Source organism: Nanorana parkeri, unplaced genomic scaffold (genome assembly GCF_000935625.1).
Source record: "Nanorana parkeri isolate BGI_ZX_2015 unplaced genomic scaffold, ASM93562v1 scaffold90, whole genome shotgun sequence".
NCBI lineage: Eukaryota > Metazoa > Chordata > Amphibia > Anura > Dicroglossidae > Nanorana > Nanorana parkeri.
Genome location: NW_017306358.1, coordinates 805,103 through 877,191, shown reverse-complemented (window position 1 = coordinate 877,191; position 72,089 = coordinate 805,103). Strand labels below are relative to the sequence as shown.

Sequence of the window (72,089 nt, the reverse complement as noted above, 5' to 3'; positions counted from 1 at the left end):
GTCTCGCATGCTGTTTTTGTATTAATAATAAATAAAATAAATAGGAAATCGAATATGTAGCCTCTTATACCCATTAAGCTATTCCTCTAGCTATTAGCTGTCTTCATAGTTATTGTTATTACATGTTTGATTCACATACTACATACTACATACTACATAGTGTTAATTTTCTTTATATAAGCCAAATGATGCATGTTGTATTTTTTAGTACTAGTATTCATATCACATCTGTAACCCCGCTTAATATATGATGTTGGCTTTCTTTCGTTTAATGTGTGTGTGTGTGTGTGTATACATATATATATATACAGACATGGCCAAAAATATTGACACCACTGCATTTCTGTCAGATATTGCACCACTTCACGTAGAAAATTGTTGCAATTACAAATGTTTAGGAATTCTCATGTTTATTTCTTTTGTTTGTATTGGTATGACACAAAAAAGTGGAGAAAAGAAAAGACAAATCTGACACATTCCACGCAAAACTCCAAAAATGGACTGGACAAAATTATTGGCACCCTCAATTGATATTTGGTAGCACAGCCCTTGGAAAAAATAACTGGAATCAATGGCTTCCTGTAACCATCAATTAGTTTCTTACACCTCTCTACAGGAATTTTGGACCACTCATTCTTTCGTCAACTGCTCCAGGCCCCCCAGATTGGAAGGGTTCCTTTTCCCAACTGCTGTTTTGAGATCTCTCCACAGGTGCTCTATGAGATTCAGAGCTGGACTCATTGCTGGCCAGTCCAGTACTCTCCAGCGCTTTTATCACGTACCTGGTAGAGAACGGAGTAGTGAGGAGGCCTCCTTTGCAACTCGTGTCCTGCACCCCTGAGAATAGAGACAGGGAGTGAGAGGACAGAGAGCAGCACCGGTGCCAGAGGGTGCAGGGCACTGAACCTGGGTAGGTTTCGAAGTTGGTCTTCAGTGAAGCAGGAGCAGATGTTTTTGATGTGTGCTTTGGGTCAATGTCCTGCTGTAAGACCCATGAGCTCTGATGGAGACCCAACTTTCTGACATTGGGCCCCACATTGCACCCCAAAATTCTTTGGTAGTCTTCATATTTTATAATGCCATGCACACAGTCTGGACATCCAGTGGCTGAAGCAGCATAGCAACCCCAAAACATCAGTGAACCTCCACCATGTTTGACTGTAGGGACTGTATTTTTTTCTTTGAAGGCCTCATTTCTTTTTCCGAAAACAGTAGAATGATGGGCTTTACTAAAAAGCTGTAATTTTGTTTTGTCTGTCTACAGCACATTCTCCCAAAAGTATTTTGGCTTCCTCAGGTAAGTTTTGGCAAACTCCAATCTGGCTTTTTTAATGTTTCTGTGTCAGCAGTGGGGTCCTCCTGGGTCACCTACCATAGCGTCCCTTTTCATTCAGATGGTGATGTATAGTGCAAGCTGACACAGTTGTACCCTGTGCCTGTAGGTCAGCTTGAATTTGTCTGGAAGTTGATCAAGGGTCTTTATCCACCATGCAAAGAATCTTTAATTGCAATCTTTGATCAATTGTTCTCTTACGTCCATGTCCAGGGAGATTAGCTACAGTGCCATGGGCTATAAACTTCTTGACAATGTTGCGCACAGTTGGCGCAGGAACATTAAGATCTCTGGAGATGGACTTGTAACCTTGAGATTGTCCATGCTTACCTACAAAAACTTGGAATGCAATTATTTCTTGCAATTTGAGGAAGGTGCCAATAATTTTGTCCAGTCCACTTTTGGAGTTTTGCGTGGAATGTGTCATATTTGGCTTTTTTCTTCTCCACTTTTTTGTGTCATACCAATACAAACAAAAGAAATAAACATGAGAATGCCTAAACATTTGTAATGCTGATAAATCAATCACTGTCATTTAAAATACATGCACAGAAAGTTTCACCTGCAGTGAATATTTAGTGAATGCCAGTGTAACTACTTGTTTGTGTCTACACGGATTCGACTATTCAACCCAGATATGTTGAACTAGTGCCTTGTTGCCGGTCACATTTTCTGAAGTGTCTCTGAGACAGTGCGCTTTTATTTTTAGTGTAACAAAATAGCTAACTTGTGTCTAAGACCTTTGCAAATTGCAATCACAACTCTTTACCCAGCAGCGCCCTCAGACGGCCGCTTGCCTTGCGGTAGCGCCGGGCCTGACTCCTACATACTGTTAACCCTTTCTTTTCCAGATGCACTTGTAAAATAAAACTTACTTGTGAAGCAGTAGCCCTTAGCATCCATAGTTAATATTCCTCAGAGTTGTCAGAACAATTACAGATGACTGCTGATAGGTGGGTTGGATATTGAGTATCAAACTGCATATGCTCTTTGCATTGCTCACATTTTGGATTGTGTGTGCATGCGTAATATTATGTGTGTGCATGGTTATATACTTTACACTCTGTTTCAAACCCATAGCTGAACTATTTGCTAATTCTGAGCCAGAACCTGAGCCAATGAAGATTGGAGCCATTTAGGGATCTTTCATAAACAAAGACATGAACTCAAACTTTGTTGATACTGTGATCACTTTGTCCTGATGTGTCCAAACAAACCACAAAGAACAATTGCAGCTGCCATTCAGAGAGAACTGTCTAGTGAACAAGTGGGATCCATTCCACAACCTTAGTTTTCCTTAATACAAGGAAAGAACAAGATGGTCATTCATCACCCACATTTCATTATAGACATTATACTCAAGGAAAATGACCATATACAGCAGGGGTGTCTATTATGTAGATCGTGATCTACCAGTAGCTCTCAAAGCTGATGCTGGTAGATCACGAATGGTGTGAATGGTGGCCCCTTTATTCCATTTTGGTATATTTATTTAGCTGTGCACACATGATTACCTATTAGCCTGAGTCAGCTGAGCCAAGCTCCCTGACACCTTTCTGGTGGATACTGGTGGTTGAAGTGCTATGTATTACATCAAAGAATATTAGTTTACACAGCCTGTTGCACTACACTGTTTGCAAAATACAGCAAGGTGAGCCAGGAGAAAGAGCGGGGAGAGACAGACAGGAGAGAGAGCCAGGAAAGAGAGAGAGGAGAGACTGCCAGGAGAGCGAGAAAGCCAGGAGAGACAGTCAGGAGAGAGAGCGTGAGGAGAGACAGCCAGTAGAGAGAGAGCGAGGAGAGACAGCCAGGAGAGAGAGAGCGAGGAGAGACAGCCAGGAGAGAGAGAGCGGGGAGAGACAGCCAGGAGAGAGAGAGCGGGGAGAGAAAGCCAGGAGAGAGAGAGCGAAGAGAGACACCCAGGGGAGAGAGGGTGAGGAGAGACAGCCAGGGGAGAGAGGGCGAGGAGAGACAGCCGGTAGAAAGAGAGCGAGGAGAGACAGCCAGGAGAGAGAAAGCGAGGGAGGTTTTTTTTCGTTGGTAGCTCATGATTTGAAAAGTAGATCTTAACACAAACATTTGTGGGCACCCCTGACATACAGTATTTTCCACCTCAGTAATGCTGCACTCCGAGACTGGCAGTAGTTTCCTAGACCTCAAGTATGCTGAAGAAAATTGCATCAGCCATATACCTAAGCAACCTCCAGCACACATGGAGACAATTGCTGGATCACTACTCTCCTCTGGCTTAATCACTTATGAGACTGTTTCTTTGCAATTGAGTATTGAACCTGGACATCAAAGAGGTAATATCTTTCAACCTAATCTCCTCTCCTCAATTTCCTGTTATTTTAGGAATTCCATAGCTGTCAGTTCATAACCCCTCTATTGAATGGCAGGCCAGAAATCTTACATTGTCCACTAAGCATTGCCAGTTATATTGCCTACAGAAGAATGCCTTGCCTGCTTTTATTGGAGTAACATCCACTAACTTTGGCTTCTCACTATTAAGATTTTAAGGATGTATGTGATATGAAAAACCCAGACCAGTTACCACTACATCAAGTTTATGATTGCCCGATAGAACTTTAACCATTTACTCCCTTTCAGAACCAGAACCGAAATTTTTAAAGGGACGTTCTACAAGAAAACCTGAAAACAAAATGTTCTGTCCTTCAACTTCCCTTACTGGTGCCCGTTTATTCTTAGTTAAAAAAAGATGGGACCATTTGTCCATTCATTGACTAGAGGGAGTTTAATAAAATTACAGCAAAAACGTCTTACCCACTTCCATTAATTCTTGAGTTATTTGAGGGACTATGATGAGCTAAAGTTTTTACTAAACTTGATCTTGTGGGTGCATATAATCTTGTTTGTATTTGACCTGAAAAATGAGTGAATAACTGCATTTAGATGATATGGGCACTATGAATCCTTAGTCATGTCTTTTGGACTTTGTAATGGATCTGCTATAGTTCCACATTTCATAAATTACACTGGCCAACACACATTTTGGTGCCTCGAATGTTAGACCTGTTCCTGGGTATATTTGACCCGCTGATTCCAAAAATGGCACCAATTCTTTCTAGCAGCTGAGGTTCTTGATATACAGAATAGATGCCATATACCACTCTTCACTCTGGTCGCCTGTCAAAAATCAGGATTGAAACTAGCCGAAGGATCGGCCGAAGCTACGGCCAGATCCTTCGGTAGCTTTGTGAATAGACCCCTTAATCTCCTTGTAGCATGAAAGGAACACACAGAAAAAAATTAAAAGAAAAGTGTAATACACTAAATCTACTTATTTCAAACTAAAAGCACACGTCTATGATACAAACATTTCAATCATTTGACACAGAAAAAGACTTCTCAGAGATGGATCTGCCAGGACAATCCTGCATAAGATTCTAACAGTAGTCTGCCATCATGTGTGCATCCCATCTTCCTTGGAATCTGCCTTCCATTGTCATTATGTCTTGGTAAAATCTTTCACCTTGCTCTTTACTTAAGTCACCAAGGTACTCTGGAAAGCGATCTAAGTGACTGTGCAGATAATGGATTTTAACACTCATTTTACAGCCAAGCCTTTTGAAATGAAAGAGCATCTTCTCTACTAATTGAGTGTACTTGTCTGCCTTCTTGTTGCCAAGGAAGTTTTTCACAAGAGCAAATGAAGAAATGGCACAAGATTCGATGTAATTCATTAATTCTATGAAATGTGGCTAATTTATGAGCTGTCTGATTTGAGGACCATCAAAAAATTCCTATCTTCAGTTTTTCCATGGTAAGTCCAGGTAATTTATGCACTAACCAACTAATGTATTCATTGCACAAACCATCTATATTCAAAGCCTTTACAAATTGTTTCATCAAGCCTAGCTTTATATGTAAAGGTGGCAGGATGATTCTATCTAGTGCTACCAAATTTATTAAAAAAATTTCTCCAACCACCATATCATCCCTCGGAGGCCAATCTTTTTTTACCCAATGCTCATGTTTGGCTCTACTGTCCCAAAGGCTTAGAAAGCAAGTATAATTTGTGTAGCCACTTTGTTGACCAAGAAGAAAATTAATAATCTTCGGGTCTACACAAATCATCCATTGATTTTCATGGTAATTTATCTTTTCCAACACTTAAGAGATGGCCTTGTACTCTTCTTTCATCCTGGTGGAGTGACCATTTGGAATGGAGCCATATTTGTTGCCGTTGTTTAAAATAACACATTTAAAACTATGTTTTGAACTGTGGATGAAAAGGCGCCATTCACTTGGGTTATACTTACACTTTTGAATCCAATGTTTCCAATGTAAAATTACAGTTAGAAGTAAGTACTCTTAGTATATCTGCTCAATTGTAAGCAAAAAAAACACAAACTAGGTAACAGAAGAACAACTTGATCAACAAGATCTTTTTAAAAAATGACAAAACATTATACAAATTCAACCATATCTAAGAAACTAGAGATGATGCAGTCTAGCTAAAGCAATTTTCTGAATCAGCACCCCAAATAACCACAAGAACAGGTCTAAAAAGCAAGGCACCAAAAAAGAAAAAAAATGTTTTGTTGGGCTGTTATGTTTTCAGTGACTTGTTGGACAAGTTTGAAGTGGCCTACCTTCAGGGCCGTCTTTAATATTGATTGGACCCAGGGCAAACATTTTTTCAGGCTTTCCCCCGCCACTACAGACCCACGCTACGCCCCATACCATGCGATAGGAGCAGATAGGAGAAGACGTCTCAAAGGGAGACGTGACCACACGTAAGAAGTGACCCAGCATGAGACGTCACAAGGTCACGCTACACAGCGTACGCCAGCGACAGAACAACAGTATGCGATGCTGATTGCATATTAAACAGAACGGTACCCACTTGAATCTTTTGCTGGCTCAAGGGGCAGCTGCTTTGGGCCCCACAACAATGACTGGGCATGGGGCAACTGCCCCTTTTGCCCTGCGTTAAAGACGACCCTGCCTACCCTGACGACATACTCATCTTTGAGTTATTTTATCGCAACCTAAGAGCCGGACATTGATCCCAATAAGATTCAAGCCTACCCGCAAAAATACGAAAGATGGGCAAAGATTTCTGGGATTTGTACATTTTTTTATCAGAGATTCATTAAAAAAGTTTGTGGCCTCCATAACCCTCCAGGAATTCCCTGATAGGGAAGAGAGTTACTCTTTTTACATGTGTGACTTTGTGCACATGAATACGTGCACCATCAATTATAAGTGTTTTTTTATCTTATTTGAATAAAGTCATTTTTATACAGGATACACAATGATTTGCATACTTTCTTTGAAGCCATCACATTATTGTGACAGAGGAACGAAAGGAGTCTATCTGTTGATGTCCCATTTGATGAAGCAGCATAAGTGTGTTTGAACTTAACTATTTGGATAAGGTCCATCTAAACAGTTGAGCAACATTTCAGTTTGAGGTGGATCATCACAGAGGTGGCTGTAGAAGCAGTTTTAGAAGAAGCAAGCACTATACATATTTAAAAAGGACTATTTCCTATTATTTACACTGAACACTTTTGGGATATGTAGGGGGGAGGGGTTGAATGTATGTATTTATAATGCATCATCATTTTGATAGAATTAAATTACATTTATGGAAGTGGTGTTTGTGACCAAAATTTTTATATTTTTTTTTATACACTGATTTTCATATTTATAGAAGTATTCGTGAGGAAAATACTCTAACTAATTATTTTTAAAGTGCTACAAATTATATGCACAAAGGGCTAATGCACAAAAATGTAATCTTATGACCTGTACTTATACTGCAGAGTTCAAACAGACACACCTACCCTAAAAAGTCATTTTAGATTACATCATTCTCCCTGTTGTGCTTCACGTCATCAGCTAAATGCAATATTATTGAAGTTATCATGCCTAGTGCACGTAAAAATGTGGCTGGTATCTCACCAAATATCGCACTGCCATGACATACATATGGGTGAGCAGTAGGACCTATCAATTCTATTTTCTGATGCCAGTTCAAACATCTGCTCAATAGTTTTGTTTTCCTTTTTGCAACTTATAAATACTACAAGTGTAGGGATGTATAAAATACTGTAGACCTACTGCTGTTGATTATGAATATGCTGTTTATACAGCAAAATGAATTTGCAACTTGCAGGGAAGCTTTCACTTAGCTTAGTGAATGAGGCGATGCTCTGATGACTTCAACGATTCAATGCGCAAAGAAAAATCAGGTTTGTTTGTTTTTTTCCTTGCACATGAATGGCTACTCTTTGCAAAGTAATTTTCACCACATTCACTAGGTGAAAATTCACATTGCCAAGTGAACATGCTCTACTTTAATAAATCAACACTACTATAATAAACTCAATAAGTTTCCTAAGGTAATAGTGCTCCTATTTTCATTGCGATGATTAATATGAGTTCCTTACGGTGGTTTTAAAATACTCAGTAAACATTATAATCCCTGACAATGCACTCTCCAGTCACTGTATAATTATTCCCCTGAAAGCAATTAGTTTAATTGGTTTTTAGTTCTCAGCAAGTTGAGCTTTGTCGGGTTGATCCACAATGACCATAGCTATATAATTGGTGCGATTAACTGGGGACAAGCTCTGGTATGTTGAAGGAGCAGAACAGAGTTCCACTGTAGTAATTTTCTTCTTGCACATGTAATATCTACACTGCTTTAATATCTAACAACAACTGAGAACAATATAAATGGACACAATGGACGAATAGACTTAATTCCTTGAGGAGATGTTTCACATTTTACTTTAGGATAAGACGAATTATGAAACGCATGACTTCTTCCATTCCTTGTATTACTAGCTCTTCCATCTGCTACTGAATGACAGCTGAGGGGGTTACATATGAATTTCTAAGTTACATTTCTACAATCAAAATGTTTGTTTATTCTTTTCTGCAGCACACTTAAGTAATTCCAAAGAACCCATAGTCAAAATGTCTCAAGGAACAAATGTTTCAACTAGGGATGCACCGATGCCGGTTTTTGTAATGACTCGCTGTTCAGCTTTCTAATTAGCCGGGAAAGTGTGTTATGACTCGCTGCCCAGCTTCCCAATTAGCCGGGAAGCCATCCCCATGCTCCCTTGCTCAGGAAGCCGAACAGCGTGTAATGACTCGCTGCCTGGCTTTCAGAAGTTTCAGTATCGGGAGCATTTGTACGAGTACTAGTATCGGTGCATTCCTAGTTTCAACAAATCTTGGGAAATGAGAATGAAAATGTCTCTACCTATAGAGATTACAGATACTTTCGACCATTTATTTAAAAAAAAAAATACTGACCTAAAGGAAAAATTATTTTTGCACTTGTTAACCATTCACCTTTAAACCGTCATTTTTATCTTGTAAGTTTATTGGTAACTATGAGCATAAGAACAAATTTCCTTAAAGGACAACCTTACCTTTTAAGGTAGAGTTTTAAAAAGCAATATTGTAATGAGTCTTGCACATCTATTAAATCAGTAAAATGAATACTATGTCTTTTTCCGTATTGACTAAGATTTTGCCATGGTCTGTCTAACTTAAAGGTGAATTATGAGTTGAGTGCTTTTCACTCAGCCTCATAATCTGAGCCGACCTGTGACAATGAGACTCTCACAGATCGGCTCAGTAGATCGGGAAGTGAGCGAACACATACCCGCGTTCGCTCAATTCTCGATCCTGTCACTGCAGAGAGCCGTGCAGGGGATTGACTGGATTCCCCCCTCTCCTGTCCGATCCTCCAGTGCTGACTGGGGGAACGGATGGGGGAGGGTATGGGTACAGCTGGCTCTGCCTCTAGATAGGCAGAGCCAGCTGTCACTCACGCAGGTGGGCGGATCCAGACATAATTGTCGGGATCCGTTTCAGCTGCGGCGTCTTAGTATACCGCGAGCTGCAGCTTTGGGTAACGGGAGGATGCTACCCTTCGGAGAACTATGGGGAAAAGCCATAACCCCATAGTTCTCCTTTAACTCTCTTCCTAAAATCAACCAAAATGGTGGCTGTTTACATCATCACTAAGTGATCATAAAGGCTCATGTGGAGGAATAATTACTCAGGAGGTACTATTCTGTGCTCCACAAGTTTCATCATTTAAGGCATTGTGCTGAGGAACGTTAAAGTAGGGATTGAGGGCAAGGGGATTAGGGAAAACAATTATGGTTATATATATACACAGTATATTGTGAGATTTAGCTTCAATGATTGAATGATTGAAGTGCATTGCGGACGTAGTCAACTCCCAAACATCTTCTTCTTAGGGCTTCCTGCCCACTTTTATTTAAAAGTTCACAGACGTTTTACCTCTCAGGGGTTTCTCCAACATAGTAACACAAAGTTCAGCTTTGTCTTTCAGCAAAATAACATTTGCAAAGTCTCACCAACTTCAGGTTGTCACTTTAAACCTCTCCCACACAGGTTGTATCCAAAAGACTGGTTCCAGGATGGAGTCCTGCTGACTCCTAGATAGACACCTCCTCTGTCTCCCAGGTGAAACCCTGAACATCAGCCAGCAGCCTTTTCATAAAGGTTATGCACAGGTACACAATCATTGGGTGCTGGTCACTGCTAAAATATGGACCCAGGAATGGAGATTTCATCCCTCCCAATTCTCTTAAAAATCTCCCAGTTCCAGGATCCCAAGTCAAATCCAGGATAAATAGAAGTAGTCACTCGCACTCCAAAAGTAATAAAGTCAATAATGTTTATTGACTGTGACTCAGGCAAACAGAGGAAGGGGCCACATGGTCCCGAAACGTTGCTTAGGAGATATGTATCATCACAGTCAATAAACATTATTGACTTTATTACTTTTGGAGTGCGAGTGACTACTTTTATTTATCCATACTTTGCAGAGGCATCCGTTGTTGCTGCGGCACCCACCCTGTTGCATTGGGCATTTTCCGGTCATGAGTGCGATGGGACATGAGGATTAATCATCAAGTCAAATCCAGAACACCTGGAAAGAATTGCAAAGCCAGCTCTCTCCTGGTCAGGGTCGACTCTAGGAACAATATATAGGGGGGCTACATAATATACCAGAGTCAGATCTGGGGGGGCACTAATAATTTTCATTGCATGTTGCAACCGCTGGGTGCAGAGAGCTGATTTAATTGCGGATGGCATCTGCGCCCTGCAGTTGCGACAGAAGCTGCATATAGCGCGTGCTGGTTACTAGACATGTACACCAGCAAAAAATTTGTTTCGTTTTGAAACGAAACAAAAAAATTTGTTTAGTTTTGTTTTGAAACAAACCCAAAAAAATTTGTTTAGTTTCGTTTCGTTTTTCGGGTCCGAAAATAAATTAGTTTCGGACAAAATTTGTTTTGTCCGAAACTTGTTTGTCATTTGACAGCTGAGAATGTCAAATGGGCAGAGCAAGCCATGACGCCACTTCATCTTCTGCAGACTGTAAAAAAAAAAATCATTTTGCTGCAACAGAATTCATCCAATAACGAATTTCGTTGCATCAAAATGACATTAGAGGGAACAAAAATGACTTTTTTTTTATTTTTTATAGTCTGCAGAAGATTCAAGGTGGGTTCAAGGTGCCAGTCAAAATATGTACTGTATGTTGCGGTCTCTAGAGCCAGCAAAATATCTCACTTATTCTATGTCATCAAAAATCCTTACAATACAAACTGAACATATCAAATGTTGATTTTTCTCTCCATTCTTCTGATCTTCAGTAGTCTACTGGCAGTTGTTCCTTTTTAGCAATGGCTTTCTCAGTGACACTCTGCCTCTAAAACCTGCAGCTCTTCTCTTCACGGTTATAAGTAATTATTACTTTGACCACTGTTAAACTGTGCTTGAAGCTGTTGTTGTCCTTTTAGGCGCCTATCATGCAAGCTGTTGATTTTCAGAAACATTTCTTCTGATTCTATTGTGGATTTGTGCCTGCCATACCTGTTCCTGTCAAAGTTGCCTTCAGTTTTCAAGTGACTTTTGATGGGCTTCTTTGCAATTTCTCTACAGTAAAGAGCAACACTCTTAAAGGCCATGTCACACTAGTAATTTTGTTCTCACCATGTGTAGCAGCTTTGGATTTCTCTGCCAATTTTCCCAGGTGATCTGTAGCTAGTGTGCCATGAAAATCAGCATCTGCATTGGATAACATGAGTAGCTACTGAAGCTGGTGATTCTGTTGCTAATGCAAACACAGCAGAAATTCAGTTACTTGCCAAATGAACCACAAATCACTTGAAATTTCAGTGACACAGACCTTTCATTGACTGCAATTCAGATTTTTCCTAGCAATAAAGACAATAGGGAGATTGATTTTCTAGTTTTTACAATTTGCTGCTATATAACCACCAATGTGAGATGGGCCTAAGGGTTATAATGGTCTATCTTCTTTAATGAATTGCCTTGTGCGCACCAATTTAAGAGCAATATGCTACTTCCTTAAAGTGTTTTTCAACTTTCGCACCTTGCAATAACACCTATTTTATATTTGTTGCATGTTCTCATTCACATGGCATAAGCTAAAAAAATATTTAAAATAAGAGTCTTGTCGTTTAAATTGGTTTTACTTGGGTTAGGATTTCTTGGCTTTTTAAGGGTTAAAATGTATACGTACGTCTCCTTCTTTGTAATGTTAGGAGGGGCTGTGAGGGGTTTGTAAACCCTGACTGTATTGTGCTGGCTCATTTCATTATCATTTACATACCTGAATATAATACCTGGATTCAGCCATTGTGTCTGCTGCAAAAAAAAAAGAACATCTTAAGGGCCCATTTACACCAATTGCGGTGCGTTCCAGAGCAGTAGCTGTTGGAACACACAGCAATCGTTCACAAAACTTCCCCCTTTGTTCTGCGGCGGGAGGGGGTGGTACATTGAAATCAATTGACCCGCAGCCAAGCCCTCTGCCCGCAGTGCATTTGGGCACATGGCAAAACATTGCCTGCTTTCCCCTCCACTGCAAACACAAACAAATAGAGCATGCAGCATTTTTTGCGTTTGCCGTGGACTGGAGCGCAAGCAATGTTTTGCCACGCATCCAATCTGACTGCAGGCGGGGGGGCGTGACTGCGGTGCCATTGACTTCAATGCACTGCCAATCGCCCTCTCGCCCCAGAATGAATGGGGAAGTTTTGTGAGCGATTGCTGTGCGCTCCAGCAGCTGCTGCTCTGGAACGCACTGCAATTTGTGTGGATGGACCCTAAAGGTAAGAAATATTTTGACAAATTAGTTTTTGTTTATGCTATGTGAACTCAAACATATAGTGAGGTTTTCTCAACTTTGACTGCAAATTGGAACAACTGGGTGCTCTGAAACTTTTAACCAGTAGTGCATTCATAAAGAAACACACATAAAATCTTTGTTTTATAGATAACATTTAGCACAAAAAAATTCTATTTATGTATGGCTGGCTTAACTGCTGATCTGTCTTATTAGAAAGCATTGTATAAAATGGTTATTTGAATAGTAAATGGAAGAATTACATAAAAAAATCAGTTAATAATCTAGTAACGTAAATATTAATCAAACTGATCAGATCAATTACAGTTCCTTTAAAAAAAATATTAAACTATTGCTATTTTATAATAAGCTTTAGTAAAAGTTACCTTTCCATTTCGATTTACAGCCAGCTATGTTTTTCTAAAACTGCCTAAATGGTTGGTTTTCTATTTGCAGCCATGGCAACAGTCCCCGGTTTGAAGAGAGATTTTCCAGAATTCTCATCTGTCTTCTCTTGTAAATGGATCTCTGCTCTTGCTGGGAGATCAAACCAAAGCCATCTCCACCATGTTTTAAAGAATACCAGGAAAATGCAGGATTTCTTAATACAACATTAGGATGGGTAATTGGTAAATGGAGCCCTTCCCTTTCAGTAAGTACCCTGGCACTGCTTATCTATGTATTTACATAGAAAAAGCAGGCAGTAGTCTGCAATAAAGTTTGCTAAACTTCTTGCAAAATACATAGCTAATCTATACGGAATTTTTTATTCATTTATCTTTGCAAGAAAATTGCAGGAGACATGTTCACTGTTCTTGAAAAACATGTTGAGAAATAGGTAAGTATTCAATCTCTATGCACACTTACATCTTCTGAGATGAGATTTATCTGTATTCAGATGGAACATACTGTTTTGTCAGCAATATTTTGTAGTAAAATCAATAGTAAAATCACGTAGGACCTGTGTTGACAGGTCCACGGTACATGTTGATGGGCAAATGCAGCTTGCTTTCATGTGCATTCTGCTTGTATTTGAGATCAGTTTAAGAAACTCTGAGATCATTCAGAGCTCATTGACAGTTACATCTCACCTCCATCTGACCTGCACTGACCTTCTAAGCTGCATCAACCTGTTATGAGTTGCATTTGCATTTTCATAGAATTGTATAGTCAGAGGAGCAGTTCTGATGCAAACAAAAGTCCATCGCCATAAGCCCTAAGAGACACAGGTTGTCAGAATACATGACCCAGGCACAGGTTTTCTCTCGTTCAGCCTGCGGGTATAGCCATCTTTACTCTCATTTCTTTCTATCTCCTCTATATTATTTATTTCCATGTTCTTTTCTAACTGCCTTTACCTCTGTCTTGTTCATCCTTTCCAAAATTTACACTGCTCAAGCCCCCTACTATTAAATTGTCAAAAGTGTACAGAGGGCATCAAAATAGCTGTGGAAAATGCTGCCCTGTGCTGCAACACTGGTAGCACAGGGCAGCACTAATGTTTTGATGCACTCTGTGCACTTCTGAAGTTTTAATTATCAAGGAATAACAATAGTTATAACATAGTGGCTAAGATCATATTATTATTTCTATTATTATTATTATCATTATTATTATTATTATTATAATACAGGACTTATATAGCACCAATCGTGCAGCGCTTTTGAAAATAAAAGGAGACAGTACCGTTACAATACAATTTTAATACACAATGATTAAGAGGCCCTGCTCGTGAAAGCTTACAATCTGGTAGCAATCATATTCTAGTCTTTTAGTGGTATTCATCTTCAATGAGATTCATATTTGGGTTGAATCAAATTCAACTCAAATTTTTTACATTTAAAATTTGATTGAATTTTTTTTCATTCTAACTGTAATGAAGTCAATAATGAACCACTTTTGGCCCTTTGGGGGATTGCTAGACAAGTTATTGTCATGCAAATGGCATAGGAAGCCCTCCCAGTGGAATCCCACCCTGGGTGTTTTTGTTTTGTTTTTTACTGTAGTTTGTTGTTACTTGAGATGTCTTAGACAGCAGATGAGAAATAAAAAGTGAAAACAGCACCTTGAAAATGGAAAGGGACAGTTTTATTTTGTGTGTATTTTGCTGTTGTTTGATATTTCTTACTATGTGATAGTAAAGCAAGCCAAACAAATGAGGAAAGAAGGTATTGTGTACTATCTCTCTACATTGCCATTTTGAGTCCATTCTTTCTACTTTATAAAAGAAAAACAAAGAGAGAAAACAAAGGGAAGGGCAATATGTGATAATGCAATCCAGTTTAAAACTTAAAACATGTACGCTATTTGTTTTTGCTTCTTTGTCCCTTTTTTGGTGTATTTTACTGTTAAATGATAAGAAAAATTAAAGATTGTCTAGTAGTCTCCCAAAGGTGAACATAAAATGATCTTCTATTGACTTCTAATGCAATTTGAGATCTAAATTTGAGTTAAGCGAATATTTTTTAGAAATTACCAAATTTTGGCAGATTTGTTTATCAATATTCTTCACCCAGAGTTACTATAAATTCATTCCATCTGAAACTGGTGATCAGAACAATTAGAGAGGGGCAATCTCCCCAATGGGGACACAGACCGCAATATAAACCTTACAGTGGTTCTAACCCCCCCCCTGTGTGTCCCCGGCATGGCAGCTCTCTGTACTGAGATCGGAGGGAGATCAGCACACGTCCACCTGCTGACCTCCCCTCCGCTCTCTGAATGTGGAAGTGGTGTGTATTACGAAATGAGTATTGCGAAAACAATGATTACTCCACTTGTTACATATCACCACGAACATTGGAGTGTGAGTAATAATTTTAGGGCAACCATTCACTAGTAACAGTAAACTGATGACAGTAAAAGCTATTAAAGAGTCGCCTATCACCAATTTTGGGTATGGTCTTTTGTTTCTGATTTTGCGGACACGTGCGGTTTTAAGGCATGCCATGTTTGGTGTCTATTTACATGATGTGACCCCCATATTTTATAAAAAAAATTGGGTAATGATAAAATGTTTCATAATATAACGTAGAGAAAAGTTGTTGTTTTTTACAAACTTGTCAGTACTTTTTTCTTTATACAGTAAAAAACCCAGAGGTGATTTAATACCACCAAAACTAAAGTTCTATGTGTCCCCAAAAAAGGATATACAATTTATTTCAGTACAGCATTGCATGATTTAATAAATGTCAAACTACCGCAGCACTGAATACTGAATAATGGCCTGGACAGCAAGGTGTTTAACAACCTGGACTTTAAAATTAACTTTGTATTTTTATCAAAAATGTGGGTTTTAATTTTGGTGCATTTTAACAAGTGCAAAAAAAAAAAAGCAAAACCAGCTTTGGCAGTGAAAGGGTTAAAGTGACACTAAACTCAGGAGTTAAATCTTAAAAATGCATTTAGTACCTTTTACTATAAACAAAAAAGTATCTTATTTCTGTATCACTCAATTGTAGATCCTCAAATCATCTCTGAATTCATACTGACACTGTTCTTCCTTCTGGAGGGTGGCTATTTTGTTCTCCATGGTTCCTGTGTGTGTTGTAAAGTAGTCACCGCTTCAAGTTCACTCCCGTGATGTATAATAATCTCAATACAAATTAGTAAACTAGACGTGAGATTGTAGTCCATCATTTGAGTGAGCTTGGAGTGGTGACTAGTTTACAACAACCACAGGGACCATGGGGAACAAAAGAAGCCACCCTCCAGAAGGAAGGACAGTGTCAGCACCACTTCGGAGATGATTTGAGGATCTAGAGCTGAATGATGCACAAATAAGATTCATTTTTGTTAATAGTTAAGGTACTTGAATGCATTTTTGAGATTTAACCCCTGAGTTTAGTGTCACTTTAAATGTTCATAGCCTGGATACATAGCCTAGAATCAAAGGGAGTTCAGATATGTGGGCACAATCTTATGTTCAATAATGTACACTCTTATATCCCCTAACATGCATGTCACTGATTGCAGAAGGAAAGGGGAAATGCAGCCAGACGATCAGCCAATTATGCCCTTATCAATGTTTTTCTCCCAAGTTCTGTTTGGAAAAGGCTGATACCCATTGACATGAGGATCTCTGTCTGACCTGGATAACATAATCAATGTGGGTATCTTTAATCTCTATTGGCTTATGGACTCATGATTCCTGTTTTCACATGAAATACAATACTTCGGGGAAAAATAGTGTGATGTATTTCTGTACTGCACAAAGCTTTTGATGCAAAAATGTTCTTTGACACCACACAATAAGGACAGCCAGGTATAATTAGTTCTCTTCTACACAGCCTATTTAGTATGTTAGACAAGTTGATCCACGAAGAGATTTCAGTACTGGACAATTAGACTAATGCATCAGATGTAGTTAGTATCATGATCTGCAGTATGTTTACATTAAATGACTAAGTTGAGGTATTTTACATGAAATGTTAAATTGAATGATCCCTTTTTCCCATTGGTGATAGGTTAGCCTACGAAGCATAGTTCAAAATTAAAACATTACATAAATATTCTGCTGTTTTCAAACATTCCCTCCTGCTGTTACTTAATAACTTCTGTTGCGAGCAGGGAAAATGGATAGCTGGACAGCAGAAATTTGCAAGCTTTGAGCAAAGGCATTGATTGCTTACTGTTATTCTGCTTGCTTGATATCTTTTACTGTCACCTGTAGTTCATCAATCTAAGGATACAGCAGTCTAAGGCACGAGCATGGCTTAAGGCTTATTAGCTCTTATTGCAGTAATTGTAAATTGCAAGAAATATTTTGTAGATGCTGTGTCAACTAATTATAATGAATTTGATCTGCATCCTCCCACCCAACATGGCTTCCTATCAAAGAAGATATGCAGTCTCACTGGCTCAAAGGAAGTCATGGGGGCAGGGGGAGGAAGGCCAAATATTGACAATGAAAGTTGGGGTTGATATTTGCATAACAAAACATCCACGTTTAGGAGATATCCAGGCATACTGAAGATAAAGCAGGCATATACTTGGGAGGGTCCTAGTCTATGAAGCCGCGAGTTAAATTACAAATGATTGAGTTTAGTAACAGAGGTAGATCTTAACCTCAGCTTGGAGAGTCCTGCGTATCAGACTGGGCCTAGGATGCTAGATATTAATTTTTGTTTCACCCCATCACAGTGCTCGCTTAGAGAAATGACGAGCTGACCTAAAGTGAATTACGGCTCGAGAAGGGGAAACGATTGCGAGAGCCTTCTTTTGACCTATGTACAGTATATATTTACAAGCTTGCATCATCTCCGGTGAGTTTTCTGTGAGGGTGGGAGCACAGTGAAGGTGGATGGTGTAGATCCTACGTCGGTGTCTACAGGGATTTTACAATTTATGTGGTGTGGATAAGCACTAATACTCACACTGTTGGACTGTTATGTACTTTTGATCGATATATTCAAGGACACTTATGTTACACACTGTATATTTATTATTAGTTCATTTGTTCTCGTTTTTTATTTTCATTCACTTATAAGTGAGTGCTGTGATTGGGGTGACAACACTGTTGATAAGGCCTTCTGTTGCTGGGAGGCTTACTCAGCTGCTGCTACTGTGTTTGAGGGTTTTTTTTACACATTATTACACAATTAGTTTTTCCCGTTAGTGCTGGTTATATATAAATAAGATATTAATTTGAAGACTGGCAGGGGAACCTGGAAGCACCATAGGGTCTTGCACTTGTTGCACTGTTGGTTAGGTAAACTCCAGCTCACTGCATACATACACCAAGAAAATAAATTAATGGTGGGGTCCCATATATTTGCATATGTGATACAAGGTATTTTTTAGTTGGACCATTCTGCCTACATGGTGGTGGCTCACCTATACGTTCTATGTAAATTAAATCTTGTAACTGTATTTTGTTATGATTATATTTACAAGGGTGCCATTCCTCCTATTTAGATCACATTAAAAGAGAAACATGGGAAGAGAAAGAAGGGAGATAAAGAGAGGAATAGTTTCTATGCAAGGATGGATGAGAATAGGAGGTAGGGTTAAACTGATGAATAAAAAAAAACCTTTGTTAGCTTCATTAGACTTATGACCTCTTTGCCATTTTTTAGCTTTATGGAATGTTTTTATTCTTTGTTTTTAGAATGTGTTGAAGCAATATGGACAGGCACACTAGGGGAGTTATTCAATAAGCTGCCGAAGGCAGCCGAGTGAATAACCGAGCTGAAGTGAAGTGAACCGAATGCCGTTTGGCTATTCACTCCAGCCCTGTACTGCTGATTTCAGACGTACATCAGCTGGCTTTGGGCTCCCTTAGGTTCAGCCAAACATGCATAGCATGTTCAGCTGAACCGAACTGCAGAATGCGTTCGCCTCAGCTGATCCAACATCTGGATCAACTGAACCGAACGCCCGGCCTCTGTCCTCAGGTCATTTCAGGACACTATCCTGTTATTGTATGACAACAAATAGGCGTAGCCGGCCGGGAACTCAGAAGACCCATATGACAGGTGACGGCCAAATCAAAAAAGTGTTGTCACCATTTGCGCCGCCTATTTGGCGTGTGTTCGGCGGGTGCATATGGATCGGCTGGCTTTTTTTATTTCGGCTTGTCATCGTTGACATCGCTGGACGCTGTGATTGACGTGGATTACTTCACTGGCATTATTTTTTCATTTATTTATTTTTTAAAGGACTTTTTCAAAAGTGTGGTCTGTTTTTTTTACACTTACCTTTAACCCTTTAGTGAATGAGTACTCATTCACAAGCGGGGCAGCATCTGGGTGTCCCCTAAAGGGGTACCCCAATGCAAAGAAGCCCCACTGCCTGCAGACACCCACAACCAACAGGTCAGGGCTTGTGGGGAAGAGGCCCTTGTCTCCATCGGCACGGGGACAAGGTGCTTTTCCAGGGAAGACCAAGCAGAAGCATATGCGTATTGTTCAGTTCGACTGAACCAAAGGGCACCAGCGGCCGAAGTGAGCCAAAGCTTCAGCTTAATCCTTCGGCTCTTTAGTGAATAATCCACAAGGAATACATTCAAAGTGGCTGAGATCAGGGTTTGTTGTATATAGGAGCCCAATTCTTTTTTAATTTTTTGAGCCATGCCCTTTTCCTAGATTACACTGACAATTTTTAGTAGCTCAGTTGTGCTACTAAAATTACCTGTGATGAATCACAGAAAAAAGTAAATGCATGCAAACATACAGAAGAAACGGCTACCTATAGTGTAGAGTACACTGTAGTAGTGTTTATTTGTACATGGCTTGCACAACTGATCAGTCCTGAGTCCCTAATTTCAGCTATCTGCTACTGAGTAGTCTAGACTATAAGGAATCATTTGTTCTATTAGTGAGTGGTCACAATTGCTACTGAATTAGTCACAGACAATTTCAGTAGCACACTTGAACAAAGAATTAGGAATAAAGGACAACAGTCATAAAAACCTGATCCACAAGTCAGTACTAAGGAAATCAAATGTCAGATTCTTCCTCTGGCCAGTGTTGCCAATGGACTGATACCTCATAATAGATGGTTACAAGATCTCTTTTTTTCCCCCTTCCTATCTCTTTGCTGTTACATACACCGTGTTGTCAGCCTGTCATCCAGTCAGTCGCTTGTAATAACCAGCAGTGCAGACTATTTGTGTCTTTCCTCTCCAGAGTTGCGTGCATTTCTACACTTTATTGAATGTTGCCTGCATGTGGTGCAGACATTTATAAGAATCACTCTGAGAGCTTAAAGAGGATATACGTATAACATCCACTCTGTACATATGTGAAATACCTCCATACTGCAGCGGTATTACACAGGAATGCAGAGCAAATCTTATCAGTATGTCTTTCCCTATGTGACCTTGGCTAATCAAAGGCAGCCGAAGAGCTTCTTCTCCTCTTCGGCTGCTGCAGGAGCAGAGCAGCCTATAGAGGAAAAAGAGTGATTGCAGCTGCGCCAGCGGGGGGCCGTTTTTACAGGCACCAGAGAGGCCCGGGGGGCAATTGCCACCCTGCCCCCCGGCCCAGTCCGCCCCTGCCTTATTGGCACCTCCTGGGCCAGCCAAAACAATAATCATTAACCTCGGCTCCCAACATTTCCACTGCCATGGATATTGAACAACTGCACGCGGCCAATTCTCTTTTGGCTGCAAAGGTATTATTGTATTTTAGAAAGGCGATGATTAATCCTACTTCCTGAACTGACTGACAGATAGCTGCTGTAAAAAGGTTTGCAGATGAGCTCTGTGTCACTAAGATTTATGATGCCGACTAGCAGAAGGGTCTGTCACAACTAAGGTTCCCACAGCCAATCATTGCATTGTTCTTCATGTTATAATGAACAAAAAAAACCCCTAAAACCTTGATTATTGAAAGGGCCAGTGCTAGCATCTGTTTGAATTAAAGCAGAGGTGTACTTCAATTATGTGCATAGGCATTCTTGCACATTAATGACAAATTCATTTTCAAATAATAATCTGTTATGACAAAATCGAAACTGTTACAGCTCACTGGTTAACCTCATAAGCAATTTCTATAGCAACAGGTTAAGCTGCAAGTGTGTACCAATGCTGTACAATTTATTTATGTGTGTACATCAATAAAATTACCACTCGTTGAAGATTTTACTTTGGTGAGCTGGTGATATACTTTACTATTTGAATGCTGTACAATTGGTCTCATAGTTCAACAGCAGATTATGAGCAATAATTTACCTACACCGTCTGTGATGTCCCATCCTACACAAAACAGATCAAATTCAAAATTAAACGCAGTAAATATAAAGTTTTAATGTAGTCATCTGAAACCAAGTGGTCAGTCGCATCCTAAATTAAGTGTTATATCTGACATTTTGTTTTCTTTGTATTTGTCAGCTCATCTCCAAAACCTAGACAACATTTCACTCAATCTCGACTGCTTTGCATTTCGGTGCCCTTTAGAGTTAGAAGATTCAATCTCTGAGCTTGACGAGCACTCTTCCAAGCACAGCATTAAGGATGTCTGTGAAGGTTGCATTCAGCCACATCCAGACTATTACAAATGCAATTACGTCCTCTCCCTGTCCAAACTGTCTGATTTCTGTCACCAACATGGCAACCTGACATCTAGGATTCCTCGCTTATGTGTTTTGGAAAATTAAACATTTCCTTCAAACGTTATTTATGCATTGTTGGAGAACTGAAACAAACAGGCAGGCAGATGTAACTGCACAGACTAAAGCATTTGCAAGGTATTTACCCAATCCAGACAGCATATCAGCCTGTTGGGGAAACCAATTTAAACAAAGGAATTATACAGGGCTTTGTTTCCAAATGATTGCAATTATAATAGACAATTGACACACTACATCACTGTCTCAGAAAAAAATCAAATGCATTTGTGTTATGCAAAATATATACTGTGCATATTAAATATACATTTGAGGAAACCCTTAATATCAGGTCAGTGACTGATAATGATATTCAGAAAGCATAGCATCAGGGTGCACATCAAGAAGTCCACCCAATTAACCAGCGTTAACAGAGTTTTAAATACTCCAGTGCTAACAGGTCCATTGAGATTTTTACAAGGCATTTAAGTGGGCACAAGCTGTTGTAGGCTCAAAGTCAGGGCCATTCAAAAGAAAAAGTAACCAGCGAAGCAGCTGACTGCACAAGATGAATGTAAGGATAAATATTAGAGTTAAGGTGCCCATACACTGCACGATTCTCGTACGAGAATCGCGGGAAATCCCGCGATCGTACGAGAATCGTGCAGTGTATGGAAGGCGTGCGACCGTTTCTACTGTACGGTCGCACCTCTTCCGTCGAACCAGCATGCTAGAAAACCCGCCGAGAATCGTACGATTCTCGGCGAGTTAGTGGCCTGCTGGTTTGACAACTGCCGAACGGGCCTGTGTGCACACGCGCACACTGCCCGTTTGCAGTCAACGTAAGCCCGCCCCTCATTACAGTCATTGTAAGCTCTGCCTGTCCAAGATGGGCAGATCGTATGTTTTTTTAAGTACTTTACAACCCTCGCAAGACAAAAGTCTTGTGATGGTTGTACAGTGTATGGCCACCTTTAGTAACCCGATATATCATGAGGGGGATCTATCAAGTTCCAACAGAATTAGGCCCTTCCCCAAAGCAAATCAGGCTGTAGCCGAGTATTAAAGTGACACTAAACTCAGAAGTTAAATCTTATAAATACATTCAAGTACCCTATTAATAAAAAATGTATCTGATTTGTGCATCACTCAGATGTAGACCCTCAAATCATCTCTGAATTCATGCCGACACTGTCCTTCCTTCTGGAGGGTGGCTACTGTTGATCCTCATGGTCCCTGTGTGTGTTGTGAAGTAGCCACCACTCCAAGCTCACTCCTGTGATGAACTACAAGCTCACATTTAGTTTACTAATTTGTATTGAGCTTGTAGTCCATCACAGGAGTGATCTTGGAGTGGTGGCTACTTCACAAACACACACAGGGACCATGAGGATCAACAGTAGCCACCCTCCAGAAGGAAGGACAGTGTCAGTATGAATTCAGAGATGATCTGAGGATCTACAGCTGAGTGTAACACAAATAAGAAAATGTTTTGTTAATAATTAATTAAGGTACTTGAATGCATTTTAAAGATTTAACTCCTGAGTTTAGTGTCACTTTACCCATTGATTAATGGCTATGTTATTAAAGATGCAAGCTTTCAGGATTCCTTAGAACCCTTCTTCAGGTTTTATACATTTCTGGAAATGGCTATGAAACCCACATATTTACAAACGGTAAAAAGGAGGAGTAATACAATATAAATATTTTTTTTAAATACAACTATTTTTTCTTGATGCTCTTGGGTGGTAAAGGGTGTTATAAAGGGTTAGGCTAGCCATACACATGTGTAGACTCCTCTCATTCAGCCCTGCTTTGCTTTAGCGTGTTGTAGTGTCATCAATTTTGAGTGGCACCCCAAGGCAACACAGCTCTGGCTCACATATCTGAAGGAAACTTCCCTACCTTGTGTTGTGGTCCACCGCATGAAAAATGCTGCATACCCATTTTTTGGTCTGGTCTTGCGCATTGGCAGCCGATTCAACATGTATGAGCAGCCTTAATGCAACGTATGTTAACTTGTGACAACACGCTATCTCCAGGGGGAGTCTGTTCCACATTTTCACAGCTCTATGAAGAATCCTTTCCGTGTACAAATGTTAAACCTCTTTTCCCCCCCAGACAGAAAGAGTGCCCCCTTGTCCTTTGCAGTGACCTTAAAGTGAATGATTTGGCACCAAGCTCACTATATGGACCATTTATGTATTTATACATGGTGATCATGTCCCCCCTTAATCCATGCCTCTTATGAGTTTAGTTACCCTTCTCTGCACTTTCACCAGTTCCACAACATCTTTTTTTTTGAACTGGTGCCCAAAACTGAACTGCATATTCTAGATGAGGTCTTACTATTGCTGTGTACAGGGGCAGGATTACGTCCCCATCTCTAAAGTCTAGACCCCTTTTAATACAAGAAAGTATTTTGCTTGCTTTAGAAACTGCAGCTCGACATTGCATGCTATTATCTGCCAGAACACCCAGATCTTTCTCCATCATTGACTCCCCCAAACATACTCCCCCTAGAGTGTATGACGCAACCATAATAAAAAAAATTACAGTTCAACCAGTTTATGAAAGCATTGTTTTATTAATACAAAAATATATCTGTACACATTAACAGTTCACAAAGTAACAATACATTTGTTTCTTTACAACTGGAAATGGACACTTGGAAATGAAAATACATCGATGATGAGATCTCACGTGGGAAGACTGACACCTAGTGTTCAACCAAATAATAATAATTTAAACAAATAAAAAATTTCAATTGATTTGTACTTTGCTACGCCAAATAAACTCAACATTTCTAGACAAAATGTGTTCTAACAAGAATAACTAAAGCACTATTTCAGTAAACAAACAACCTAATTCTTGGTAAAACAAAAAAAAAAAACATGTCACCTGGCATTCTAGATTTCCTTCATACTAAGGATAAAAAAAAAAAAAAAAAACTACACCATTAAACTGTAAAATACAGAATTACTGGAATCCTTTGACCTTATTAAAAAAATACAAGATTTACATTTCACATAAAACACAGTAGGGTCCACGAGTCTAACTCCACTACTAAGACCTGTATCTATTTCTTTATTTACTCCGCTGAGATTTCCAAACAACGGGATAAAAAGCTAACAAAAAGGTATTTCATTTAGGAAAAACATTTATAAAGTCTATGCTACCAACTCCTCCTGTTACTGCATGCACCAGGAAACCTTTAGAAAATGTAACATTTATTCAAAAATATGCACAGAAACTAAATTAAAACCCAACAAACTTTTTTATGAGATGTATTGGTGACATACAAAGCATGGTCTCCCCAGTAAGGAAATATGTTCTCCAGTGTGCTATGTTAAATGGTCATTTATATCATAAATATCATCTTGGATCTACCTTTGAACACCTGCTGGGGGAGGGGAGAGAGAGAGACAGTGATACAGAGAAACAGAGTGAGATAGTGAGAGAGAGCAAGAGAGAGAGAGAGAGAGACCTTTTAACCACTTAAATGCCAGCATGTTGCACCCCCTCCATTAGCAGGTCATTTTTTTTCAGTTTCAGCGCTGTGCAAGTTTGGCTGAGAATTTCTCCGTCACACAACACTTTCTACACAATAATCACACATTTGCCCACGTAAGACAGTCTGTTCTTTAAATAGCAAATTATGATATAAATGATTATTACATGGAGAGACCATTGTTAACTAAACATCTCAAGAAGATGGTTATTGGTTTTCATTGATTTGATTCATGTTTTTATGCATATGTTTTGAACAAAGTTGCATTTTCTATATCTTTTCTGAAACTCATTTCTGTAATATGGAAGGGAATGTTTTTAGTTAGAATTAGTAGCAAAGAAATAATACATCATTAGAAATCACACAAACCATGTATGATTGTAAGTTTTGTATCTTTTCATGATTTTCTTGTTAATACTCAATTTACCGTACATTGTTTCGGTCTTTCTCTAGAGACACATAAGTAACTTAAATACCAAGACAAGTGGCCCTAATCAAGTTAATTTAATGGTCCTTTAACAAATGCAATATACCAGTAGCCCTGAATTTATGCTGGGGTTAGGTTCCTGAGGAAATGATTGTAAATAGAAACCCAGTATATAATATAAGTCAATGGGAAGTGAGGGAGTTATGTTCCAGGCCTTTCTCAAAATTGACATAAGTAATAAAATACAGGTACATTATATTTAAAGCTGCATGAGCTCACACACAGGTACAAATAAAATGTACCTGTATTATGTTACTTATGTCAATTTAGGAACGCAACTTCCTCATTTTACACTGACTTACATGATTTACTGGATTTCTATTTAGAACCATTCCTTGTTTTGAGTGAGGCCTAGAACCTAACTCCCTCACTTCCCATTTACACACATTATATATTTGGTTTCAATTTACAACGCTCCCAAAAAAGGGAGCTATTTTGAATCAGTACAAATTGAACCACTGTAAACCGATGGCCCCCTTTAATAAAGTGAAGGTTCTTATTCATCCAGGTCATGGTATATGTGTAAAAAATAAGTCAAGGCATCTGGACTGGTATTTTTCTTGAAGACGTTTCACTGAACATCCGACCAGCTTTCTCAATTCAGAATTAAGAGGAAAACCCTCTGGTCAGGATTCGGCAGTATACCTACATCTAAAAAGGAAAAAGGTCACTCCTTTGAAGACAGTCAAGTACGCATCCTAGACTGGGAGGAGGACTGGTTTAAAAGGTGTGAATAGAGGTGGGGGGGTGAGACATCTATTGTCTTCCACATACAATGCTGTTTTAACGCCTCTCTCTGGGCAGATTACTAACACCTCCTAGACTCCAATTACGCAAATGCGATCAACTCCTGGTTGCGACTTACAGATTATGTGGATTGGAGCGACATTCACCAAATTTATTCCGGGAGAATTTTTGTACAAGTCATTGTGAATTGAGAAAGCTGGTCGGATGTCCAGTGAAACGTCTTCAAGAAAAATACAGCAATTCCAGTTGCCTTGACTCATTCTTTACAGATACACCTATATTAAAGTTACCAATTTCACAAGGTCTTTACAAATGTTTAAAAAAGCACTGGTTGAAAAAATATTGTACTATCCAGGTTTTCTAAATACTTTCCATGCAAGACAATATTCTAACAAGCTTCACTGAAGCAGTTTGAAGCAAAATACTCTCCCGAATCGTGAAAAACTTTCCGTGCATTAAGCTGCAGGCAATTATGTGTCCAGGGAGCAGTAGAGCACAAGCTGGAGATGAAACTTTATCATTTGGGTCATTTACATTCCAAGCAGTAACAACAAGCTGATCAAACCAATAACAGCAACCGAAAAAGCTACAGAACTAACTCTGTGATGATACAAATCTTCATGCATTCCATCATAGTAAACAAACTATAAAGCCCCTTTAATACTGGTGGCGTCCGTTCCGATCAGCAGGGGATTCGTTTAGATTCCCCGTTGATCAGAGCAGTGTGAAATGGGCGTTACTGTTGCGACATCTGTATCCAATTCAGTTTTCTCCTCCATCTTACAGCTTCATTCATTTCTACCAAGTTTTTCAATCGGATTGGTTGCATTGGAGCAAAGGAACCAATGTCATCTGCTGTTATATATTCATACAGCCAAGAGTGCTTTTAGATAATAGTCGTTGCAACTTACTTTTGTACTATGTTGTTACTATTGTATGGACAGTGCCTTCAGACTTTTTACATGTTTATCAAGAAACATCCCTCTCACAATATGCATTCTGATGAAGTAACTTGTGTTCTGGTTCATTCATTGTGCACCACTGGAATACCAACCCCTAATAACTGTATGGTTTGCTGATAATAGCCTGATTAAACACAAAGCAAGTATAGAAAATGAGTTGGCATGGCACATTGGGAGTCTCGGTTTATGCAGTTCCACATATTATTTTGGCAAGAGTGAGTCCTTGCTGTAAGGTTCCAACTATAAACTGGAATGGTTGCCCTGGCTCAATCAGAAGGGGGGGCAATCTTCTCTATTGGGGTTTACAATTTCTATTAGTGGAAGAGTATTAATCCATTTAAGTTTTTTTTTTAAATCAGAACAGGTAATATTAGCCGCAATCAAAATCTGGGTGAGATAATGCAGTTCTGCAATTCGGTTCAAGGATTGTGTTCACCACATAAATCTCTGAGTGTCTTCACTATCAGGCCAATGAAAAGTCTGATTCAGAAACAAGTAGAATGTAAATATATTGATAGCAATATAGAGTGACAACTCTAGAATTAGCTTGCCAGTAGATGGAATTGATGTATTTACTTTAAAGATGAGGTATGGAAGGATGAAATAACGGAACTCCATTAATTTCTGAGGAATAGTAGCAGCCAATATACACACAAGGAACATCATGAGCCACAGTATGGACTTGGACTTAAGAGCATCTATAAAACTCCAAGCTGCAAAAAGATATAAAGGAACCAACAAATACCTTACCAATTCATGTCTCTGGAATATTTTTTTCCAGACGTAAAATGTGTAATGTCGATTATCAGCAATCAGATATTTGTGAACATAAGTGAACTTCCATATTAAAAACAGAAACAGGCAAGCTAAAGTTGTGTATAGGAAAGGATGTTTCCAAACCGACTTGAGGAAATCTGCAATCTTCTGAGTTGAAATGATGACTGGAAAAGAAAATACCAATGTAAAAGCAAAAAAATAAAACAGCTGGGGGAAATTCAAACAGGCCTCATGATTGCTTCTGTCGCCTACTACTATGCCACCATTGATTACAATAAAAGCCAGGAAACCAAGAACTAAAGTGACATATGGCCAGGTTAACCTCAAAAGTGTCAGGATGTTCCTGGGATACAAGGAGTATTGGATAAGGAATCTTACAACTGCTGTTACTTCTGAAAAAGCACCTTTAGAGGAAACTTTTTCATCGGTCTTCTTCAGATGTGTCCTCCAAGCGTCCGTCACCTTTTCAGCTATAACGTTTCCAGCACAGAAAATGATCCAGATGATGTTTGTCTGGCGGAACAAAAATGCACAAAACCCTAGAAGAGCTGCGCTTTTATGATTTCCATAGAGGCACATTAAATAAGTGAAAAGGACAAAAAATGTAGATCCCGCATCTGTGTAGTAGAGGAATGTGAAAAAAAATAAAGTGGGAAATACATAAAGCGTAAAAATGAATAAGATTCTTTTCACAACTGAAACCTGGAAAAAAAAAAAAAAAGACGAATGACACATTATTTAAATGCTGTCCCCCAATAAGAGATGTTCATCTTCAGTAAAATCCTGACTATCCAACACTATTCTGTTTAATCCCATCTATCCAACAACATTGTAATGCTTTTAGTAAATACTAAAGCAGAAGTACATTTTCTGAACATAAATTAGTAATCTGCATCAATTTAAGGCCTCCTTTATAGGGCGCTATTAGTTCTGATCAGCACTGGATCCGTAGGAAAACAGATGTCACTGTGACATCAATGTGCGGATGTGGACAAGTGTCCATTTACATCAGATTATCCCCGATCCGCCACAATCAGGTTTGCCAAAACGTTCTGTTCCATTTTGTTTTTCAGACCTAGACAGAGTCAGGAGTAATCAGATGTAAACGGACGCACGTCCGTGTATGATCCAGCTGCCCATAGACTAACATTGGGCTTCCGATCAGATCTGTCTAAAAAACTGACAGGCAACCCATCTGTAAGGGGCTTAAAGCAGAACTAACCCTTTTTATGCAAACACTCTGAAATTACAAGTTAAAAACTGTTCATTATTATGCGCATACTTGTAAAACTGTGTGTCTTGTGGCTTTTCTGTAGGGTTTCCTAGCTGCTGCACAGACGATCCAGGACCGGGGATTCCTTATAACCACTTGGCTTCAGCTCCCCAGGCTATACAGCTCAGGGTTAATAGGTTTTTCCCCATCTCTCTTAGCATGTCATTATGCTTCTACATTGGCATGAGGGACAGAAACCAAAGTGGCTTTTCTCAGTCCTGCCTACTCACTTAAAAGACAGCTGACATTTTTGACAAGTAGCATATGGATTATAAAACAGCAGGAGACAGGGAGGGATAAAAACGCTCTATTACACTTACGATTCCTGGGGAAGTAAAAATAAAAATCCTAAAAAGCACTTCCTGTGAGGGCAAGATTACATCACTTTCCTCACATCATGTCACTGACCTCCTATACTCCTTTTAATGCAGATGATGAGACTAGGCAGATAGCATTTGGATAATATGAGATATAGATAATGGAAAAGGTAACCCAAATTAGCAAATATGCAAAATCCTAAACTTGCCATTTCAGAGTGTACACAATCAAAAATGCATACACTTCATTTCTGCTGAAGCTACTACAGAGCCTGTATGGTGCTCAGCTGAGTGGCTTCCCCTCTGCTCTAAATTGCTGGGGGTTGCTTGCTTGGCACAGCAGCCACTCAAGCGAAGACCTCAAGTTTTTTTTTTCAATGAAAACAAGGCGTTCTCTGATTGGATGAGGGGTGGTGGTGATGACACAATCCGCCCTTGTTTAGAGAACAACTTTTATTCAGTTAAAAAAATACTAGGTATTCCCTAAATGACTGCTATGCCAAGCAAACAACCCCCAGTGTTCTTAGAGCAGAGGGGAAGCCCCTCAGCGCCATACAGGACATAGATGATAGCTGTAAAGCACTGTAGTAGCTATGGGTACTACAGTGATTTAGAGGATCCCGATGGGCCAACCAGGTACATTATATGCATACTTACATTGAGCCAAGCTGAACCAAGTATGCATAATACTTTATACCTGTTCAGCTTTATATGCATCTGCCATAAATCCATGTTAAGGAAACTGGCGTGAATGAGAAGTTTGCAGTATGCAGACTAATTCGGAGAATGGCTAAATACTGGATTTTTCTTTACATCAAACATAAAAACGGTTTCCTGCTTGAGTAGCATTAAAGCCATATCAAAAATATTGAGGCAGCTTATATTAAAACAGAAGAGATTATTAAATGGAGGTGTTTCTTGTAACAACCAGTCAGATGTTTGCCTGTGATAAACCCATGTGCTGACATAACAGATACTTGATGCAGTATTTAGGAAAAAAAAAGAATTATACTGAAGGATTGTATTCCACTTATGTTTCTACGCTACAATTAGAAAGAATGAAAAAACAAATAGTATGCTCCTTAGGCAATATGGAATGTCCCGTCATCTACGGCAACCTGTTTGTTTATTTGTATTCATTTGTGTTTAGTTTCTGCACATACCTGTATAGGCAAATGTTCATTTCTTTTATTTTTCTTTACCTGGCACAGTATTACTAGTTCACTCTTTCTGTTAATCATTGCTACTTTTGGAGCCCAACCCATTAAATGATAAATGTTAGAAGTCAAGGTCTGGCCCTGAGAAACTTACCCTTGTGTGTAACTTGTTAAGGATTAAATAGAACATGTACAGGTTGCCCAGACTGAACAGGAGGTTAATAAATCGCAGCATTCCCGAGGAGCAGATGACATTCTTGCTCCATCCAAACATCCAGGCAACAGGTTTCACAATACCCACAGATGTCAGATACAGGCCAGGCAAAGTTGTGATCATAGGATCCCACTGAAAACAAAGCACATGAGATAAAGTAAAGGAAGAGGAAACATATCCAGTCAAATTATTGTATTATTTGAAGTCAATGTGCCTCACACATGGGAAGCAAAGGTTACCTGCGGTAAAAGTTGCATGGCCAAATGCGCAATAAATCCAGAGATACAGGCAGAAAATCTTGACTAGTCTTGTGAAAGCTGCACCTATCCCCACACTTTCCCTGCTTCATGTTACTTAGGGGTAATATTAGAGTAAAGATGCCCTCCTATACTCATGGATCCTAGATTTAACTTCATGAAATCGCCCAATTGATCATGTATTTACACCAATCTCTTCACAGATGCAAGCCTAGGCATTATTACTTTGTTTGCCATCTATGCCCTCAGAACATTTTCACCTCATTTTCTTTTAAAATGTCAAAAAAACAAACAGATTTATGCTCAGATCTACTAAGTCCTCTTCCAGACAGCTTTACAGCTTGTTACCTGACATAGAAGGAAGTGTTGTTTTTCTGGGGTAGTTACATTTCACAAATAAATTGGATGGCACGTGGATTTGGAAGTCTTTGTGACACAGTTGCAAAGAAAGGGCTACTCTTTGTAATCCTCAGGCATCCTAAAAGCCATTCATGGTGACCAATACCGTTGCTGTGGATATTATCATGAATAGTCTGGTCCTGCTGAAAAGATTTGCTTATCAGTTCATAAAGCGAACCTATATACAAGATATGGACATTCAAGAATTGACATGTTCCTAAAATGATATTAAAGGGTTATTAAACCCTCGCAGGTTTTTGCACATATCTACTGCTAGCAAGCAGTAGATACATGCAAAACAATTTAAAAAAAATAAACTTTTTCAAAGGGTTAATACTTACCTGTGTCTCCGAAGCGCGCTCCCGTCCGAACATCTGAAAACTTAACGGGCGGCCACAAAGGATCTTGGGGCGGGCGCTTGCGCAGTTCAGATCTTCGGCCGGGAGATGAGGAGAGACACAAGGTAAGTTTATGTAGCAGCGTGCACCCGCACAGACTCCGTGGGACATCAGAGGAGAGGAGGACAGCTATCCCAAATGCAGATGATGTCACTTACAATGGATGCAGCTCCTTGATGTTTAAAAGTTTTAGTTTCTTGCAGAATCAGTTGGTCCCCTGAGCAATGGCCCTGATAACCTGTTCTAGGGTGTCTCTTTTGTGTGTGCTAGTAAGCCATGTGTTGTCTTCACAAACACACAGACATGGCAAGGCAAGGCAAGCCACAGCCCTACTTCCTGACCCCTGCTCCTCCTTCCTACAAACTAGTAGATGGACAGTAGTTGGAGACTCTGCTGTCTCTTGTGATCTTGTACTGGACAGGAAGCTCAGGGAAGCTGAGCTGAGAGAGCTGGAGCCAGATGTATGGAAACATGATGACTAACTGTTGGGCAAAAATGTAAAGAAATACCTTGCTGGGCAATGTATATTTGTATGATCTGGATTCATTATTGAAAAAAAAAAAAGTTTGAGAGTTTAATACTACTGTAACAAGCAAGGATTGAGCTTTAAAAGAAGAACTCCGTCCAAAAATTTTCTCAACCCTTGCAGTGGAGCTACCCTCCCAGTGCAAGGGTTAATTGCTTGTTGTGGGCTACTCCAACCAAAAATAGATAAATAAATCAGCCAATTGGCTTACTTTATTTAGAAACATATGATTAATACATTTAAGAGAGTATGAACACAACAGACACTGTGACAAGGACCTTATATTAAAATTGGCAACGTTGTCAATGCATCACAATGAAACAACTGAATCACTGAAACAACACCATATCCACAACCCTTTCTATTTTAAGTATTGTGACCACTGATATATATCGCTATACTTAATGTTTTGACGAAGCCCCGAAGTAGGCGGGGCGAAACCGGTAAACAGCTGTTTGGAGCAACCCGACCCACATGTCTTCAGACTGCCTATGCTGATATAGAGCTCTTAAACTAAATAGTGGACTTCAGAGACTGCCGCTGTATTTCTCCCTGGCTGGGAGATCTGACATGCGAGTCATCGTGCTTTTCTAATGAGAGACTGCAACTGTGAGAGGCGTTCATCCTGAGGCGCACTTCCTAGCACTTTGAATGAGAAAAAGCTCTTTGTTTTTGGGCAGCATACTGCTAACGGGTGCTGGATGATAGATTGAACTGCCACATGAGGAACTTGTTTTCAATCACGAGGAAAATAGCAAGATTTTCTCTGCTCTTCTGTCTGTTTGACTTATTGCAATTTATGTCCCACATGATGTGGAAGATTCAGTACAGTAATGCACTGAGGCCTTGTTCACACCGAAAGCGGCTGCATTCCAGAGCGGTAGCTGGAACGCACCGCGATCGCTAAGAAACTTCTCCCCGCGTTTTGGGGCGTGGCGGTGCATTGAATTCAATGGACCTTGCCAGCGTTCCGTTCCACTGCAACGCAAAAAAATAGGGCTTGTATTGTGTATGTATGGATGTGAGATGGGGACCTTAGATTGTAAGCTCCTTGAGGGCTAAGTAAATTGTTTTGTAAATAAAATATGGAAACACTTACATAGTTACATAGTATTTGAGGTTGAATTAAGACACAGGACCATCAAGTTCAACCTTTGTGTGTCTGTTTGTGATTGTGCGTGTGTATGTGTGTCTTGAATGTCCAAAGCCTGGCCATAGGATCACTTTAGAGTAAACCTGGTTAGACTTATTTCTAAGAATACCAGAGGGTGACAACAGCCGCAGCGGTCAGCATGATTTCGTATATAGAAGATTGTCCCTGGACGCAGGATGGATGTGTCCAGCGACAATCACCTATCCCAAACCACATGTAAGCCTATTAAGTACCAGATGTGGCTGCTATCAACCTGTCATTTACTTCAATGGGTACATCGGCCGCATCTGAACAGGGACACCTGGGATTCCTACCTCTGGAGTCCCAGAAGTCCATATGTAAATATAGCCTTCAAGTCCCAAGCTGGGCCTGGTCTGCACTGACACAAATTCCTATTTGCCCATCAATAAAAGCAGCCTTGCTAACTAATAGAAATGTGGAGGAGGAAGGAAGCAAGAACTTGAGATTTACAGGGTTATTCACTAAAGGGTGAAGAGTTTGGAGAAGGCGGGAGAAGTGAACAATCTAGGACAACATAGCTGACTTGGAGAAATTCTCCAATTCAGGTCACTTTGCAGTTCAGCTATGTTGTCCTAGATTGTTCACTTCTCCTGCCTTCCCCAAACTCTTCAACCTTTTGGTAATAACCCCCTTAAGAGTTTTGAAGCTGATGTAGGCATATACATACATCTCTAGTTGCCTTCACGTTAGACCTGCACTGTCAATCTCTGTTTTAACAGAATGATTTTGAGGAACTGCTCTACTGGTTGCATCATAAGAGTGGCAGGAAAACAGCTCTCAGGACCTCCCACAGTTTCTCAGCACTGCCGGAGAGACCCAGAGCTGTATTAATCAATTAGCAACTCGCATTGATGTAAGCTCTGTAAGGAAAATCCCCTTAAGCTTCAATATAAGAGATGAGGTAATAATCTGTAGTGTTCTCCTTTGACTTAATGGTGGTTTAAAATTCATTTTTTATGGTCTGGCGCATACCTAAGGCTCTAAAAGCTATCTGTAAATTATGCTTCTACCTTTCAGAAAAATGTAGAACTTCTGTCTCCTCAAATTCTAATGACAAAACAAAGCTTTTAACAATGATGTAACAGAAGGATACAGAAAAATTAGATAAAAACAAAAAAGAAAAGTACTGTACATCTATTGAAAGGCAGCGACTTTAACAGTACAGGAAAAAAAAGACTTTTTACTTATCTACATTCATAAATATTCATTTCTCAAGGGAAGGCTTAACAGATCATCCATCACAAGCAGAAATCCTCCACATTAATGTGTCTGAAATGATTAAATCATATTCATACACTCACCAGCTAGTGTAGAAAGCTGCAACTGTGTGGGCACCATGTGCTGCAGGCCTAAGAATTAGTCGGAATGTATGTTTTTGTCACATCAATGTATTATTACTTCAATCTGCTATCTATGCCCTCAGAACACTCTCCCTTCAAACATCATGGCTCATTTTCTATTAGGTTGCCAAAAATGCACATTAGTACTGAGATCTACAAAAGCTGAACTCCGGGACAAGCAAATATTGTCTGAATAGAAGAGGCATGTGTATTCTTAATTGAATCTTGGATGTGCTTTCTGCATTTCTTACAGATCTGTGTTCCAATACATTTGTTTGGCTAAAGTGAGAAGATTAAGAACATCAGGTCAGGTTTTTGGTGCCATCTGAATCCCTGTTCAGCACATTCCCCCATAACTCCTTTCAGTACAACACATTTTAGTGGATTGAGGAAAGCTTAGAACATTCAACAATGTTTTTATTAGGGATGCACCGATATATCAGCCGAAAATTACACCTCTGGCAAAATGCCGAAAGTGCAATTTTTCAGCCGAGGAGTGTTTATTTACAGACACTCAGGGATCTCTGAGTGTTTGTAAATAATTGAGGACATAGTATGTTTAGTGTGTCCCCAATTATGAATGAATAGGAAGTGATCTACATCACTTCCTGTTCATTCATTATTTTGGACACAGTAAACATACTATCTCCACAAGTTATGAATGAACAAGAACACTCAGCATAGAGGCTTCCTGTTCATTGATAACATGGGCTGCAGAAAAAACATTAAAAAAGTTTATAAAAAGTAAATAAAAATAAAATATTTTTTTTTTTTAAATTTCGGTTTCGGCCTAACATTTTTTTTTCATTTTGATTTGACATTTTCATTTCGGCACACCTCTAATTTTTATGTCCTTGCTCTCCTTTCCCATTGATGCCAGCAGTCCCTCTTCGTTGTATGTGACATGAATTAAGAGAAAGCGTCCCACATGAGGTAGGAAATAAAAACCTGACCTGATATTTTTAACTCTTCCTCGCTTTAAAAAATAAATAAAAAAATAGGCTGGAAATAGGCTCTAAAGAATATTCAAATGTTGTAAATGAATGAAAAGTACCAACTAGCATTTGCCATTCAAGGCAACTGAAATGAGAATGCAGCACAACCTACCTAGAATGCATGTTTTGGGGTGAACAATCCCTAAGTCGATTGAAAACAAAGTGTACCATGAAATGTAGAAAATACCCCAATGTAATAAAAACAAAAGCAAGCTTGATTAGGCCTGGTTCACACCTGGGCGTTTTACAGCGCGTTCCTACGCGCTGGAAAACGCTCAACATGTGAAAACCAATAATTGCCTATGGGCATGGTTCCCACTTGGGCATTTTACAGCGCGTAGGAACGCGCTGAAAAATGCCCTACGCCCAAAGAAGTACAGGAGCTTCTTTGGGGCGTATTTGCCGCGCGTTTCTTTTACCGCAAATCGCTGTAAAAACGCGCAGCAAACGCGCATAGTCCGTACGCCCAGGTGTGGACCCAGCCTTATACTTAGTGATTTGACCCATATTTGTTGTACCACGTAAATTAATACAAAAGCCTGAGCAACATATTAAAGGGCCTCTATGTTCAAAAACTAAAACCAAAATTGTCTCTACTGAATTTCCATAAGTTCCATCCCACTCCTAGTAACTATAGCAATCTACAAGTCTGTAAACTTACTTATCGAAGATGTCCATAGGATGTACTTCCTCAATTTACTTAGCCCTGTGACCATGCACTTCCTTGTATCCCCACCCTCACACAGTCTGCTGCCTTCTGAATTACAACTCAATGTCTGAACAATGTAACATCATCAGGGCTTGTTGGAAGCAATGCATGAAGGGATATGTAGTCTTGAGGAATCAAGATTGCATCATATCAAGCAGCAGGGAAAGAAACATAACAAACACTGGAAATCCAGGAAGTTGTGACGTCAGACAGAAGGCAGCACTCACTACATAGAAGGGATTTTCTCAAGTAAGCTTTAATTGCATTATCAGAAACAACTCTAGTATGTATCCCTATTACAATGCTGATGTTATAACAGGATAGAATATGCTGGGACTTTAGAACAATGCACTTATATGTAAATTAAAGCAGAACTCCAGTCACAAATTTTACTAACCCTTGCAGTGGGACTACTCCCGCACTGCAAGGGTTAAGGTATACTTATCTGATCCTCGGATCCAGCCAACTCTTAGACCGGTCCCTCCGCCTTACTCTACCTCCGCTGCCGCAGTCTAAGGTCCCTGAGTCATCACGTTCTATACACAGTGTATAAGACATGAGGACACTGAGGCACATACCATTTCTGCAGCATAGGAAGGGACAGGCTGGGGGGAGCGCTGTGATAGCCGGCCGACTCCGAGGATCAGGTGAGTATAACTTTTATTTTACACAAAAAAGAGCAGTTAACCCTTGCACTGTGGGGGCAGCCCCACTGCAAGGATTTATACCAGACTATGTGGTCTATTCATAAAATGTTTTCCACAAGAGTTATGCATTTCCAACTGAATCCAATGAGAAAAATCTTTAAATCTTGCATAAAAGCTATATGAATCCTGTGTTCCAATTTGCCTGATTTCAGATCATACTCCAACAGATAAAGCAAAATCATGGAGATGGGCAATGAAAAATGAGGAGACAATAAAGGAAAAGCTAAAAGCACTAAAAATCAGGAGACAGATGCAGCAAAACTACAGAGAGGCACCAAAATAAAGAGATAAATAAAGCAAAACTGAGGACGAGGGATACGGAAAATCAGAGACACATTTTAAAAAGAGATTTTCCATATCAAAGGGAATCTGTAACAAAATGATGTCAGAAGCCTCTGAGGAAGAAGCTATTCCCTGACTTATACATTGTATATGAATTCCCAGGCGGTGAAGCGAAATAGGTTCAAATTCCCTGACCTAGAACTGGAGCATCTTTGAAGTAAGGGCATCTCCTGATGCAGCTATTTTGCTTTGAGACAGGTTTCTTTATATTGGAAAATGGGCCCTTTTATATAACAGCACATATATGATTCAACCGTCCAGATTTTGTCAAGAATGGAAACCCTTATGTAAAACAGACACAAGAAGACCGGTATTGGTTTTAACCACGAACACCTAAATTCTCTGCAATGGGAGCGAAGCTGATACACCGGACAGGTCCTCTCTTAGTGATACCATTGCATACTAAGTGGCTGACGTATAAAGGATTCACCCAGAGTGTAGCTGCCATTCGCACGGCATTAAAGCCACTAGATAGTGCTAGCTGAACATAGGAATTGCCTGTGCTCCTCAGCGCAATCTAGCGACTGTAATTCCGTGCAAATATTCACCCAGCTATACAGCGGATGAAGCCTTTAAACATCAGCCCCTAAGTGTCTGTGCCCATCAACTCTTTAAAGGAGAACTACGGGGTCAGGGCTTTTCCCCATAGTTCTCCTTAGGGTAACGGTAGGACATAAACTAGCGTCCTCCCGTCACCCAAAGCTCAATATATCGTGAGCTACAGCTCGCGGTATACTGAGACGCCGCAGCCGGGACGGATCCCGACATTACTATCTGGATCCACCCAGCTGCGTGAGTGACAGCTGGCTCACTCTATCTAGAGTCAGAGCCAGCTGTACCCACCCCCTCCCCCGTCCGTTCCGCCAGTCAGCGCTGGAGGGTCGAACAGGGAGGGGGAGGGGGGAATCCCTGCAGGGAGACGTGAGTGACAGTCACAGCTCTCTGCAGGGACAGGATCGAGAAGTGAGCGTGCGGCGGTATGTGTTCGCTCACTTCCCGATCTACTGAGCCAACATGTGACAGTTTCATTGTCACACGTCGGCTCGAACTATGAGGCTGAGTGATTTTCACTCACCTCATAGTTCTCCTTTAAGATCATGCTTACTGACAGCACAGCTAATGCACGAGACATCGTCTCTGCATCACCTTTATGCAGTCAGCAGTTTTCTATATGTAGCAAGTATATATTTGATCATAAACAATATACAAAAACAGAACTTTGAAAGATTACCCACACTGATAAGATTTACATTATGTTTCTCACTAAAAAATGCAAAACAAATATGTATTTTGATATTGAATTTTCAAAAGTTAATTTTCATAAGCTGAATGTGGTTTTTCATTCAAGAAACTCCATTAATTTCCAAAATCGAATGTTAAAATCAAACAAAAATTTGAATGACATGTTACAAGTCTCTGATGGCATTATCAAATGTTCTGACGGGATTTCATATGAACATTCCTACAAAAATCTACAAGTTTATGGCCAGCTTTAGCATTATCATTTGGGCTACAAACCCCCCTCCCGGCTGTGCTTTCACAGTATCTTACTTCACCAACTGGGCAAAAAGAATCAAATGGGGTCACTCACACACATACAAAGGACAGAATAAGGTAAGGCACTCTATTAGAACACCTCCTTTTCACTGTCTGCTGGCCCATGTTTGGCACCCTCCATCAGTTCCTTCCCAATGCTTCACCGCTATACCTACAGGATTCCCATAACGCTGGGCAGACAAAGTGGCCGACAGTGCAAAACCACCCATCCTCCCATCAGGCTCAATGGTTCACTAAGTTCTTTGGGCAATACTATGACTGGAAATATTGATATTAATGGTACTACTCTGGTAAGGCAGGGGAGCTGGAATTAGAGCAGGGATGTCCAAACTCCGGCCCTCCAGCTGTGGTGAAACTACAAATCCCATGAAGCATCTCCCTCCGGGAGTCATGTCTGTGGCTGTGAGAATCTTGCAAAGCATCATGTGATTCGTAGTTCCACCACAGCTGGACGTCCGCAGTTTGGACATCCCTAAATTAGAGCAAGTGACTAAAGGCCGTGACACACTGCACGCGAAGCAGCGCGGAGCGGGGGCGTGCTGCCTTTGCGAGCAGTGTGTCATGTAATTTTCTGCTCGGCAGCTCAGCTTGCGAGAGCTCGCGGAGCTGAGCGTGCCGAGATGAACAATTTCAACTTCAGCCAATCGGCTCGCGTGTATAAAGCGTCACGATGCGACAGCTGGCAGGTTGTTACGGACGAACCGATTGGCTGAAGGTGCTGTCAATCATCTGACTGCACTCAGCTCACACACTGCACGCAAAGCTCCGTGCCGGATAGCTTTGCATCGCTCTGCACGGCTTCGCGTGCAGTGTGTCACGGCCTTTAGGCTAGGGCTGGCTGGAACCTTTTTCCAATCGCTATGGAATAAGAGAAGTAATACTGTCTTTTAAAACTACCTTTGCAATAATTACCAGTAAAATCTTAGATGCTGGGTAAATGGGAGGTAAACACATAGAATAATTTTAAGAACTGCAAACCCGCCTGGAGTTGGACTTTAAATTGAGTACAGCATCGTTAGGCCCCTTTAGAACCTTAATGTATTTCAATGGAAGACATTCGGCTTTAGTTTTGGATAGCGTAAGCAAGTACTAAAATCCCTATCAAGTTTCTATTGCTGTGTCCCCATTAGGAAGATTCATCCTCTCTATATGGCCTTTTTACGATGATCTCCAAGACAGAAAGAGATGGCAAATCCAACATTTTAGAGTTGTCACCAAAAAAGGAGGTGAGGGAAAATCTTCCAATGGGGAATACCTGTTCTGGTGACAACTGTCTAAGAGGAGGTTTCCACCATGAGGTCACAATACTATTATGCTTACCTGATTAAAGTGTCCCTGGCAGTAGTGCTGAGCTTGGGGGATGTGGAAGACTTCATCCATGTATGGGTCTCTCTGTTCTCGTGTGATTTTTGAGAAGAGTAGGCTGGATAGAAGAAAACAGCCACTAAACAGAGCAGAAAAATAATATCCTTCAAGCTTGTCCATTTTAATGCGTCACAGCAGTCTAAGGATGGAAGAGAAGAGACCATTAGAAGAAATCAAGATGTGCTACAGAGAACATACAAAACGCTAGACATCATTGCTGACAATTTTTACACCCACAGCTTGAATTTAGGAGGATGCCTTCTGAATTGGTCAAAACTTGAGTTGTGGGTGGTCCTCCTGGCATCACCAGGTTCGACAAAAGTTCATTTTCCAAATGACTCCCCTCAAAGGAGCCAGGTAAAAAATGATTGGCCGAACAGTGTGTTCAGGTATTCTGACAGCGGAGGGCTCTGGATGTCAGAATACAATAGCCCAGCAGGGGAGTTCAGTCCATCCGTGCTGTTTAGTGTGGATGGAGGAATCTGTTCTTCACCTCTTAGAGCCCGTTCACATTGAGCGGTTCGCAAATCGTGCGTTTTGTCGCGCGATTTGCATTTTGCGCGATATCGCGCAAATGCTTGCATAGAGCAAGCTTGAATCGCGGCTAAATCCGCTCCAAAAAGGGTCCTGCTGTAGCGACACACGACCCGCGACAGCAGGACCCTTTGCCCCATTGAGAAGCATTGGAGAGCGATATCGCGCGGTAAATTGCAGCGATATCGCGGGAATTACCGCGCGATAAATCGCTCAATGTGAACGGGGTCTTTGGCTGAAAGACAGATTCAGCTCTCAGGCTGAAAGAAAACATGTATGCATGTATGGCCAACTTTAAAGAGAACCTGTGGGGGAAAAAAAGCTAAATTTGTCTGCAGATGCCTTCTGGAGACATTACTAATCTGCTCATTGGCAGGATTTTCAGGTTCATATATTCAGAATGGAGAACAGCTTTGCTTTAAAATACCGTTAATGGGGTGGTAGGCATATTGGTCAAGTTCCCTTCAAATCATAGAATTGAGTGATTTATGAAGGACCTTAGACTATCATGTGCTTTTTAGTAAATGGATAAATGAAATAGTAATTCAATGAAACGGGTCCAGAGCTAAAGTCCTCTCCCTCTCTCACATTCATTATTGCTTCAAGGTCTATTGAGACATATTGGTGTCATTTTCCTGGCAAAGCTGCATAAGAGACAAAATGGAGCATGAATGAAGATGGCTTTGTTCTCCAACATCTGCTTTTACAAAACATAACCAGTTTATACACCCATCTGCTTAAAACTGTACAAAGATTGCTTCTTTTAGGCAACAAGCTAGGGCTTGCCTCCCCCAGTTTCCACTATGCAGCCATTAATCTTATGGAGGCCTTGATGGTCGCCCAAGCAGTAAACACCATAAAAAACATCCTTGATGTTTTTTCTGGAACTAATTGGGCACCTTATCACTTTGTCCCACTCATCTTCTCTGGGCTCCTTCTATTGGCCAACCTGTTTCACCAAGCCCTACTATACAGCATGGCCCTAAACTCTCTGCTGCCCCAAAGCCAGGGTAATCAATGCTCCCCCTACTCGCCAACACCCCCCATGGAGAATGGCAGACCTGCAGCCAAGTGATCTCGGCGACATCTCCGAGATGACTTGTACAAAACAAGCGGCAGCTTCCCCGCTGTACATTTAGCTCTAAATGTAGAAAACAACTACCTGACCGGAACTGCACATCCCAGGCGTCTGGAGATAGAAATTCCCCACCCCTGCTGCCCCGAGGCCAGGCCTTGGTTGGTCTTGTAGGAAATCCGGCCCAGGCCCTAATGTCTGGTATTCATTCTACAATTACTGTCATTGTTGTCTTTTAAACCCGTTCCTTACTAGTATGAAGGACGCTGATGGAATGGGGTCAGGAAGTAATAATTTCCTTCTTGTGTGGAATTACAACAGTTGCACAAAACGTTTTGTATTAACTTTTATCTGTACTAAATGGGAGAGTCAAGAGATGGTAGACTTGATGGACATCAATATTTAAAGGAGAACTATGGGGTCAGTGTTTTTCCCCATAGTTCTCCTTAGGGTAACGGGAGGACACAAACTAGCGTCCTCCCGTTACCCTAAGTTCAGTATACCGCGAGCTACAGCTCGCGGTATACTGAGACGCCGCAGCCGGAGCGGATCCCGACTTAGATGACGGGATCCGCCCAGCTGCGTGAGTGACAGCTGGCTCTGCCTATCTAGAGGCAGAGCCAACAGTACCCGCCCCCTCCGTTCCGCCAGTCAGCGCTGGCAGATCGGAGCGGGGAGAGGGGAATCCAGCCCCTCCCCCTGTCACAGCAGAGAGCCGTGACAGGATCGAGAGGCGAGCGAACCCGGTATGTGTTCGGTCCCCTCCCGATCTACTGAGCCGACCTGTGACAGTCTCATTGTCACAGGTCGGCTAGAACTATGAGGTGAGCGAAAAGCACTCACCTCATAGTTCTCCTTTAATCTTTTCAACAATATATTTGAAAAATAAAGCTGTCTGGGAAGTTGGTGAACATAAATGAAATGTCTGTAAAAGAGTTCTAATAATTAAATGCTCAGTGCAGTAACTTTTACCAACTAATCAAAATTCTATTTTGTTTGGTTGTCAGAAGGCAGGACACAAGAAGAAGGAAAACTTTGTATTTACCCTTGGTGTGAGGCTACCCCCGCACTGCTTTATAAAATTGCATTTACAAGGTACTTGGTGTTTATTTGAATAAAGCGATCATTGTTTGAGATAAATGAATTTTACTGCATGAATCGCTGAGGGATTATAAGCATTCACATACGCAAACTCCCCTGAGGATGACAAGTGAAATGTTTGCTTACAGATCTATTAGCACTATGGCTGTCTGACATCACCTGTTACATCACATAGCGTGTCCCTGTCTGTGTGCTTCCTACCGCTATATCACTGCAGGACACAGTAGCATTCCTGTGACTGGATTTGGTAATTCTTCGACTCCACTGGGGACATTTCCCCTCACTTTCTGCCCCTGTGACAGCATGAGAAGAATGGAGGTCACCAGGACAGGGAGATAGCAAAAAAAACCAAACCTCATTCTGGTACTAACCTTTTCCCACTTTACTAAAACAAAGTGTCCCCATTGGTGAGATCACTTCCTGTCACTCCGTGCCTCTGTCACCTGCACTGGAAATCAGGAGAAATCTCCTCAATGTAAACACAGCTATAATAACAATACAGTGTTTGTCCCCCTCCAGTCTATCCAATACTAAAACAGTGTTGTATGGATCTAGGATCTCTGTGGTAATGCACACTCCTCCCAGGTCCACACACACATCGGGGGCATTCCCCTTCAGCCCATAAAGACAACACTGCTACCATACCGGAACTTCTTTCCGTCAGTCAACCCTTCGGAATGCGTTCCAACGCCGCTGTGCACCGTCTATTGATGTCTGTGCTCCGCTCTGCTCTGCTCGCAGGTTCCGCCTTCCTGTCTGTTCCCACGTAGAGAGAGGAGTGGAGCACGCTGGTATTGTGTCTGGGCTGGTCACTGATCAGAGGACGTCGTGGTACGTAGTGATTGTGAGCGGCTGGCAACAGACCGACATAGTGTCATCTCTAGCCCTGTGTATTTCTATGACTGTCAGATGGGAGAGGGGGGGCTGTGTGGGACATGTCATAAGTGTCCCTATTTATTTTGGCTATTGCTCTCATGAATCCTTCTCTTTAAGGCCTGGTTCACACCTGATCATTTTTCCGTGTGGATCTAGTCGCGCAAAACATACATTTCCATGCAACTCAATAGCGACTGTTTACACCTTAGGCCCCATTCACACTGCGCGATTCGCAAATCGCGCGTTTGTCGTGCGATTTGCATTTTGCGCGATATCGCGCAAATGCATTGAGCAAGCTGGAATCGCGGCAAAATCCGCTCCAAAAAGAGTCCTGCTGTAGCGACGCACGACCCGCGACAGCAGGACCCTTTGCCCCATTGCCAAGCATTGGAGAGCGATAGCGATAAATCGCTCAATGTGAACGGGGCCTTAGTGTTGCATCGCGAGTAGGAAAACGCCTGTAACGTAAAAAGAGAGAAGAGTTATTTTCAGGTGGATGTCGGTTTTGGTCCCAAAGACATATTTATGGTTGGAGAAACACACAGAAAAAAATCGTACAAAACTGAAATCGCCTACATGTGAACCAGGGCTAAGTCTCTGTTCACACCTATGCGATTTGAATGCTTTCGGTTGACGCATGATAAAAGAATTCTCATTATTTTCGATATGGTCCATTCACAACTACGCAAAGCGCTAACACGCGGCTTGGAAAATGGTGCAGGTGCTTCTTTTCAATGGGAACACATGAAAACATGCACGTGTGTGCGTTCTTGTGCGTGACAACAGCCCCCTAGCAACCTATACTTTGACATTTATTAGTCCTAGTGTCCCACTCCTGAAGGTGGCACTATAACCCAATGGTGAACATCTAAAGATCTCTGCTGTGTCCTTCAGTAAATGGAAGAGAAATACTAGTTGCCTGGATCACACTGATACTTTAGCATAAATACTTTCTGAATCCCTGATATGGAATAAGAACAGCTCAGCCTAGGGGCGGCCCCTGACGATGGCTAAAGCCCCCAGCAGCTTAGTTTTTAACCTGGTGTCAAAGAGTTAGGACCTAAGCTTCCTGTTGGAATCTTAGTTCCCTTTATTTTGCAGGGAATCCTTGTTTTTGTTTATTTTTGTTTTTTTCTTCAGTCTTCAAGGTGTTCAATCAACAGCTGAGCTCGGTGACAGGCTGGATAATGTAGATCCTTGTAGTCCCCACAGCTCTGCCAGTTAGCGCATGCACATCCTTAGCTACGTGCGGGGTCAGCTGCAACAACCCTATCCTGGACCTCAGGTCAGCCTGTGAGTGTTCCTCTTGGGGGCACGTATGACCGAATGGCTTGCTGTTCTGTCACAGTGTCCTACCAGGCAGACAGCACCCCCATTTCGGTGGGGAGGCGATCTGTTGCGGGGAGGGTAGCCCCTCTTTCTATCAGAATATGGAGAGTATAAGGAACTCTCTCTCTTTTACCCCTTCTCCTCCCTGGGTGGTTTGGAGCGGACCCCTGGATATTCAACTATGTGACCTTCGAAGTGGGACAAATGCTTTAGCTGGTGCATATGCATTTGAGCCAACAGGACATCATAGTCTGAGTACCCTGGGTTCTCCACCCCATCCTTCTCCTGCTGTGCTTGCAAATCCCCAACCCCTCTTTCTTCCGCTTACATCGCACTCTAAACTTTCTGTCTCCTATTCATATCTACCTTTCGTAGGCCCTTTATTTATTTAGTCTTCTTTATTTGTTGATTCTTAACAAACCAATGATGGGCTTGAAGCTTGTTTTTATAAGTGTGCCTGCATGTGGGCCCTACTTTACTATACTTAATATTACACCAACAATACATGTATTTTGGGGCAAATGGGCAGTCATCTTTTGGTACTCTAGCCCCCTCTGATCTTGCTTATATTGTATAACAATCAACATTCTCTGTGCCCATGTATCCTATTGTCAGGGTTTCTTGCCCTTCCTTGTCCGCTTGAGCTGCAGGTTCAGCTTCTGTGCAGTTTTTTCTGGCACTGACTGTTGCTCCTAGGCACCCTCTTATGACCAAACACGTATACGTCATCGTTCTGCGACTTCTGCCAAGCTCCTGACAACTTCCTGTCTCACAGTGATGATGCAACTCCAGTTCACTATATAATTAGCATTCTTTTCACTTGGTTTCCGCCCATGCTTTTCTACAGACCTACCAAGTGCTCTCTGCTTGTTCCTGTGCTCCGCGTATGACCCTGGCTGTCTACTGATCTCCTGGTTCCAGACTCTGGCTATTGTACTCATTCATCCTGCTTTCTGCATTGCCAGACCTGGCTCGGCTGACTACCCGCTTTGCCTTCTAACCACTGGCTTGCCTCTGACTACGTCTTGGCTTTACCTACTGTTTTGCTATTTTGTTTTTTTTATTGTCGATTTCTATAAACTTTTTTTTCTTTTTTAACCTGCAGTTTTAGATTCTGTCTGGTTTCTTGGTTCCTTGATATTGGTTCCAACAAAAAATGATCAAGAAGAAAAATAGTGTGAAAGAAATAAACCAAACAATTAACTACTAAAATCCTCTGTTAAATGTTTTCTTTCACTGGCTTGTGTGCGCACCAAAAGTAGATGCATAGTAGATGCCAAAGCGCTACAGGTTGGGCAACAAAGGCGTAGTGGATGCTCATCACCATGTATAGTTAAACTTCTATTCATTAACTGTTTCATTTCCATTCTCTATAACATATCGCCACTTATTATTAATAAATGTCTAAATTACCATAATATCGTAATAGTTTGCCAACATGCTTCTCATGGATCCTACCAGTCTATTAATCATCAGTAAAGCAGTTTAAATCCACCTCTATATTAAGGCCATAATTAAGGTCTAAGACTGTTTCATTCTAAAATCCATTCTGTTTCATTTTTAAATTAACTATTTTCTTATTAGAACTTCTCCATCGTCTCTCCACTTTATCCTCCAGAATTGTAATAATGTGGGATCTGTAATATGCTTACGCAAAAAATGCGGAGAGACACTGTGTTGTATAAAACCCCCTTTTAATATTCTATATATTTGTCAATCCATCCTATATATTGCAATCTACACAGGCACTACAATACATAGGTTTAACTACAGTATGTTGATGAGCATGTGATACATTTATCAATAGAAAACTCTCTCCCTGTCACATTTGAATGAAACCTAAATCTTCTCATCATATTATTTGTACGGAGTTTACAAGCCTTCCACAAGAATAAAAATCTTACAATAAATATGATTTGTTTTCCATGATTAAGGGAATGTATAATATGATCTTCTATAACTATAGGATTCGGCTCCATTCGGTGAGTTTTGAATGGAATGTTTGATGATGGAAGATTATCAGACTGGAGCACAGAATATTTCAGTTGATGAATATATCACTGTAGATTATGAATAAGGAACTGGTGGCGGTTCTGTTTTGCATGCAGAAGACTGGATTCTAAATGCAGGTTTTTCGATTACACAAACTGTTTAAAATTTTAAGCGATTAATGAAAACTTTGGATTTTTATCTCTTTTGACAATCGTCACCAAGACAAATTAAGAGGGTAAATCTTCCAAGTGAGCACACACCACCAATAAAAAACAGACAAAGCCTGGGCTTGTGGGTAACTAGCCACATGGGTAACTTAGTCACCTTAATCCAATCACTATGTCATGTAATATGTCAAAATAGATGTTGATTATGCAAGAACATGACAGCAAATGTGAAAGCTTCACAAATCACATTGTTATTTTCCCATAATTTAATCACCACTATGCCTTGAAGTTTGGGACAGGCGGTAATTGTTCATGTTGCGTGGCTTGAAAAGCCCATGCTCCATTCCAAAACTGAAAAAATAGTTTTGGCTAAAGATAAACTTTAAATGTCATTGAACATAGTTTGGTGATGGAGCACCAAGAACATCCATCCAGTATTGAAAATCACACCTCTCTGCCACACTGCACAGCCAGGCAGGTGAAATCACTAGGTCCCGTTTTTGTGGTTCAGATTTACAGTTCCCTTTGTCACTCTACTGCTCTGGACATTTGAACGCTACACAAGCAACTGGCCAGTAATGAGAATCACGCACATCTCTGCCACACTGCAGGGCGAGGCAAGTGATACCACTAGGTCCTTATTTCTGGTTTAGCTTTACAGCTCTCTTTGTGTCTCTACTGCCCTTTGGATATTGAATCAGCAGTGTCATGATATAGGTTCATTTCTCAATGAGCAGACAAGAAGGTGTAAAGCTGTAGAGGTGAAAAACAGATAATGAAGCCTACGTTCTGCACACATGCAGGACATAGGAGCCTAATCTTGAGTATGTATTGTGTCTGAGGTCTGTAAATCTCTTTCTCTTCCCCCTTTCTCCCTCTATATAATAGTATTCTGCAAACGTTTTAGGTTAAAAAAATGCTGTCAAGTGATGATGCTTATGATGATGCCACTGGACATCTTCCAACTGCAAAAGAAAGTCACCATCATGTGTCTTTCATGTGCTACACTAGCAGGGTTATTCACTAAAGGGTGAAGAGTTTAGAGAAGGCAGGAGAAGTGAACAATCTAGGACAACATAGCTGATTTGGAAGAATTCTCCAATTCAGCTCACTTTCCAGTTCAGCTATGTTGTCCTAGATTGTTCACTTCTCCTGGTGTCTCCAAACTCTTCACCCTTTTGTGAATAACCCTGTAAGTTTCCTTGGCTGACCACTGCGCTTTCAGTACTCAGTGTTGAATGTTTCTTTGAGCTTTGGTAGAAGAGTTTGGATAGCACTTGTGGAAACACCTGACTTCCTTTGAAAGAACTGGTTAATGCAGTAAGACCACCCGTGTCCTTTTGCTGTGCTGTCTTGCCATTGTGTAAGATTTCTTACATTGAACTGCCCTTAGGCACCTCAGCTTTTTAGTAGGGCATGGCTTTTTCTCACCAAGTTGTATTCCTCCTACATAGCTAATCCTATTTGATTTAATTATTACATTTTAACCTGCCTGTTATCTTGTTGATCATTAGCACCAGTTTGGTATAATTGTTTAATCATGCACTGGACCATATGCCTGCAAAATATTCATCTGTGTGCAAGTTTAACAGGGAGAATTGATGCTGTTTTAAAAGCAAAGTGAGGACACACCAAATATTGATTTTATTTTTTTCTCTGTTAATGCACTTTGATGGTTGTTAATTGATAAATAAAAACGATTTATTTCATTATTTTTTATAATAATTCTTACATTTCAAGATGTTTGTTTGCGCGGAGTGTTGTCTTAAATCTAAAACATAAATCTGTGTATAATATTTGTATTCTACATCTGCAGGTGCTATCCTGAGCTAGGTTACAATGAATGTAACCTATCACCTTGAACTTTTTCCTGAACATAAAGTGACTTTACTTTTATTCAAAGATGTTAAAAATGCATCAGGACTAAGGAAGAAAGCAATCGATGGAACTATTGATGGAGCTTTACTGAATCCTGCAATGGTAAGAGGTTCTATTGTTGCTTCATATAATCTTCAAATAGATTTATGTATATTATTTGATTTACATGGGCAACCTCCAATGCTTGCTGGTATTGTCAAAATGTGCCACACTCGCTAATCTAAGAAAAAAGAAAACTTGCCGCACTCCATACTAGAACACCCCAAAAAAAGACGGGTGCTCGAAATGACTGCGGATGGCACCGCCACACGTAGACAAAAATAAAGACGTCACCAGCACTCCAACAACGATAATAACAGCAATTAGATGCTCATTTAATAACATATGCTGTCTCTCATTGGCAAGTGCTTTCGAGGGCCACACAGGGTCCCCTTCATCAGGCTCACTCTCTAATCTCTCACATATTCCTGCTGGCCCATAACTATGATGAGCTGCTTCACAGGCCAGTAGGAATGTGCAAGGGGGAGGAAGTGATAAGCAAGCTTCAAGACTACCAAAAATTGTTGGAGCTTTATAGGTCAGATTGGCCCAAAACTTGGGCTTAATGGTTGGGAGTCGGGGCTAATAAAAGGCTCAAAAGGTGCCTGCACTTTACTTCCAACAGCAGTACCCCCTTCATTTGACAAAGGTGATTCGAAACTGCTGGCAAGTATACAGCGCAAACATCTGCAGCAGCCTACAAGTCCCACCTCTACACTTAAATGCTGGGCTGTAAAAGGAATATCCTCTTGCTTATGTGTATTGTACTTTATTATTAGACAGTGCCTTTCAAAATGTTAAAGAAGAACTCCAGGATTTAGAAAAGTTAACACTGCAAGGGTTAACTTCTTGTTTTTCTCTAGGGTTAAAAAATTAACATACTCACCTGATGCTCAGTCCTATGGCAGTGAATGCTCACCTTTCTCCCCTTCCACTCTGCATCTTGCGTCTAATAAACCTGTATTGGATATGATAACGTCATGGGTCCTTAGACTGCTAAAGCCCGGGGGAATATAGGCTGCAAAGACCAGTCTAGCAGCCAGGTGGGACCGAGGTTCGGGTGAATATTTCTTCTTTATTTTTGCCCCTAGACAAAACAAGCATTTAACCCTTGCAGTGTGGGGTTAGCCCCACTGTAATGGTTAACTGTTCAAAATCCTGGCGTTCCGCTATAAAGTTTCACTCTAATCAAAATATAAAAGTTCAGCCTTTAAATTCATACAGGAAACACTGTCTATCTCCTTAGTGCTTCTTTCTTCATCTATATGTAGCTGTAGTACACCATTCCTTCTGACTAAAATAAATAAAACAGTTCAGCTCCTTTTAAATGCTATAACAAACAAAATAATACAATGAAAAAAACTATATAAATACATATAGTGCTATATAAGCAAACATGTGTGTGTGTATATATACAGTGATGGCTAAAAATATTGGCCCCCCTGCATTTCTGTTAGCTAATGCACCACTTCGCGTAGAACATTGTTGCAATTACAAATATTTAGGCATTCTCATGTTTATTTCTTTGTTTGTATTGGTATGACACAAAAAAGTGGAGAGAAATAAAAGCCAAATCTGACACATTCCACGCAAAGCTCAAAAAATGGACAGGACAAAATTATTGGCACCCTGACTTAATATTTGGTAGCACAGCCCTTTGGTTTCAGTAACATTTTATGACAACCTGTTTAGCATTGGTGGATATCTTTATGCCCGGTTCACACTTTGGCATTCCATGAGTCCACGCCAAAAGCACGTCACATAACACATCCAAAATGTGCGCTGCACTTGCGGTGCCATTATTTGTTAGTAGCACCCCAAACACAGCCAGGAAAATGTATGTTTTTGCTCACACATGGACATGCGTCAAATGTGTACAAACATATGGTCAAAAAAACACAGGAGCTTGCAGCTGAAAATGTTTCATGAGCTTCTTTGCCTCATTTGTCACGTGCAGCAACCCATTAAAATGAATGGGATGTTGCGGGGCCCCCCCGGCAAAAATGCTAATGAATGTGTGTTCACGTATCGCCAAGTGTGTACCAGGCCATAGTGTTTGTAATACGATTTACTACTAAGTCAGCTATTACTAGCCTAACCATTCAAAACATTCATGTGTTGTTACAACCTGGAATCAGGTAAGGTTCATTCAAATTCACTCAGTCCCTTAATCAGCAGCTCATCAGCGTTACCAGATCTCTAAGATTTTAAACATTAACATACATTGATTTGATTATTTACGTATATCTCTGAAACATTAAAGATCCTTTAGTTACCAGATTACCAGTTAACAGATTTTTTAACTTTGCAGATTGTGGATCCACTCCAGGTTCTTGTTGCAGCAAACAAAGCTATCCATTTACACCTAATGGGAAAAATGAAAACAAGAAGTCTTAACTCTGAAATTATATTTAATTTATCACCCACAAACAATGTAAGTATGGCTGTGCATCTGATACCCACCATGTCATGTATAGTCAATAGCTTTATTCATTTTCAGCAAGTGAATGCTGCCGACATATGTCCGTGTTACACAAATACAAACATCTGGAATAGGGCTGCAACAATTTATTATTTTCATAATCGATTAGTTGGCCCATTATTTTTTAAATTTAACGGGTAACATAAAAAAAATTATTACCATAAAATTATTACCATAATTTATTTAAAATAAAATACACAAATGCAGCATTACAGACATAAAGTTCACTTCATAAAACGGTATGCTATTTAAATGAATGGCACCGCGACGCACCACCTGCAGTTAAATTTGTTGGTCTGAACCTGAAAATGACTTTTCCCACCTTTTGTTATATATATATATGTATATATATATAACACCGTATTTTCCGCTCCATAAGACGCACTTTTCCCCACCCAAAAAGCGAGGGGAAATGTGTGTGCGTCTTATGGAGTGAATCCCTATCGCCCGCCGCCCGGGACATGCAGTTTCGGGAGCTGGGCGAGTAGTTTTTTGTACATTTAGCCCTAAATGTACAGTGGGAGCCGCTGCTCATTTAATACAAGTGATCTAATCAGATCACTTGTAGCAAATTGAGCTGCGGCGGCGATCGTGTACCGGACCCCCCCGCCGTGGTTTTCGAGGTCCCCCGCTCCTCTGGGGGACCCGTGACCACCGCATAGGAGCTCACCATAGAGCCCCTAGAGCAGATGAAGAACATCCATTCTTCGTCTGCTCTGTGTGATCACTGAGACCGTGGCGCTGTAATCACAGCGCTACCTGTCTCAGCTGCCACTAACTCCCTGCGTCCTATGGTCCGGTGCGCCTTATGGATCGCAAAATACGGTATATTTTTTTAAAATAATTGTTTGTATTAAATTAGACATTTTAACGAGTTTCATGGATTTAAAATAATGCAAATTGTAGAACTCTAAGCCAATATAATAAAATAACCAACCTTTGAAAAATGGCCTGGATGGGAAGGGGGTTTAACACCGCGGATGTCAACTGGTTAAAATAACACAACAAAATTGGACCAAAAATACAAATATATATATACAGTGTATGTAAAAGCCCAGTCATCAGTTTAGCGATGAATATTGGCCCGAGAATTGGTGCTCCATATTTACCTGTCCAAATGAAGGTTCGTACGAAAGATTTGTCTTTGCCACCAGAAAATGCTGTCAGACAATTGAATGTCATTTGAAATTTCGTTTAATTCTAAAATTAGATTTTGGAATCAATAGAGTTAGAGTGAAAACCACATTCAAGGCTAGAATTCCATGCATCTGAAAAAATTTCCCATCCTACTCCTTTGCGTTTTTTTGATTGGCGATTTGACCTCACCAACTACCAGAAAGTTGAAAAAAGGTTCTCTCTTTTTTTCCGAAAGTTCTTTTGAAAATCTGAACAGTGTATGATGAGCTTAAGTCTTACAGTACACACGTCATGTAGTACCAAACCCTTCAGCTTTTTTCCAACAACTTACTGCTTTAGATATTGACGCTTTAACTTAATGTGTATGCATACCGGGAACAGGCAGCAAGGGTGGTTTCATGGTACCTTGTACAGGAAAGGAGCCGCCCAGAAACCAGGCGGTGGTGCTAGTGCTTAGGGGACTAGCTGATTTCAGAGGAAGGAACAAGACATTAAGAGGATGGGCAGCAGCAAGATGCTGAATTCACTGTTTTGTGGGGGTTTTGCAGTGAGGTTGATTTACGAAAGGAGTAGAGATTGTTCACTTAAGTATTTATTTCTTAATTATAGGTATTTATGTAGCACCAACAATTTACACAGCACTTTAACTATTGTACATTTACATCAGCCCCTACCTTCAAGGAGCTTACAATCTGAGGTCCCTATGTCACATACACACATGCTAGGTAGGGCCAATGTAGACAGGAGCCAATTAACCTACCAGAATTTCTATGGCGTGTGGGGAGGAAACCCATAAAACACAAAAAGAACATGCAAACTCCATGCAGATAGTGTCCTGACTGGGATTCGAACCAAGAAAGTGAATGTTTACTTTGAATATCCAATTATGTGTGAAGTTAAAAAAAAAAAAAGGATTTTTGCTAGAATGTAACGGGTTACCTAAAATGAACATGACTTCATCGTATTTTCAAATCTCTATAAACATTCACATTTCTAAGTGAATAGTCTCCATTCCTTTAATAAATCAACCCCAATATGTGTATCTAGATGGACAGACTGCAGTTCGGTCTGAACATATGTGAAATTCAATTATATTATATAGAGTCTCCAACTATGTGGGGGAATTCAGGAAACTGTCACCCCCACTTTGTTTTGTTCCATGAAAAAAAATGAGTGATTTATTTTTGTAAAACAAATGTGCACTAAAATAACTTTGGCACCAAGCAAGACTTTCTAATTGGAGAACTTTTGCTATGCGGAGTGGGCTGTGATGGAATGTAGGGAAGAGTATACAAAATTTGAATTGACTTTAATTTGAGACCATTCCCTCTCTTTGCTTTTCTTTACTTAGAGCGAGACAGGGTACACAGTTATTATTTTAGGAACAGAAATGTGTTTTGTTTCTATTCTTAGTTGTTATTGCGCTAAATGTATCCATTTGTCAAACAGATAATGTCTTGTTACTTTCCTCTTGTCCAATATTTTACATCTGTGCTCTGCCTTTTGTAAAAACACTTTTGGGTAGGAACATTTAAAGCAGAACTCCAGACAACATTTTTATTAACACTTGCAGTGGGGCTGCCCCCGCATAGCAAGGGTTAACTGCTCGTTTTGGTCTTGGCAGGAAATTGACAACGTTATACTCCTCCGATTCTTGGAGATGGCTGGCTGCGACAGCGCTTCTTCGTGCCTGTCTCCTCCTACGCAACAGAGTCCTTTGCAGCCTCACGTCCTATACACTGTGGGGGGAATTTATCAAAACTGGAGAAGACAAAAAACTGGAGCAGCTGTGCATTACCAACCAATCAGCATCCACCTTTCATTTTCAAATCTTAACTGAACCAACTGAAAAGGGAAGCTGATTGGTTGCCATAGTCCGGAGTTCTCCTTTAAAGCTGATCTCTGTCCATAACATTTAAGAAATCTTCCTAACCTTTCCCCTACTTTAGAGAATCTATAGTTTTTTGTTTTTTTTAAACTAACTAAAATTCATGTTTCCTAACTAAAACTGCAGCCATGTGACATGCTGGGTACCAAGTCTTCTTTCTACTGGCCCAAAGTGTGGGGGGGTCCTTCTTGCAGTGACTACATCTCTTTTTGGTGACACGGACACTGACAATTAGCTGAGAAAATTGTCCATCACTGGAGTGTTCACAGGGTCTTGTTGTCTTAAAGGGGCAGCAGTAAGGCTTGTCAACTGCATGGAGAGCAGTTTTAGATCACTGGTCTTACCACCTGAAGAGGCATTACAGGGTGTAACATGATAGCGGATTTAGAAAGGTTTTAAGGGTTATAGAGGCTACAAAAAAAGTTTGAGCAGCTTCAGGGGTGAAATTAGACCATTTTACAAATGTTGCTGAAATTATTTTCAGTTTTCATACAGAACGTATGCCGATCCTTAGAATCATTCATTGAAACAGTGCTCATGTTCATAAATGCTGTAACTGAGTCAAAGTGTCCAGCCAACAGAAAAGAGAAGTGGAGTGGATGGTTTGGGTAATACTTTGATACGAGGTTGGTGGTTCCTGGCAGAGCTGTGGATGGCTTTATAAGTTGTTGTTAGTATTTTGAATTTAATTTGTTGGGCAATTGAAAGCCACTGAAGGGGTGAAGGTAAGGTAAAGTGAATGAGTCTGGTAGCAGTATTTATAATAGTGAAGAGGGGAGAGAATAACCTGTCTAGAGGTAGGCCAATGAGGAGGAATTGCAGTAGTTGAGGTGAGAGGCAACAAGGGAGTGAATTAGTCGTTTTTTGGTTTCATTGGTTAAAAAAGGGTTAATAAAAAAGAATTCCTGGAGTTCTTCTTTAATGGTGTCTCAAAGTATAGAAGCATTAGGATCCTCATGACTGCCAGGAAGCAAGGATTTTCATGATAGGTCAGCAATGGGAGCCTCTATGTTTCTCTCATGACAGGTTCCCTTTACCATATGCTTATAATTCAAGCTGACCTCCAGATAAATAAATGTAAATAAATATAAAATAGTTACTTGTAATTTTTACACAGATCCTAGTGTTTTCTTGGTGTCAGCTCTCTGAATTTCAACACTGATACAGAAAAGGAGGGTCAGGCTGCTTCAGGATGTATTGCTCAGTTGCAATCTTTTTGACTGTGCTTTCTTGCCGGGTTGTCTAGATCTCAAGATAAGTTCACATGTACGCATTCAAAATTTGTATTTAGCTCATTTAGTTACATTTTGCTAATCCCATTGCAAGCGTGCATACTCACAAACATATACATACTGTATATTTAAAAACGACCATATATTAAAGGCAGTGTCGGACATACAAATAGTCTTCTACTTTCCTGTACATGAGGAAATGAACCTGTATAAACATGATATGTCAGAAAAAAAGAAGGCTTATTAATGTCTTTTCCATTTAGATTTCGGAAGCTTTTAGAAAGTTTGGCCTGTCAGACAGTGATTCTGGAGTTCTTGTTGTTTTGACTGACGATGGGACTAAAGCCTTGAATTCTCAAGAAATAATCTCTTATGTGGAAGGCCAGCAAGTGCCTCTAGCAGAACTGTCACAACTAACAGACTTCACAAAAGTGAGAAAGGTACTTGGAGAAAATAGACAGATACTTTTTGTTTTGAATGTATTTTTGGTATTTGTTGGAATCCTATAGCTAAGATAAATCCTAATCTTCTCTTTGATAAATGTTGATGTGTCTCCTGTTTGTTATTCGAAATTAAAATGTATTTTAAAGTGAATTTAAAGTGTATTTTTGCTGTCAAATGAAAAAAAAAACCCTCTGTATGTTTGTTACGTGTTGCCATTCACAAAGCATACCATCGTTTTTTTATAAAAATGTCTTACCTTTTAGATGTTCCTTTGGTGAAGATCTATGTGCAGATTCCAGGCTACTCTGAGCAGTTAAAAGTGAAAGTAGAGGCACAACCTGAGGAAGAAACGGTGCTTCCGCTCATTAACATACAATGCTTTCAGATCTTTAACCATGGCTTTCCCTACACTATTTGCTGCCTGATGCCAGAGGGGGTGGGCATGGGATGGGGGGCACTGCTGTCGGTGAATGGCCATTATGGGGGAAGGTGGGGATGCTGTCAGTGAAGAGCTCTTAGCAACCTAGGACGCTGTGGCTGCCCCCTCCACACACACCTGAGGCTTCCTCATTAAAGGGATCCTTTGTTCGGATAGACAGTGTTCAGTTCTAGTTTACAAAGCATATTGCATAAATCTGCCAGCTCAGTACAGACAGGGTTAATTAGATTAAACATAACATCCCTCAGCCCCCTTCTTAACATTACATAGGGGTAAGCTAGGTTGGATTTTTAAGCAGGTAAAAATGTAAGCAGCAATTTCTAAATATCTGGTAAGTTATACGGAATAGGAACATATAACAAATATAAAATAGATGCTACACCAATTTGGCTGCAAAACTGGAAATACACTTTAAAGAAGTTCCTTGGGACACTATCATAAAGCTGTTTAATATGAAATACGTTTTCTGATCTTCTTCCCACTGAATGGGACCAGGATCGACGCTGATCACTTCCAGTCCCTCAGCTATCATTGCTCAGCTGCAGAAGCCGAACAATAAGCTATTGGAGTGCAACCTGCGCTCCAATAACTTATTTAGAGTGGAAAGGTGGCATTAGGGGTGCTTTTGGGTACATGTCACTACTAATATGCTATCACATGGGGGGTCTACAAGGCACAAACACGCGTCCGATGCACCTACGTACAAAAAACGACAATCACGCTACACATGCTGTGTATCGCCACCCACGCCAGAGTAAGCCCAATAATTCTCGGGTCAATATTCACAGATTTCTCTAAACTGATGACCTGTATGCGTTTTTAAAGCGTGGCCTATGGACAGTTTGGGGCACCATATTTTCTCGCCGTTTCACGGATGCATGCAATTTTTTACCTGGCCATGTTGGGTATCTATTTACTCATTGTAACTTCGTTTTTTATATTTTACCCAAAAAAATGGGTATTATATTATGGGTGTTTTTGGGCAAAAAATTAACTTAGGTGCATTTTTTACAAAATTTTAGGATTTGATAAAGATTTGCGCTAATATCGTGCAACATAAAAATTTGCAACTGCCGCCATTTTTTTCTACAGGGTCTTTGCTTTCAGGAAATGTATAATGTTTTGGGGGTTTATATTAGGGATGCACCAAAAATGTCAGTCACCGAAACATAATGGTCGAAATTGCCACTTTTGTCAAAATGCCAAAAGTGCCATCTTTCGGGCCGAAATAGTGGTGCCTCCCTGGTTTCTCTCTTCTCCGATGGGCGCTGCTGTGTGTCCCAGTGGGGACTGTCACAGGAGACCGAGCAGGGCGGGGGAGGAGAGTGATGTGAGCGGCCGGTGTCTCTCCTCCCGCATCGTTCAGCCTCCTGTGACAGATTAGGAGAGCAGTGTGGGAGGAGACAGCTGTCAATACTGTCACAGGAGGCTGAGCTCGCCTCCCGCCCCGCTCAGCCTCCTGTGACAGATCGGGAGAGCAGCGGTGTCGGGACAGAAATAGCTGTCACAGGAGGTCCAGGCCGGCGGTGCGGGGGAGGAGTCAGCTGTCAAAGGACATGCTCTCCTCCTTGCACCACTTGCTCTATTTTAAAAGGGAAATATCAGGGATCTGTTTAGACCCCTAATATTTCCCTGAAGCTCTCAACAGTAAAGTAAAAAAATAAAAATATTTAATAAAAAATAGATTAAAATATTTAAAACATTTTGAAAAGGTTAGGACATTTTTTTTAGTTTTCAGCCTGACATTTTTTTTATTTTTGGTTTTATTTCTGTATTGAAAATTTAATTTTGGTGCACCACTAGTTTATACAATATTTTGTCATTTTCAGGCCTAAAATTTGAATTATAACTATGGATGCACCGATACCGTTTTGTCGAGTACCAGTACAGATATTTCTCTTTCGGTACTCGCCAATACCAAGTACCAATACTGTTACTTCTGCTAGCATCGACCTGGCATCCCAGGCAATCAGGAAGCATGGCGGTGTGTCATTGCCCGGCTTCTTGATTGCCCGGGAAGCCGGCTCCATGCTGTTTGGCTGGCTCGATGCTGATTGACCGGGAAGCTGGCTCCAAGCTGATTGGCCAATCAGGAAGCCGGGAGGTGGGTCATGTTCCCTCGCAGCACTGCCGGTCAGAGGAAATCTCCCTCTGACCGGAAGTTCAGGTATCTGGGTAAGTATCAGAGTATTTGGGTGAATACAAGTACTCGCCCAAATACTCGGTGCATCCCTAATTATAACGTGGCAAAAACTGAAGAGAAAAAAAAAGCCATGGCAGCGATAGGGTTAAAGCTGACCATGCATCTTCTAGTGTGCAACTAACCAGTCTTAACCTGGGGTAATCACTTCTTCCCCCTACATGATATCCAGTATTTAATGCATTCTAGGCAATCTCCCATTACTTAATTAAAGATGTATATACAAATCTTTGAAAAAGTCACAAATCTTCCAATTTTTATAATGCAGTTTCAAGTCTCCTAGTGCAGTTGTTTCCACTGCATACTCAGTGCAATTGTACCTCTCTCAGTGTAGGTTTCCTTTATATCGGCATTATCCAGTATACACTCACTGGCCACTTTATTAGGTACACCTCTTCAAATACTCGTTAACACTAATATGTAATCAGCCAATCACATGGCAGTAAATCAATACATTTAGGCATGTAGACATGGTCAAGATGGTCTGCTGAAGTTCAAACCGAGCATAAGAATGGGGAAGAAAGGCAATTTAAGTGACTTTGAACATGGCATGGTTGTTGGTGCCGGACGGGCTGGTTTGATTATTTCAGCAACAGCTGATCTACTAGGATTTTCATACACAACCCTCTCTTGGGTTTACAGAGAATGGTCTGAAAAAAGACAAACTAGTGAGTGGGCAGCTCTCTGGGCAAGAATACCTTGTTGACGCCAGAGGTCAGAGGAGAATGGCCAGACTGGTTCAAGCTGATAGAAAGGCAACAGTACCTCAAATAACCACTCGTTACATCCAAGGTGTGCAGAAGAGAATCTCTGAACACCCAACACATTGAACCTTGAAGCAGATGAGCTACAGCCACAGAAGACCACACCGAGTGCCACTTCTGTCAGCTAAGGACAGGAAACGGAGGCTACAGTTTGTAAGGGCTCACCAACATTGTAAAATAGAAGATTGGAAAAACGTTGCCTGTTCTGGTGAGTCTCGATTTCTGTTGCAATATCGACTTGTTGGGTCAGAATTTGATGTAAACAATATGAAAACATGGATCCATCCTGCCTTGTATCAACGGTTCAGGCAGGTGGAGCTTCGCATCATGGATGTGCAGCCGATATATCTGCAGCAACTGTGTGATGCTATCATGTCAGTATGGACCAGACTCTCTAAGGAATGTTTCCATCACCTTGTTGAATCTATGCCACGGAGAATTAAAGCAGTTTGGAAGATAAAAGGGGTCCAACCCAGTACTAGCAAGGTGTACCTAATAAAGTGACCAGTGAGTGTATAATCCAGTGTGAGCTTTAGCGGCTTAATTTCTATTGAATTATTCAAATTTTAATAGTAGTGTCTTTATTTGCAGATGTATAAAATGAACACAGAAGAAGATAAAATTGGCTCTGTGCTGGATGCTGTAATCTGCAGAATGGCAGTGAAAGATGTATTATGAAGAATATATACTGAAAAAACTCCAGACAACTCTTGGGAATGTTCACTTGTATTTTATACATTGGTATTATGCCTTGTACAGTTACATTTAGTGTCTTCTATTTTTGCTTTTAGAAATAAAATGACTAAAATTCTATGTTCTAATGATTTGGTAAAAGTGTTGTGTTAATGATAATTTAATTATTTTCACATTCATTGGAGGTGCAGGGTAAACATGTCACAGATATAGAGCCGCTCAGGGGGCGGGCCCTTACTCTACTTGTACCAGAAAAGTTTAGATTTGTATAGAAACCTCAGCCACTGGTATTTTTACATCTGCTAGTCATCTTCACAAGCAGTCTTCTCTTAAAGGATTTTTAAACCCTCAGGTTTTTTTTTTTTGGCATATATCTACTGCTAGCAAGCAGAAGATATATGCAAAGACTTTAAAAAAACAAACAAAACCTTTTGAAAAAGGTTTTAACTTACCTGTGTCTTCACCGCGCGCTCCCGTCCGAACATCTGAAAAATTTCACGGGCGGCCGCAAAGGATCTTGGGGCGGGCGCATGCGCAGTTCAGATGTACGGCCAGGAGATGAGGAGAGACACAAGGTAAGTCTATGGAGCAGCGTGCACCTACACAGACTCCGTGGGACATGAGCGAAGAGGAGGACAGAGTAGTCAGCGCTGGATCAGAGATCCTCAGGAGTGCTGTGTCAGGTCCCTGACTTTACTGGTTTGCAGCATTCTGGCTTGGCTGCCATTTTACTCACCTGTTTCCTTCTTTGCATGAGCAGACTCTGGAACATTGCTCACTACTCCCAGGCTCCCTCTTATGGCCAGACAGGAGAGCATCATCTGAGAGAGTCAGATGGGAGATTCCTGTCTCTGAGTGATGATGTCACCCCACTCACTATATATAAACCACTCAGTACAGTCTGACCTTGCCCTTGCGTGGTCTTCCTGCTAGTGCATTCCTGTTGCTCTGAGTATCCTGATTCTGTGTATGACCCAATCCTGACTGACGTTCTCCTCTGGCTCCTGCTCCTGGCTTGTTCCTGACAACGCTGATTTCCTGGCTCCTGCTCCTGGCTTGTTCCTGACGACCCTGATCTCTGTGTTCCTGACCTGGCTTGTACGACTACCCATTCCGGCTCCTGACTCTGGCTTGTTCCGGTTTATGATTCTGCTTGCTCCTGTGGACACTGTTCTTAATAAATATTTTAACTAGCACCTTTTGCTTGTCTGGTTTTCATTGTGCACTGACATGCTGGAGGGACAGCTAAAAATTACAGTAAGGTAGAAGATCGGATTAAGAGACATCATTTAAGGTAAGTCCCTACACTAACATTGGGGCAGGTTAAAAAATCCTTTAATGTCACTTTAACATCTGACTTTACCTTTTTTTTTTATAATCTTGGGTTACATAATCGTAAGTGGAGTGATGTCACCCGAGTGGGAACACAGTAATGAAAATCTAACACGTGTTCCCCATTTTTTTACCAGGTTAAGTGGATATGTAAATATATTTCAATCACTATAAGAGTATGCACATAAAAACACCTAGATTTGAGGATTCTTAGACAAAAGAAGTAGTTCAATCAGCAATATACAGTTATTGGTAGGGTTACATATGTACACACAAATCAATATTTATAAGACAATGTACAGTACATACGCTGAGTGGCCAGATAATTATGACCACCTGACGTTTGTAGGCAAATTAGCTATAAATTTGCGCTGAAGTTGCTAGAGGGCCAGACCATTATAAATAGGGAAGCAGGTTGTTTACCACAACAGTGGAAGTGATTTTTTTCTGAAGATATGGGTAAACACCGCGATTTAACAGCCTTTGAACGTGGGATCATTGTTGGCGCTCGGAGCCACGGAGCGAGTATCAGCAAAACAGCAGAATTTGTTAAATGTTCAAGAGCAGCTGTTGGTAAAGTGTTTAAAGACTGGACTCTCAGCCCAAAATCTGGGTCTGAACGTGCGAATTGTGTCCGTCAGCGACTAGTCAATGTTAGGGCAGAACGGAGAGTGGCAAGACTGGTACAAGACAACAGAAGGGCAACAGTGCAGTGTCAGATTCCTCGCATCACCTTTCAACATCTCATGGAGTCATCTCGTGGCCCAACGAAGTCATCTTGTGGAGTCATCTCGTGGCCCAACGAAGTACTGATAAGGTGGTCATAATAATCTGGCTACTCAGTGTATATGGTCAGCTTTACGCATGTTCAAACTGAATGTCTTTGTGTCTGAGGTAAAAACAAGCACTTGGCTTGGTAACATTATCTTGTATCCCCTCCTTTCTGTACAGTAGCTATAAAACGGGGCACCACTTCAGTGAAGAATTTAAATGAGGTTGCTGTTTACCACCCATGCGAGTTATGATAAACAAAACAATGGTGTTTTGAATGAATCCTAGACAAGACCAGAAATATTTTGGTCATCTCGGACAAGCCCCCAAATGTTTGCTTGAAAAACTTTTACAGCTATTTGTCTGATTCTTGTAGTAAAGCCAGGAAAACTGTCCCAGTAGTAGTACTTAATGTACTTTTACTATACAACAATGATACATACACAAACTACTAAGGTACAGGAACAAAACATGCAGGCTGCTACAATTTATTCATGTTTGCACAAACGTGCACCTGCTAATTAATCCTTTTGTAGTACATGCAATGGTTTTTATGCAATCGGATACACCAAAGTTACTTAGCTTCAGTTGTTGCTGGTCTACAACTTTCTTTTTTACAGAAATAGTTTTTATTAAGGGTGTCACAGAAACAGTTTTTCAAAATATACAAGTAAAAGAAAGACATAAAGCATACACAACATGCAGACTTTGGTCTCCAATATATATGAAATATCCTCTGTCATACAGTATGTAAACCATCCATGTCGTAAGCTCATAGTAAAACCACTGAGTGAGGCGTGCACAGATCCCCACCACCAAGTAGGTCATAGCACCACCACCCCTCAAAGACCCACGTTGGCCCAGTGGTGGGTTCACTCCAAGGCATGGAGCCAAGAATTGGCAGAGGAGCAACCCCTGAGGATAGATGGCCAAGGCACTGCAAACAACACGTTGCAACAGACAAACAGGAAGAGAAGAGAGAAGGAGAGGGATAAAGAAGATACGAGGAAAGAAGGGAGAAGCGGAAGAAGAAGGGGAGGAGGGGGAGGGAGTGTCCACCTACCACTACGGTTTGTAAAGGGGCGACCGCCAGACGTCCCACAGAAACACCACCGCAGGCACTGGGGTAACAGAGGTATAGGAGAAACTCACCGCAGAGACCGGTACTCCTCAGAATCTAAAAACAAAATCCAGGGCATCCATCTGGCTATAAAGGTATCAGATCGGTCAGCCCGTTTTGCAATTAGCTACTCAGATCTCATCAGCCGACATAATTCCGCTGTCCATTTCGAAACCAAAGGAACAACGGGAATTCCAATGCCTAGGTATTACTACAATTGTAACAAAGAGAGGGGATTTCTTCACCTTAGAAATAGAGCCCGGGAAAATGGAAAGTAAAGCCATTTTAGAAGTAATGTGAATTTCAGTAGAGGTAGCTTGAGTGTAGACGTGTGAGACAGCTCGCCAAAAGGGCAGGAGCAGAGGTCAGCTCCACCAAATGTGGGTCAGCGTACCTAACTCCGTTTTGACATCTCCAGCAGGCGTCTGAGTGCGCTGGGCAAATTTGGTGCATTCGGTCTACAAATTTCTTATTAAACAGGACTTTGCTGGAACAGAGGCCGACTAAAGCCATGCTTCGAGAGAAAGAGAAACTACAAAGCCATTTTCCTGAGAACACCAAGAAGTCCTGTTCAATGAGCTGTAAATATCCCTCTACAGATGAACAATGTTGAGCAATGTAATATTACAATGTAATAGATATAAATCTATATATAGATAAGAGTAAAAATATCCCAGGTGCACTCAAGGCAATTAGATACAAACGGTCAAGTGGAAGAAGCACTCGTGTCTTTAATGAAGCAACATAGATACATTTATTGTCTGATCGACCATTAACTGTATCTATGTTGCTTCATTACAAGACCATGAGTGTCTCTATTTATATATACTGTATATCTGTTTTATATACAACTTTAAATGTGTTGATCGTCATTGCAGGTTGCTTTGAAAACTTTAGTTAAATAATGGTTCATTGGGGTTCATTGTGATCTTTTTTCATGCACTGATTTAACACAGACTAGAGAAGCTGCTGTCATTTGCCATATTGAAAGTCCTAGCAACAACAACAAAAGAACTAACATTTTCAGTACTGGCACAGTGTCATGTGCCCTTTCAGCAAGCATGATGCACCATCACTGTAAACAAAGGTAATCTTTTTTATGTCAGGCTAGAATAGTTTTGTTTATAGGTTCATAGTTAATATCTCACTGGGGATAAACAGGTGTCACAATGATTCACATGTGGGCACTCAGCACAGCCAGCCTGAGTGTTCTACTTCACCGCTGGAATACATCCAGTACTACTCATTTAGACAAAGCAATATATTGTCCAGCACATTGCTGAGAGTCAAGCTGTTTTATATTCAGCAAATGTACTAACCAATGTAAAAGCTTTGTACTGCAAGGGCATTTTTCAAACACTTGCTCCATATAATAATGTATTCATCATAGTTTAAATGATTATATTCTATACTGTTGTACTTAAACCTCAGTGAGAATTATTTTTATAGTTCTATAGCTCTTTACAAATTAGCATCAGATCCGTTCTTTGAAGGAGTACAACATCTAATGTCCCTGCAGTATATTAGTATTGAAGCCTCACGAAAGTCCTAAAACAAAAGTGTCATATTTGCTTCACAATGCCATTTTAACCCTATATCTTAAATATTCACCCTATATATTTAAATTTCTCATGCTGAAGCACTGTGTTCAGAAATTATTACACTGTTGTTTTCACTACTCCTTCACAACTCCACACCTCCTACCTAATGTTCTACCCACATCCCTGCCCATGTCTCTACTTTACCAGCCTTTCCTACAGCCCGTAGCTCAGTTGCATGTGACTTGTTGCACAATGCATTATGGGAGATGACCTGATAGCAAAAAAAAAAACAACAAAAGCTGCTACTCTGAAGAGGTAGGAATACTGTATGCAGTGGTTTTATAAGTAAGAAAATATTTTTGAGCATAACAACAAAGCTTTTTTTTATTTATTTCACAAAGCTTGTTCTGAATACTTATTGTGATGCTGCTGCCTTTTTAATCTCCTTTAAGATTATTTTTTAACAATAAAGAGTTTTAACAGAGAGACCATGATGAGTGTCAAAAAGCCTATACACGTATTTAATTACACCAGCTTACATATGGCTTCATCCCCTTGCACTTATTCACATTCTACCATTACAACCTGGATTTAAAATAGATGAGATCTCAGTGGGATTTTATGTCACTGAAAAGCCCATAATGCAGGAAAACAATCTACGCAAAATGCCAAACTATTTTGAAACTGAAAATTCTTTTTTGCCTAACAATTCCACACTTTAATCACTTGCTGTCCGGAGCAATTTCTTATATTTGCACACACATGATAAAATCTGATTTTATTTTGGCTAGAAAACAGTTTCAGACCCCCAAACAATGATATATTTTCTAAAAGCAGAGGCCCTGTAGAATTAAAAAATGCTAGTTGCACTTTTTATGTTGCATGGTATTTGCGCAAATGTTTATCAAACCAGGTATTTTTAGGATAAAATACATTAAAAAACGGGCCAATCACTGGGGATCCTACCAGTCATTAAGGAGTCCTATTACTCAACCTCAAATACTATGTAACTATGTAATTAAGTTTAGTGCACAGAAACAGAATATAATGCCCAATTTTTTGGTCGAATATAAAAGATGGGGTCATGCCAGGTAAATGATACCAAACATGTCAAGCCTTAAAATTGCGTGCATCCGTAAAACCGCAAAAAACTACAATACCCAAAATTTCTCATAGGCAACGCTTCAAAAGCTTTTACCGCTCATCAGTTTAGTGTTAACAGTGATTGATGGCCCTAAAATTATTGCTCTCACTCTGACGATCGCTGCGATATGTAACGCGTGGCGCAATTTTTTTTGCACGTAGGCGCATCCGACGCGTGTTTGCGCTGTGTGTGCACGTGGGGGCGGGGGACTTTAAGAAAAATATTATGGAGACATCAGAGGTCTTTCAGACATGTCACCTAGGGACCCCAAAGAAGCTGATGAAGCAGAGATCTATTTCACCAGCTTCTTCTGGCTCTAGGAGCCAAAGAATGTGCGCAGTAACACCGTAAGTGTAGTGTTATACACATCACTTCCAGGTCCAGTGATCAAAGAAGAGATTAGCGGCCAGAATCCTGCTGATCGCCCTCTGATCCATCAGGGAAGCCGGCGGCGGGGGCCGAAGGGGTGGGACACACAGTGCCGCACCGTACAGCCGATCCGGCGTCTGTACAAATGTAGGATCGCTTGTACAAAAACAGCAAACGCCTGCTGTTTAAAACGGTACCAAGAACACGGCTGCAGCAGCAGCCATGTTCTTGGTATAACCACTTCAAGGGGGTGACATGTATTTACGTGAACCCGCTAAAAGTGGTTAATTTACCAACTTTGCTATTAATCTGGTTGAACCAAATGCCTTCAAAGTTCAGAGTGTCATATGATGTCAAAATGAATATACCTGTTTCAGGAAGGCCCAATATTTTGTTAATAACCAAACATAGCGTAAACTTGTTTGTTTTGGATGCAATGTGAAAGAGTTAGAACCTCAGTCCCCGTTGGGAAGATTTCCTTTTACTTCCTGTGCTGGAAATTGAGGATCAGAGGGCCAAAAAGTGATAGAAAATCTCTCTAATGGGGGTAGAGATGGGGACAATTTTTTAGTGTGGTTCTAAAAAATTAGAACTTCTGAGTTTTCTTATTAATGTCTGTACCTGTTCCTTCCAGTGAGTTTTCTATTTCCCTTATTCCTTGTATAGGTGTCCCAAGGATGAAAACTGAGAGAAAATCTCCCCACTGGAGGTTCTAATGCCCGTGATATTCAAAACTAAAAATATGTAAACAACTTATCTAAACAAACAGTATCAAGAAGAATGAGGAGCCCAGCAGGTAGCATACATTTTGCCCAGAAGGCCATCCCTGCCCTCAACCAGCATATAGAATGTAATATGTCACTGGACCAAGCTATCAGTGGCAGAGGACACATCACCACAGACACTCAGTCAAGTAAGCATGGGCAGGGACTCTACATATCCTTTACTGCACAATGGGGCAATTTTCTGGTGGCTGGGAAAGATGCAGGATGGGTCACACTACTGGAGCTGGTGGTACCACCATATGTCTTGGTGGTGATAGTGACCTGTACCTCCCCTTCTTCATGGCATCACCTTCCGATTCCTTGGAACCAGCAGTCCCCCTAAGCAACCCAGTGCATGTGCAACATCCAAGGCTAAATGCTGTAATGCTTGTATCCCTGGGGAACAGAAGGCACACTGGGCCTTAGCTGCTGGCAGCTGTTCAGACCAAGGCTGAGATGTGGCTGACTCCATGCCTTGTTCATCTAGGTAAGGTTGTGAATAACAATGACATCAACCTGCTGGCCACCCTTCACCTGGGGAAAATGTGCACATATACCTTGCCTTCTACATATCCTCAACTTGGTGGTGCAGCGATTCATCAGAAAGTACCTTGGCTTTCAGGAGGTCCTTTGTTAGGCCAGAAGGGTTTGTCATACCTGGCCATAGCTTGCTTGATACACTCTAATACTTCTTTCAAGATAAAACCTGCCTCTGTACAATATTAAAACCTGCCAGCCACTGTACAATATTTGTGGCTATTGTCTCACAGATACACTCTAATTCACTCTAATGCTTCTTTCAAGATAAAACCTGCCTCATATATCCCTATAATCTTATATTGCGACCTTGCCAAGCTGCTTACATACTGTCCAGCCACTATACAATATTTGTGGCTCTTGTTTTTCAGATATAACACTCTAATGTTTATTTTAAAATAAAACCTGGCTTGCCTCTCTCTTTCTCTATATGTTAAATGTTCTAGATGATAGTATGCATAGTTCATGTTAACCAAGCTTCAAACCAGATTCTTTTAACTCTCTGCAATTCAAACCCAGGCAGATTTAGACACACACAAACAAATTAAATGTACAGTCATTTTTTATATTTTATATAATATATATATTTTTTATATTTTAATAAGGGTATTTGCTGATTCTTGAAGTTAGGAGAAGCTGAAACTACTGTATATCCATATGCCATTTGAACAATATTTCCTAGGTTCTCTTTAAATGGAAAGACCAACTATAATATTTCCTAGTTTGTCTTTAAATGGAGTGCATTTTCATAAAGCATGTCTAAACTCCAGAGCAAAGGTTTCATATATTGCAGCTTACCAATTGTTAAATGAGGTGGCTGCATTATATTAGATTTTTTAGGCCTTTTCCCTCGATTTTCACCTGGTCATTCAGGCAGTAAGTTTGTTATTTTTCAACCTCCTTTCACCAAATTTTTTTTTTTGCAATTTTTTTTGTGCAAAATAATGGAAAAGCCTGTAAGAAGAAAACTAATGCAGCCACCACATTTAGACATTGGTAAGCTACAGTATATTACATTTTTGTTTTGAGGTTTAAATACATTCTAAGCACATACTTTGATGTATTATTGAATGATCTACCGTAAAGTCATTTTTAATGTGACATATTTTGGCATGCTTATCATTCCATATCTGTGTTACTGTAATAAATATAGTGATTTGTAAAAAAAAAATCTATAGAAGGCGCCAACATACAGTATATTATTGTTTTTAAAACAAAAATGCTTACTGAAAACATAATTTAATATCTATTTTGCATGCATATCTTAAAAGAATATTGGATCATGTATAAAAATTTGGGCTGGTAATGATTAAAATTTTGCCTTGGCTGGCGCTCGTGCAGAAAGTTTCTTGGGCAAACTCACCGGCCCAAGTGGCTCCGCCGGCTAATGAAGGGGGGAGGAGTCCGCTGACGTCACGGACATCAACGTCACCGGACTCCTCCCCCCTTCCCTTTGTTAGCCGACGGAGCCACTTGGCGGAAGGGGGAGGAGTCCGGCGACGTCGATGTCTGTGACGTCACCGGATCGCCAACGGGACTCCCGGAAGCCGGCGGAGAGGTGAGTGTTTTCATTAGCGATCAAAATTATTTTAATCGATCAAAAAGTTTAACGATTAATCGAGAAATTAATCTTTAATTTCCACAGCCCTAATAAAAATGACATTAATGTAAAGGGAGTGGACAAATAAAGTGAGTGAATGAGCTAGGGTTATAGTAAAGGTTTGAAACTGTCTGAGGTGGAGTATAGTGAATGGGATTCATCTTTTGTTTTCACTCAATTATCCTATAAACTTCCAGTGTTATTTCCCATGTCAATTTGTAAGGACAAATCTAAGTTATATTGTTATAAAACTATTCTCCTATAAAATCACCTTAGTCAGAAGGTCACAGATCTGGAAATAAGTAAATATCTAAGGGGGAGGTTTAAAATTCTGGTCAAAAACATGTTGATTTTTTTTAACGGTGCACATTGCAGCTTTGCTTTGGTTTCTGTGAGACTAACCATTCCGTTGCTGGAGTGTTCATGGCTCATCACCATGGGAAATGAAAGGTATGTTTAGGTTTGCTGACAAAACAGAGCATGGAAAATCTCATGAAATATATTGGCACAGTCAAGTGTTTGACACGATTTTAGCCTGCAATAGCTTTCAACACCAAGTATGCTTAATTCACATCCTTTTTTGAACAAACTCTACAAATTTGAATGCTGAATGTTTCATATAAACAGCAGGCAGTCCAAATAAAAACATTGTGCGTAGAGACTGACCCAAGTATTAAGTGATTACGTTAGCATTAGCTCACTTGCCTGAGCTTTGCATGTGTAATGACACAAATACATTATTTGTGTTCCTGCGTTCCTACCTGGAAGACAAGGATTCCTTTTACAGTATGGCAAGTTGTATGAATGATGTCTGAAAATACACACGGGCAACCTAGTTATCACCAGCTTTCAAGGGACTGTGAGTCCAAGAATGGCATGGCAAGCAGTGAGCATGGTAAGATGGAACTTTTGCGCCTTATTAAAAAGGGCAATCAGTTGGCAATGATCGCTCATTGTCATTGCCTACAGATTTCTGCTGTCAAAGCCTGTTTAAAAGCTGAGATGATGAACAGCTTACCCTTGCCTCTGATTTTTTGTATACAGTATTCTCTCCGTGAACATGCAGGTTTACACTTTGTATTTTATTGCCAAAATGTTAAAGTAGAACTCCAGCCAAGTCCTATTTTAGATAGAGAGGTGTAGGGTTAAAGAAAAAGCCTCACCTTGTATTATTTTTCACAGCTCAGTCAACTCCCACAGAGTATGTTGCTTTTTATCCCATTAATCTGTGTGATGGAGAAACTGAGATACAGATTTTGACAGTTCACTCCTCTTCATTCCTCACTATGCTCTGCAAAGAAGATGGCTTCTTGAATGACAGCTCTTATCTCACTGCCTCTATACTTTCCCAACCCAAGGCTAGGGCCTGGGCTGATTCCCATGAAGGCACACCCCCTTCCCTCTATGTCCCTGTGTCCGCACTTGCATCTGGAATATGAAAAGACAGTGAGATAAGAGCTGTCAATCAAGAGGCCATCTCCTTTGCACAGCATGGTCAGAAATGAGGAGGAGCGAGCTGTCAAAGTCTGAATCTCAGTTTTTACTGCACACAGAAGCATGGGATAAAAATCAACATACACTGTGGGAGCGAGGTGACTGAGCTGTGAAGAATAAGCTGAGACTTCTTTAAAACCTCTGTACAGTTGTTATTCCTGAGGATTCTCTAGAGGGTTGGGGAGAGGTTTAAGATTAAAAATAAATAAATAAAACAAAAATAAGACTTGGAGATAAACTTTAATACTTCAGTTTTTGGGATTGCGATATTATAATAAGCACAGGAAAGACCCTGCTAAGCCCCCAGATGCTGCTTTGTGTTGTATTTGATTACATTTCATCTCACGTCATCCATAAATAAAATATA

At 40.5% G+C, this 72,089-nt stretch overlaps 2 protein-coding genes across 4 annotated transcripts; one reads left to right on the top strand and one right to left on the bottom strand.

Annotated features, from left to right (window-relative positions):
* Positions 1–27,705: 27,705 nt before the first annotated feature.
* On the bottom strand, positions 27,706–40,914 carry ALG10 (ALG10, alpha-1,2-glucosyltransferase). 2 transcript variants are annotated; one of them, XM_018552513.1, is made up of 4 exons: positions 40,736–40,914; positions 30,948–31,143; positions 28,916–28,920; positions 27,706–28,752 (listed from the first exon to the last, which is right to left on the bottom strand). In XM_018552513.1, exons 1-4 carry the CDS (start codon positions 40,898–40,900, stop codon positions 27,706–27,708), a joined length of 1,413 nt encoding a protein of 470 aa, XP_018408015.1. In that variant the 5' UTR covers positions 40,901–40,914. The 2 variants fall into 2 exon arrangements, with proteins under 2 accessions (XP_018408015.1, XP_018408014.1); XM_018552512.1 differs by lacking the exon at positions 28,916–28,920 and having other exon boundaries at positions 30,952–31,143.
* Positions 40,915–44,310: 3,396 nt separating this feature from the next.
* TPRKB (TP53RK binding protein) lies at positions 44,311–61,210 on the top strand. 2 transcript variants are annotated; one of them, XM_018552514.1, is made up of 5 exons: positions 44,311–44,321; positions 49,671–49,834; positions 52,083–52,205; positions 56,774–56,950; positions 60,949–61,210. In XM_018552514.1, exons 2-5 carry the CDS (start codon positions 49,694–49,696, stop codon positions 61,033–61,035), a joined length of 528 nt encoding a protein of 175 aa, XP_018408016.1. In that variant the 5' UTR covers positions 44,311–44,321; positions 49,671–49,693; the 3' UTR covers positions 61,036–61,210. The 2 variants fall into 2 exon arrangements, with proteins under 2 accessions (XP_018408016.1, XP_018408017.1); XM_018552515.1 differs by lacking the exon at positions 44,311–44,321 and having other exon boundaries at positions 49,694–49,735.
* Positions 61,211–72,089: the final 10,879 nt, after the last annotated feature.

What these genes read in the sequence shown, in the direction of transcription:
- ALG10 (XM_018552513.1), bottom strand. Translation starts at nt 40,900, where the DNA reads ATGGACAAGCTTGAAGGATATTATTTTTCTGCTCTGTTTAGTGGCTGT. An exon ending in GCCAGGGACACTTTAATCAG is followed by an intron (nt 31,144 to 40,735) that starts GTAAGCATAATA and finishes CTTTGTTTTCAG; the next exon opens with TGGGATCCTATGATCACAAC.
- TPRKB (XM_018552514.1), top strand. Translation starts at nt 49,694, where the DNA reads ATGAATGTAACCTATCACCTTGAACTTTTTCCTGAACATAAAGTGACT. An exon ending in ATTTATCACCCACAAACAAT is followed by an intron (nt 52,206 to 56,773) that starts GTAAGTATGGCT and finishes TTTTCCATTTAG; the next exon opens with ATTTCGGAAGCTTTTAGAAA. An exon ending in ACTTCACAAAAGTGAGAAAG is followed by an intron (nt 56,951 to 60,948) that starts GTACTTGGAGAA and finishes CTTTATTTGCAG; the next exon opens with ATGTATAAAATGAACACAGA.